At 39.7% G+C, this 72,089-nt stretch overlaps 1 protein-coding gene across 2 annotated transcripts; it reads left to right on the top strand.

Moving 5' to 3' along the window:
• Positions 1-31,764: 31,764 nt before the first annotated feature.
• Positions 31,765-57,701, top strand: MRPS5 (mitochondrial ribosomal protein S5). Of its 2 annotated transcripts, XM_063078293.1 has the most exons (12): positions 31,765-32,028; positions 35,694-35,774; positions 39,423-39,560; positions 43,352-43,477; positions 44,956-45,189; positions 47,271-47,305; positions 48,676-48,766; positions 49,914-49,960; positions 50,428-50,485; positions 50,783-50,845; positions 54,846-54,982; positions 57,328-57,701. In XM_063078293.1, the coding sequence occupies exons 1-12, from the start codon at positions 31,971-31,973 to the stop codon at positions 57,550-57,552; spliced, it is 1,293 nt and encodes a 430-aa protein (XP_062934363.1). In that variant the 5' UTR covers positions 31,765-31,970; the 3' UTR covers positions 57,553-57,701. The 2 variants fall into 2 exon arrangements, with proteins under 2 accessions (XP_062934363.1, XP_062934364.1); XM_063078294.1 differs by lacking the exon at positions 35,694-35,774.
• The last annotated feature ends 14,388 nt before the right edge of the window (positions 57,702-72,089 follow it).

Raw genomic sequence — 72,089 nt, 5'->3', positions numbered from 1 at the left:
CTTTATGGAAACAAAAACCAGAACTTACCCAGCCCTCAGAATGTGCTGATTGGAGGTAAAGTTTCAGAAGAAATAGATTGATAAGAGCCAGATGAGTGAGCAGAAACCAAAAGTTGCTTCTTTGTTTCTGGAGATCCTGCTTCTGTCCTTGGAGACTCAACCTATCAGAACCATCTGCCGGCTACCGGAGAAGCCCCTTTCAACCCCTAACACTTTCCTTTAATCCCTCCCTGTAAACTTTCTGAAAGATCAGGATTTTTATGAGCTTTAGCCACCTGATCTCCATTACTTGGCCTTGTAATTAAAGCTTAATTTCCCTTTCCGCAACTTGGTGTGTTTTGGCTTTAGCTGCACATCTGGTGGCTGGATCCAAGATTGGTTCATTTACAATTGGAATACATCACTTCTGCTTATACAGATAGGCAAGGACTTAGTCACAGGGCTACGGCTAATGGCAAGAGAGGCTGGAAATTGCAGTCTTTGTCCTGGGCAGCAAGGGGCTCAGCTAAAATTTGGAGATTCTATTACAAAGGAAGAAGTGGAGGATGGATATTGGTGGATGACCAGGAATCTGTGCCACAAGACCCAAATACTCCAAAGCCATTTGGGAGCAAAGTCATATCCATGACCCTCTCTAGATCTCATTTTTCTCCTCTATAAGATGAAAGGCTTTGCATTTGTGGAAATAAATGAAGATCACCCAAATAGGAATAATCAGAGGCTATTTATTCAGAGATTTCTATAACAAAGTTGTCAGCCACCATAACCTGCATTTAGTAGAGACCCAAATGCATGAAGGGAATGATAAAGCTTTATAATGGGGGGGAAAAAAAAAGGAAGCTTCAAATATGCCATGATTTGAAGTTACTGACATGGGAAAGCTGGAGTTGGGTTAACTAGAAGCAGAACATCTTATGGGACTGGCTTGGGAAGCATATTTGGCCTTCTGTGATTGGTCCTGGGTTAGAAGTGGGGGCAAAAGATAGGAGAACTAGCCATCATTGACAAAGTTCAGGCTGTTCTGAACTGGCTACTGCAGAGGTTGTGGTTTGGCTCCCAATGGTTGCTGTAGAGTCAGAGTTCTATTGTCATATACAGTGCATCCATTGTCCATTTGTATATTTAATCCCTAAGGTCCCTCTTTTGGTCATTCTCTTGCTAGAGAGAGATTAACCAGTTCAGGGAAGGCTAGAGATCCAGATATTCCCCACTTGGGAATTGTTCAGTTGTCCCCAGAGTAAACTGTATCACAAGATCTTGATGTTTTTGTTATTGTATCATCATGGCAATCATCACTTAAGAGATCAAGTGACCAGAAGCATTGAGCAAAGAAGCACTTTTCTTAAGGTGATGTGTAGCCTGTTCTACCATGCCTGTTTTATTGATCCAAGTACAGAAAGAAATAATAGCAATGGCACAGGTGCCACCATGATTAGCCAACAAGAAATTTAGAACAATGCAATTGCCCAAAACTGCTTGTGCAAGTGAGTTGACACAGATCTTTATTCCATCTAGGGAAGAAGTGGTGTCATTAGCATCTTTTGCCAGAATTAGTGATAGGTCTTTATTAGTGATAGCTCTTTATTTCCCATCATTGGAATATCACTCTGATTGCTCACGTAAACAATGAAAGCACAAACAATAACAAGAAGATAGAAATTTAGCAACTCCCCAAAATAGAGTGCCTGAATAATCAAGGGTGACCTAATTTTGTAGCTCATGCCTGAGATGGAATTTCCAGCATTGGTGACTTGCAGAGTTAGGATTACTGTATACAGGCAAGTCTTGGAATACTATTCCTAAATTGCATGAGGTTTTAGTCTGAGGAAAACAAGACCAGGTGTTCTGGCCACAAAGGAAGTGAACCCAGTAGGGGCACACAGAGATTCAGGAAAAAAGGAGTTGTTCATAACTGAAGATTGGAACCAAAGGCTTACAATAGCTGTGTTACATATTTGGATCCCTATTAGTCTCTTCCAGGTGACAATTATCTAACCTTCACCCCATGAAGGCTGTTGAATTAAAATTTAGAATTACCTGGAGTCTGATCAACAGATTATAATAATTTTTTTTTCTGTGAGAGAGCTCTACTAGTAAAGTCACAGGTTGATTTAAGGTTATTTGTCTCTGTAGTTTCAAGTGGAAAAGCTATTGGCTATTATTATCTATAATCTCATATGATGAGACCAGAATTACTCAGATGCATTCATCATGATGGTCTGGTGATATCCAACAGTTGGTAAGATTGAGGGTTGTGGCTACTGCTTGGGAAAATCTAAGAATAGCATTAGAATGAGTATGTTCTGACATACTGTTTTGCCGAAAGTTTTTACTTTCATTTAGGTTCAAAAGCAGCCACTTGTCACACTAATAAGCTAGTTTATGATATTTATTAAGATACAGCAATAGGTGAGTAAGCAAAAAAGCAAGATTATGCAGGCATATTTTTAAAAGGAGGAAAAGAATTAGATACTGTTTACATCACCAAATTGGGGAGACACCTACATCCAGATCCAAACAGTGCTGGGAAGTCTTGTGAACAGTGACCTGGAGTCCCAGTTGGGATTGTCCCAGGCAGTGCATCCACTCCATGGGTCAGACTTCAGAGAGTGGTTTTGGGAAATCCTGCTTATATTACCCAGCCTCAGACTGATAACATTAATCTGTGTGCAAACATGCAGCTGTGATTATTTCATTAATGCTTGGATCTTTTCTTACAAATCTTTGGGATGTTCTTCAGCCCAGGGAACTGGCCAGGTTCCCAAGGTCTAAGGAGATCCAGGACTTAATTTCCTTCTCATCTAATGGTTACTAGGCACCCATCCTGTAGGCTTGCATTCAGTTTCTGAGAGTCTGGCAAATAGCCCATGTAAGGTCATTCTTTGGTCAGAGGCCTAGCAATGCCTCTGAAGCCTGAACAAGACCAACACATACGTAAGAATTATAATAAAGATGAAAGAAAAGAGAGAAAGGGACATTGTGGGTGGAAGACAACCAAGGGTCTATAGAAATGAGAAAATGGGAAGAAGAATGATTAGAAGCAAGCAGAGGAAAAACAAAACAAGACTTTGACAGAGGTCTTGGTCTGACATCTTGGGCAGAGGCTATTCACTATTCAGTCATTTGTTACGAGTCTTGGGTCAACTGTATACTTCTGAAGATCAGTTGTGCATAGGATGTCCTGGAGAATCCCCAGTTTGAGGTCCTCCATTGCAGTAACCTTCCAGTTATGTCAATTGTAAATACTGCTTTAGTTATGAAACATGAACCCAAGGATCAACTCCCCACAGTTTCACTGCTGCATTTGTTGTTGATGGTACTTGATAAGGTCCCTTACAATGAGGATCAAGACCACTTTTTCTCTGATGTCTCTTCCAATAGACAAAATTTCATGGTTTAACATAAAGAGGCTGTTTAGGAAGATGGTGTGGGAAGGTGGCTTTGACCTATTAATGATAAGACTGGGTATGAGCCCTTTACAATATTTTGCCATGCCTTCATACAGCAGAATAGAGCCTAGTATTGGAGGTAAAATTACTAAATAAGTGGGCCTTTTAGTTACCAGTAGCTACCAGTGTTTAGGGGAGGAAACTGACATGTCCCCAAGGGAGTGAATCATATGGCCATGAGATTCTGGGAGTACCTTTGGCTAGGAAACTCAAGGGTTTCTGGAAGTTTTACTAATTTAAATTTAAGGATGCCATTGGTTCTTTCCAGAACCAAACTTTCCAGGTGATTGTGGATGGTAAGTGTAGTGTATTTTTTGAGTAAGGGATAATGCCTAATGGAGTTCTGTTATAATGATTCCTATAAACTTTGTGCCTTGACATAAAAATTGGGATATCTCAGGTTGGAAATACAAAGTCAAGCAGCTCTTAGTGACTGTGAAGACTAAATTTTCAGCACTGTAGTGCTTCAACACATCTTGAAAAAAGACATACACTAACTAAAACATATTCAAATCTCATAAAGGGTATATACTGGATAAAATCCATCTGAGGTTGTCCAAAGTGCCCATGAGGCCTTAGTTCCTGGCTCTTTCCTACTTTTACAGTGTTTTAGGATTATGTGGACAGGTGACACATAACCTGAAAAAAAACTGTTAAAAAGCTATCTTTTAAAAGTTTCTTTACTGATGTTAATTTAAGACAGTAATCAATTTGTACCATAGTGGGTCATTTCATAGAGAAATTGAGCTAATATCCATTTGAAATAATCTGACTCAACCAAGTGGCCATTTTGGAAGCACTAGAGATTATCTGAGTGAAGGTTCCAATTTTCAACATTTTTCTTTTTCAGAATTAAGGGCTTAACATTGATATTTTGTAATGGTCTTTTTGAATTCCTCCAGAGATGTATCCTTTGAGGGTTCATTTAGGAACATAGCTTTGGTTAAGGCTGCTTATTTGGTATAATGATTTTCTAGAGCATTTTCCTTCACTTCCATATTATCTCTTCCATATTATCACTTCTCACACTATCTTTGCATGGTCCTCAGTCCATAGGCACATCTCTAAGAAGTAGTAGTGCATCTATAAGTTCCTTAACTTGTCCATTCTGATGAGGGTTAAGTTAGGAAATCTTCTTTTTTTCAAAGCATCTTAAAGTTATGTACTGCCCCGAGCATATCTGCTATCTGTGTATGTTTACTGTGGTGTTTGACAAGCTCTATATAGTAAATGCAATGAGTTCTGCCATCTGGGATAATTTTACCTCAGGAAGAGGACTAAATTAGTGACAGCTTATTCTGCTAGATAAACTCCAGTTTCAGTTTTGAGGTATGATCCATCAACAAAAGATATTAGTTCAGAGTTCTCAATTGGAATATCCAATAAATCTGAGTGAGGTACAGAAAGTTCCTTAACTGAGGTAAGACAATTGTGAGGTTCCATTTCTTCTGTTAGGACGAGGAGAGTGGCAGGATTCTAAGTGCTGGAGTGGTGAACAGAAATATGAGAGGGAGAGAGTAACAATATCATACTAGGTTAATTAGCTGGCTGAAAGTGTAAAACCTATCTCTATTCACAGGTGACATGATCTTGTATATAGAAAATCTTAAGGAAGCCACTAAAAGTCTATTTATAACAAATGAGCTTAGCAATGTTGCTGGGTACAAGATTAATATAAAAAATAAGTACTATTTCTATATATGTGCAATGAACAATCCAAAATGAAATTTTAAAAAAATCTATGAACAATGGCATCAGAAAGAATAAAATACTTAGGAATACATTTAACAAAAGTACTGCAAAACTTATACTCTGAAGTTTACAAACACTGTTGAAAGAAATTAAGGAAGATATAAATACAGGGGAAAACATCCCATGTTCATGAATTGGAAGACTTACTATTGTTAAGATAACAATACTACCCAAATTGGTCTACAGATTCAAGGCAATCCCTATCAGAATCCCAGTTGTACTCTTTATAGAAATTGAAAAGTTGATTCCAATATTTATATGGAATTGCAATCGATCTAGAATAGCCAAACCAATTTCAAAAAAGAAGAATAAACTAGAAGGACTCACACTTCCCACCTTCAAAACTTACTACAAAGCAACATAGTTAAGATAGTGCGGTACTGGCAAAAGTATAGACATGTAGATCTATGTACTAGAATTGTGAGCTCAGAAATAAACATGTGGTCAACTAATTCTCAACAAGGGTGCTAAGACCATTCAATGTAGAAAGAATAGTCCTTTCAAAAAATGGCCTGGGACACTCTGATAGCCCTGTGTAAAAGGATGAAGTTGGACTTACTATACAAAATAAAAAATGAACAGAAAGTGGATCAAAGACCCAAATGTTAGAGCTAAAATGATAAAACCCTCAGAAGAAAACACAAGGATATATCTTCATTACCTCAGATTTGGCAATGGATTCTCAGATATGACAACACAAGCATGAGCAACAGCAACTACAAAATAAATAATTAAACATCAATAAATCTTTTGTGCTTCAAAGAACACTATTAAGGAAGTGAATCAGCAACACATAGAATGGAAGAAAATAATTGCAAATCATATATCTGATAAGAGATCTGTATCTAGAATATTCTTTTTTTGGTGGCTGGCTGGTATGGGGAATCAAATCCTTGACCTTGGTGTTATAACATCTCACTTTAAGAAACTGAGCTTATTGGCCAGCCCACATATCTAGAATATTCAAAGAATACATAAAACCAGATCATAAATGACAAATAACCAAATTTATCAATAGAAGCACATGAAAAGATGCTCAGTAGGCTTAGCTATCAGGAACATGCAAATCAAACACGTAGGTAACCAATTCAAACCTGCTAGGATGGCTAGAACTAAAAAGTCATAAAATAACAAGTGTTGTTAAGAACTCAGAACCCTTATATGCCTGATGGAATTGTAAAATTTCACAGCAACTTTGGAAAACAGTTCCTGTGAGGAAAATAGAGTAGTTTAGTCAGGCCCCCTTGCCACAGGTCTGGTTGGGGGTCGTGCAGCACATTCTTTGTAAACAAGTTGTGTGGGGGTGGAGTTAGTGCACATGCATGCCTGTGTATTTTTAGCTTGTTGCTATTCTTGTGTTCTTCAGTGTGTCAAGCAGAGGCTCTGAACGGCTGGTCAGCAGAGCTCATGTCTAGAAATAAAGACTATTCTTTCTTCAACCATGGCTCCAAGGACCGTTTTCCTGTTACATAGCTTGTGGACCTACGTGTGAAGGGTTTGTGAACAGGCTTGAGGGGTCTGTGAGTCCTAGGCCTAGCTCTACAATTGGTGTGGTCTGCAGGATTCTGAGCAGGTATGGGAGCCAAAAGCCCTTGGGAGGAGGAAATGTGGCTGCTTTTGAATGTGTTTGTGCCCTGTGGCCACTTTCCTGTTGACTGGGGTCTGGTTGCTGCTCACTGTACTGCAAGGCAGCATAGACCAGGCACTACAGTGGAAAACCCCTTGGGAGGGGGAGGAAATGTGGCTGTCCTTGAGCATGTGGTGACTGGTGGCACTTTTTTGCTCACTGGAGCCTGGCTGCTGCTCACTATGCTGCAAACTGATTGAGATTTGAAGAAGAAAGCAGAGTTGTTGGAAGCACAGATAACTCCTAGAGGATGACATGCAGTGACTGGCCACTCCTGCCTCTCACACCAGGGAAACCGGTGGTGAGTTGGGGGAGACTGTGCATCTCCAGGCACAAACGATTGTGCATCAGAAAGTGAAATGTGAGCAGCCTATGGGACCGGGCAGACAACTGGTGGGCAATCCACAGGTGACCCAATTCACTACCTATGTCCTGTATATCCAGGTTGAATCGGTTGACTTGGGGAGACAGTTTTGGCAGAAACAGAGGGAGCCCCTGGCTGCTTGGCTGTTGTGGTTATGGGACCTAGGGGTGGATAGTGTCATATGTTCTGATGAGGAGCTGGAAAAATTAGCCTCCATTACCACGCACCCATCCCTGAGGCGGCAGCTACAGAATAGCCATAGATATACAGAAGGACCAGGTAATAACTCCTTAGTGGAATGTGTGAGTGCAGCTGCCTGAACCATGTGGGCAAATGCTGGAGAACTGCCCAAGATTGTGAGTGAATGGCAAACATATCATGAGTTAGTATGGATAATTTGGGAGCTGGGGATGTGGCAGTCCATGTTTAATGTGAACACTCGTGGCCTGGATGATGAAAATTTTACAGGCAGCATGAGAGACATAGTGCTGCAAAATGCCCCATCAATGTCTTTGGGTCACTGATGGCCATACTGGCCCCATATGTTGGTCATCCTATACATGAAGTAATGACCATGATATCCAGCTTGGGTGAAGTAGAGGAAAAGAGAGAAGCAAAAGGGGTCTGAAAGGTGGCTAAAATCAAACCCCTAAGAAATGCTCAGGATTTTATCCTGAGGAAACTGAGCAAGACTTGCCATAAGCAGATGTGGCTTGACTTGCTTGCAGCAGTGGCTTGACTTGCTTGTAGCAAGAAAATTGGTCAGCAGCCAAATGCAGTCCTGTTTGCCTTGTGGCAGCAATTGCATGCTGAACAGCATTTCACTGAATGTCCAGAAACAAGTAGCAAGGTATGCTCAGTGGATTTAAAGGAATTTTTTGGTTGCTCCCAAGGAGGCAGATGAGATGTTCCATTTTGATAAGGGAGCAGGCCAAGGTACTCATCTTTTGGGGGTAGGTGAGAACCGGAGGCCTCATGTTAAATTGGCAATACATTGGTCGAGGACAAATATGCAGTGTGTTTTGGCGTTGGTGGATACAGGTGCAGAATGTAGCCTGATATATGGCAATCCAGACAGGTTTCCAGGGGCCACAGTTCATGTAGATGGCTATGGAGGACATATGATTGAAGTTGAAGCTGTATCATTGCCATTGGGCATAGGATGATTACCCCCTCATGTATATACTGTATACATATCCCCAGTAGCTGAATACATCTTGGGTATGGATGTACTTTATGGTTTGCACCTGCAAACAACAGTTGGAGAGTTTCGGCTGTGGATACGGACAGTAAAGCCCATGTTATGGGGATATGCTAAATATGACCCACAGGTATTACCCAAGCCAAGATGTGTAGTTAATGTAAAGCAGTATTGCCTACTGGGAAGACATGCAGAGATAGGTGCTACTATATTGAAGTTAGAGAAAGTTGGCATTATTCATCCAGCTCATAGCCCATTGAATGCCCTGGTATGGCCATTGAAAAAACCTGATAGTACCTGGACAATGCAGACTGTCAAGAACTAAACAAAGTAGTGACTCCTTTGCATTCAGCCATGCCTTCAGTTCATGACTTGATGGATCAGTTGACGACTCAGCTGGGAACTTATCATTATGTATTGGACCTTGCAAATGCTTTTTTCTCTATTCCAATCTCAGCTGATAGCCAAGATCAGTTTGCCTTCACCTGGGAAGGGAGGCAATTGGACTTTGAAGTATTGCCCCAAGGTTATCTACATAGCCCAACCATCTGTCATGGTTTAGTGGCTGGGGAACTAGCCAAGTGGACTAGGCAGCATGGTTACAATGATTCACTACATTGATGACATGTTATTAACGTGATTCTCTTGCAGATTTAACCCAGGCAGCTCCAATGCTGCTAAGTCATTTGGAACAATGTGGGTGGGCGATGAACACAGCCAAAGTGCAAGGACCTGGACTCTCAGTCAAATTCCTGGGAGTGGTCTGGTAGGGTAAGATGAGAGTCATCCCAGAAGCTATTATAGACAAGATAAAGGCATACCCTTGATCCATAACTGTACCTCAGCTACAGACATATTTGGGACTTCTGGGGTATTGGAGAGCTTTTGTACCCCTATGGCCCAAATGGCATGACCACTGTATGCTTTAACAAAGAAAGGAGCCCTCTCAGATTGGACTGAGGAAGTAGAACAGGCTTACCAAGTTACAAAAAGGGCAATACAGCAAGTGCAGGTTTTACAAGTGGCTGATCCAACTAAGCCTTTTGAATTAGACATGCATATAACCCAAGAGGGGTTAGGATGGGGTTTGTGGCAGAGACAAGGCCAATTCCAAACACCTGTAGGATTCTGGTTGCAGCTCTGGAAGGGTGCTGAAGTGTATGATTCTCTAATAGGAAAACAGTTAGCAGCTGTGTATTCTGCCTTGATGGCCACTGAAGCTATCACAGGAACTGCCAAAGTCCTAGTAAGCATGACATGCCACATAACAGGTTGGCTGCACACATGGGCAGCCAACCCTAAAAACGGTGTAGCTCAGATTCCCACTGTCTAAATGGGGAGCATATATACATCAAAGAAGCACTGTGTCAGTGAGTCCTCTGTCCAAAGAGTTGCAAACTGTGCTAGGCCCAGTAGAGGTTGTGGAGGAAACTTTGCCACAACCCTTACCCATGGTAGTGGAGGCTACACCTTTCCATGAGAGACAGGGACCTATCACAGAGCAAGCTTGGTATACAGATGGCTCTAGCATGGGACCCTCAGCATTGTGGAAAGCTGTTGCTGTCCAGCCTTTAACAGATACCATGTGGTATGAAAATGGCATAGGGCAAAGCAGTCAATGGGCTGAATTGAGAGCGGTATGGATGGTGATAAAAAAACGAGCCTGGGCCATTAACCGTCTGTACTGACAGCTGGGCTGTGTACAAAGGTTTAATCCTTTCGATCTCTACTCGGAAATATCAATGGTGGATGGTAGGCCACCGAACCCTGTGGGGACAAGCCATGTAGCAAGAGTTATGGGAATTGGGACATGAGAAAGAAGTAACTCTTTTTCATGTCATAGGACACTTTGCCTTAGCCAGTCCAGGAGATGATGAAGCCAATGCCTTAGCTAAAATAAGATGGCTGGAGAGAGCCCCAACTACTGATGTAGCCCAGTGGTTATAATGACAAATGCAGCATGCTGGCAGCAAAACCATGTGGATGGTGGTTCAAAGATGGGACTTTCCTATAAAATGGGAAGATGCAGTGAATGTCTGTTTTGCTTGCCCAGTATGTGCTCAAGAGCGTTCACACCCCCAGCAGATGCCCCATACGGATGGGCAAATAACTCGAGGAAGGGTGACCCTGAATCGATGGCAAGTGGGCTTTGTCAGACCACTGCCAAGGTCAGAGAATTTCAGATACATCTTCACAGCTGTCGATATGGCTACCAGTCTTCTGTTTGTATGGCCTTGTAAGGCCCCAGACCAGGTAAACACTGTGAAAGCACTGAATAGCCTTACGACCATGTATGGCCAGCCTGTAGTTACAGAGAGTGATAATGGAACCCACTTTACTGAAGTGGGCTTCCCAGTTGTCTACTCAGTGGAAGTTGCATATGCCATATCATCCCCAGGCAGTGGGACTCATTGAATGACACAATGGTCTTTTAAAGAAGGGACTAAAGCTATCTCCCAACCCCCATCCCTGAAGGGGTGGACATAGTGGTTACGGCCAACAGGATTCTAAATGAGAGACCCCACAAGGGCTGGCCCTGTCCAGTGGAAGTCCTGTTGCATAGAGCTGCAGCACCTATACAACTGCAAGTCACTACTAAAGATAAGCTTTTGAAGCCAGGATATGGAAAGAATGGAAATATTCTCTTCCTGGCCCCAACCTGTTTACAACAGGGACAGACAGTACAACGGGAATGGCCTTGGAGAATAGAAGCCCCCCATATACACTCGGTAGGCTTAACAGGGCCTTGGGGAAAAGGATTAGAAGAAAACTTGCAAGTTTCACCTTGGGTGACAAGTATCTGGCCTCCTTGAGTAAAGGGAACATGGCCTGGAAGAGATAAGTGCTCTATTCCAAAGGGCACATTTGTATTATCGTGATGGCCAATTATGAGTTCCCCTATATTGTTACATGTAGAACCTACAGATCCAACAGTGTTAGTGGATAAAGTATGGTATCATAAACCAGGTAAGATACCTATTCTTGCAACCACCCTTTCTCAGAATGGCAAACTAGCATGTATCTTACCAAGGGGGTGAAAACTCCCCCTATTGGTACCAATAACCCTTCTGTCTTTTCACCCATAGTGTTCTGGCTACAGGCACCAGAGTCAACTGGGTACATACATATGTTCATGCGATCAATGTATTGGCTTACTGAATATGCACTGAACATCCCATTGGTATGACTACAGGATTCTCATAGAAAATCACACCAATGATGACTACTAACCAGACGTGTGGCTAAAGGACAGAACTACAGGACAAATTGTACATGAATGCTCATAGAGCATTATTCATGTATTGGTCCATTTCTGTTGCTTATAACAAAATTCCTGAAACTAGGCAATTTATAAAGAAATAAAATTGATTTCTTACAGTTTTGGAGGTGGGAAGTCCAAAGTCCAGGGAACACATCTGGTGAGGGCCTTGATGGTGGCTGCTCTACAATGAAGCAGGGTATCACATGGAGAATGGGCTGAGCATGAGAGAGCTAATGGCTCCTCATAAAGCCATCGAAACCATGCCCATTACTACCGATTAAACCATTAACTTATTACTCCATGAATGAATCAATCCATTCACTAAGGAATGGTCCTTAAAATCTAATTACCTCTTAAAGGCTCCACCTTTCAATTACCAAAATAGAATTCCCCACCATCAAGACTGATACAGTGGGGATTAATAGATGAACCTTTGGAGGACACAATTCAACCCATAGCAATTCCTAGTAGTCAAAAGATGGAAGTAACCCAAATGTCCATCAACTGATGAATGGATAAATAAAATGCAGTGTATCCATGCAATGGAATATTATTCAGCCACATGGGTGAACCTTGACAACATTATTCTAAGTAAAAGAAGCTAGTCACAATGGACCACATATCATATGACTCCATTCACATGAAATGTCCAGAATAGGCAAATCTATAGAAAAAAAAGTAGATTAGTGGTTGCTTAAGGCTGGAGTGGCAGATCTGAGTATAGGGGAGTAACAGCTAAAGGATATGGGGTTTCTTTTTGAGGTGATGGTAAATGTTCTAAAACTGACTGTGGCAATTGGTGGACAGCTCTGTGACTATACAAAAAGCCCACTAAGTTGTACACTTTAAATGAGTGAATTATATGGTATGTGAAGTGATGAGGATTGAATTGGGTCCTCCAAATTTTATGTATTACAAGCCTATTCCCACTATGATTGTTGGGAGGATGGGAAATCCTATTATGGTAATTGAAAGGTGGACCCTTGAAAAAGTGATTGGATTGTAAGGACTATGCCTAGTGAATGGATTGATCCATTTACTGAGTAATAAGTTGACAGATTAATGGTGGTCATGGGTGTGGTTCTGATGGCTATAAAAGGAGCCAACTGAGATGGTTAGCTTTCTCTCCGCTCTGCCATTTTCTGCCATGTGAGACCCCTGCATTGCTGTAAAGCCACTACCAGAGAAGACCCTCACCAAATGTGTTCCCTGGACTTTGGACTTCCCAGCCCTTGAAACTATAAGTAATAAATTTCACTTTCTTACATATTTCCCACTTCCAGGTACTTTGTTATAAGCAACAGAAACAGACTAATGCATGAACTATGTTTCAATCTGGCTGATATAAAAGAAAAGATCAAATCCAGGGAACTGGGTGCCCTAAACCATGGGCTAACCCACTTGAATCTGGTTCTCCTGGGTATTGATATCTAGTCCTTCCAGGCAACCCCTAGGAGACAGGCCTTAATAAGTGGCTTGAATAACCTGGGCTCAAAAGTAGGGCTGATGACTAAGACTGGGGCCGAATCTGCTGAATTAGTTTGAGCTAAAAGAGTAAGGATGGTGGTGAGATGTGCCTTAGACATTCCACCAGAAGGAATCTTGGTAAAAACCACAAAGTTTATGGTTTTTGAAAAGCTCCAAACTCCCAATATAAAAATTTGGCTCAGATTCTTGGTAGAGGAAAAGATTCCTTTAGTCCTTAGTATAAAATAACCATTCTCAAGCTCATATGAATTTTTTCAAGTTCATATACTCATTAAATTAAAACTTTTATTTGGACATAAGTGTAGATTCTTATGCAGTTGTGAGAAATAATACAGGGAAATTCCATGTACCCTTCACCCAGTTTCCCCAATGGTAACATCTTAAAAAAAACAATAACAATATAACAACCAGCATATTGATACAGTCATGATACAGGACATTTCCATCCCCACAAGGATCTCTCATGTTGTCCTTTTATAGCCATGCCCCCTTCCTTCCCACCCCACCCCCTTCCAAATCCCTGGCATCCACTTATCTGGTCTCCATTTCTACAACTTTGTTATTTCAAGAATATTATATAGACAGAATATTATATAAACAGTATGCGACCTTTTGAGATTGGCTTTTTTCATTTGGCATAATTCTCTGGAGAGTCATCCAAGTTGTGTGTACCAATGACTTGCTCCTTCATGATAAAGACTGTCTGAAAATTAGGTATAGAAGGAAAGGATCTTGACACAATAAAAGCCATATATAACAAACCTACCACCAAGATCATCCTGAATGGGGAAAAGCTGAAAGGAGCAAGTCATTAGCCACTGGGGAGATGCAAATCAAAACCACAATGAGATATCAGTAAAAACCTATCAAAATGACTAAAATAAAAGTAGTGACATCACAAGATGATGAGAATATGAAAAATAGGATCATTCATACATTGCTGGTGTGAATGTAAGATGGTACTGACATTCTGCAAAACAGTTTGACAGTTTCTTTAAAAAGCTAGACATGCAACTCCCCTACTACCTAGCAATTGCATTCCTGGAAACTTATCCCAGAAAAAATGAGAACTTTTCTTAACACAAAACCTGTTCACGAATGTTCATATCAACTTTATTTGCAATAGCCCCCAAACTGGAAATGTCCCTGATGTCCTTCAATGGGTGAATGGTTAAACACACTCTGATAAATCCATATCATAGAATACTATGCAGCAAGAAAAAGGAGAAAGTCATTAGTATGCACAACTTGGGTGACTCTCCAGAGAATTATGCTGAATGAAAAAAGGCATTTTATCAAATGCTTTTAATATATCTATTGAAATGATCATATGGTTTTTGTCCTGGATTGTGTTGATGTGGTTTTTCACATTTACTGATTTGCATATGTTGAACCATCCTTGCATCCTTGACGTGAATCCCACAAGATCATGGTGTATAATCTTTTTGATGTGTTGTGGTATTGTTTGTTAAGTTTTTTGTATGTTTGTTTCTTGAGGATTTTTGCATCTATGTTCATCAAGGATATTGGCCTGCAGGTTTCTTTTTTTCATTGTATCTTTGTCTGATTTGGGTATCAGAGTGATGCTGGACTCAGAATGAGTTTGGGAGAATGGACTCTGTTTCAATTTCTTGGACTAGTTTAAAGAGAATTGTTATTAATTCCTTTTTAAAGGTTTGGTAGAATTTAGCAGTGAAGGCATCCAGTCCTGGGCTTTCTTTTGTTGGGAAACTGACGATTACTGCTTCAGTCTCTTTGCTCATGATTGGTCTGTTTAGATTTTCTATTTCTTCTTGGTTCAGTCTTGGCAGCTTGCATGTGTACAGAAATTTATCTATTTCCTCCACATTTCCAAATTTGTTGGTCTATAGTTGTTCAGAATAATCTCTAGTGATTCTCTGTATTTCTGTGATATTGGTTGTAATCTCTCCTTTTTCATTTTTGATTTTTGTTATTTGGGTCTTCTCTCTTTTTTTTTGCAGTTAGTCTAGCTAATGGTTTGTCTCTTTTGTTTACCTTCTCAAAAAAACAACTTTCTGTTTCATTGATTTTTTGTTCTACTTTTGGTCTTTACTTCACTTAGTTCTGTTGTGACCTTAATTACTTCTTTTCATCTAATAATTTTGGGATTGGATTGTTCTTGTTTTTTCTAGTTCTATGAGATGTAATGTTAGGTTGTTTATTTGAAGTCTTTCTGCTCTTTTGACATAAGCACTTATTGCAATAAACTTTTCTCTCAGTACTGATTTTCCAATATTTCGTAGATTTTGGCATGTTGTGCTTGTATTTTCACTTGTTTCAAGGAATTTTTTGATTTCCTGCTTTATTTCTTCTTTGACCCATTGGTCATTCAGGAGCATACTGCTTAATTTCCATGTATTTGTATAGTGTCCAAAGATTTGTTTGTTGTTAATTTCTAATTTTATTCCATTGCGGTCTGAAAATATACTTGACATAATTTCAGTCTTTTACATTTGTTGAGATGTAATTTGTGGCCTAACATGTGTTCTATCCTGAGAACAATCCATGTACTGATGAAAAGAATGTATATTCTGCAGTTGTTGGATGAAATGTTTTGTATATGTCTGTCAAGTCCATTTGGTCTAAAGTGCCATTTAAATCCAATATTTCTCTACTTATTCTTTGTCTAGATGATCTGCCCAATGCTGAGAGTGGTGTGCTGAAGTCCACAAGTATTACTGTGTTTCAATCTAGCTCTCCTCTTAGATCCAATAACAGTTACTTGATATATCGAGGTGCTCTGATGTTGGGTGCATATATACTTATGATGTTTATATCTTCTTGTTGCATTGATCATTATATAATATCCTTCTTTGTCTCTTTTTATAGTTCTTGGTTTGAAGTGTATTTTATCTGATATAAGTATGACAACACCTGCTTGTTTTTGGTTTCCATTTGCATGGAATGTCTTTTTCCTTCTCTTCACTATTAGTCTATGTGTGTCTTTATTGTTGAACTAAATTTCATGCAGGCAGCATATGGTTGGGTCTAGATTTTTAATCCATTCATCCAGTCTGTATCTTTTAGGTAGGGAATTTAATCCATTTAAATTCAGGGTTATTACTGAAAGGTACTGCCTCATTCCTTACATTTTATCAATTTTCTATGGTTGTTTTAAATTTCTTTTGTTCCTTTCTTTCCCTTTTACTGTTAGTCTCTGCTGTTTCATGTTTTTATTTATTTTTTTTGTAGTGATGATTTTTTTTTCTCATTTACTTATCTGCTCTACCAGCAGTTTTTATTCTTTCTCATGTATTTATGTTGACATATATCACTGTTTGGATTCTAGATGAAGGACTCCCATTCCTGCAGTTTTGTTTAGGAAAGATATTATTTCTCCTTTATTTCTGAAGGAAAGCTTTGCTTTAGTATTTTGGTTGGCAATTTTTTTTTTTTAGCTCTTTGAATATGTCATCCCACTCTCTCCTGGCCTATAGGATTTCTGCTGAGAAGTTAGCTGTTAGTCTGATGGGGATTCACTTATAGGTGATTTGACTCTTTTCTCTTGCTGTTTTTAGAATTTTTTTTTTTTTTTTGTCTTTGTCTTTTGACAATTTGACTATAATGTGTCTCAGAGAGGTCCTGAATCTGAATGGGTATCTTTGACCTTCTTTGATCTCTCCCAATACTTGGGAAGTTTTTAGGTATTATTTCATTAAATAGGTTTTCAATGCATTTTCCTTTCTCTCCCCCCCTTCCGGTACATCCATAATAGGGATGTTTATTTTTATTTTTACTTTTTTATTTATTTATTTATTTATTTATTTATTTTTTAAATTTTATTTTGTCGATATATATTGTAGCTGATTAATGCTCCCCATCACCAAAACCTCCCTCCCTTCTTCCTCCCCCCTCCCCCCCAACCATGTCCTTTCTGTTTGTTTGTTGTATCAACTTCAAATAATTGTGGTTGTTATATCTTCTTCCCCCCCCCCCGGTTTGTGTGTGTATGTGTGTATGTGTGTGTGAATTTATATATTAATTTTTAGCTCCCTCCAATAAGTGAGAACATGTGGTATTTCTCTTTCTGTGCCTGACTTGTTTCACTTAATATAATTCTCTCGAGGTCCATCCATGTTGTTGCAAATGGCAGTATTTCATTCGTTTTTATAGCTGAGTAGTATTCCATTGTGTAGATGTACCACATTTTCCGTATCCACTCATCTGATGATGGGCATTTGGGCTGGTTCCAACTCTTGGCTATTGTAAAGAGTGCTCCAATGAACATTGGGGAACAGGTATACCTTCGACTTGATGATTTCCATTCCTCTGGGTATATTCCCAACACTGGGATGGCTGGGTCGTATGGTAGATCTATTTGCAATTGTTTAAGGAACCTCCATACCATTTTCCATAGAGGCTGCACCATTTTGCAGTCCCACCAACAATGTATGAGAGTTCCTTTTTCTCCGCAGCCTCGCCAGCATTTATCGTTCATAGTCTTTTGGATTTTAGCCATCCTAACTGGGGTTAGATGGTATCTCAATGTGGTTTTGATTTGCATTTCCCGGATGCTGAGTGATGTTGAGCATTTTCTCATATGTCTGTTGGCCATTTGGATATCTTCCTTAGAGAAATGCCTACTTAGCTCTTTTGCCCATTTTTTAATTGGGTTGCTTGTTTTCTTCTTGTAAAGTTGTTTGAGTTCCTTATATATTCTGGATATTAATCCTTTGTGAGATGTATATTTTGCAAATATTTTCTCCCACTCTGTTGGTTGTCTTTCAACTCTTTTAATTGTTTCTTTTGCTGTGCAGAAGCTTTTTAGTTTGATATAATCCCATTTGTTTATTTTTCCTTTGGTTGCCCGTGCTTTTGGGGTCGTATTCATGAAGTCTGTGCCCAGTCCTATTTCCTGAAGTGTTTCCCCTATGTTTTCTTTAAGAAGTTTTATTGTCTCAGGGTGTATATTTAAATCCTTAATCCATTTTGAGTTGATTTTAGTATACGGTGAGAGGTATGGATCTAGTTTCATTCTCCTGCATATCGATATCCAGTTATCCCAGCACCACTTGCTGAAGAGGCAGTCCCTTCCCCAGTGAATAGGCTTGGTGCCTTTGTCAAAGATCAGATGGCAGTAAGTGTGTGGGTTGATTTCTGGATTCTCTATTCTATTCCATTGGTCAGTGTGTCTGTTTTTATGCCAGTACCATACTGTTTTGGTTATTATAGCTTTGTAGTATAGCTTAAAGTCAGGTAGTGTTATGCCTCCAGCTTTATTTTTTTTGCTGAGCATTGCTTTGGCTATCCGTGGTCTTTTATTGTTCCATATAAATGTCTGAATAGTTTTTTCCATTTCTGAGAAAAATGTCTTTGGAATTTTGATGGGGATTGCATTGAATTTGTATATCACTTTGGGTAGTATGGACATTTTCACTATGTTGATTCTTCCAATCCAAGAGCATGGAATATCTTTCCATCTTCTTGTATCCTCTCTAATTTCTCTCAGCAGTGGTTTGTAGTTCTCATTATAGAGATTTTTCACCTCCTTGGTTAACTCAATTCCTAAGTATTTTATTTTTTTGGTGGCTATTGTAAATGGGCAGGCTTTCTTGATTTCTCCTTCTGCATGTTCACTATTGGAGAAAAGAAATGCTACTGATTTTTGTGTGTTGATTTTGTATCCTGCTACTGTGCTGAAATCATTTATCAATTCCAACAGTTTTTTTGTAGAGGTTTTAGGCTGTTCGATATATAGGATCATGTCATCTGCAAACAGGGACAGTTTGACTTCATCTTTTCCAATCTGGATGCCCTTTATTTCCTTCTCTTCTCTGATTGCTCTGGCTAGTACTTCCAACACTATGTTGAATAGGAGTGGTGAGAGTGGGCATCCTTGTCTAGTGCCTGTTCTTAAAGGAAAAGCTTTCAGCTTTTCCCCATTCAGGATGATATTGGCAGTGGGTTTGTCATATATGGCTTTAATTATGTTGAGATACTTTCCCTCTATACCTAACTTATAGAGGGTCTTTGTCATGAACGAGTGCTGAACTTTATCAAATGCTTTTTCAGCATCTATAGAGATGATCATATGGTCCTTGTGTTTGAGTTTATTAATATGGTGTATCACATTTATTGATTTGCGTATGTTGAACCAACCTTGCATCCCTGGGATGAATCCCACTTGATCGTGATGAATAATTTTTCGTATGTGTTGCTGTATTCTGTTTGCTAGTATTTTAGTGAGGATTTTTGCATCTATATTCATCAAGGATATCGGCCTGTAGTTTTCTTTTTTGGTTATATCTTTACCTGGTTTTGGTATCAGGATGATGTTTGCTTCATAGAATGAGTTTGGGAGATTTGCGTCCGTTTCAATCTTTTGGAATAGTTTGTAAAGATTCGGTGTCAATTCCTCTTTGAATGTTTGGTAAAATTCTGCTGTGAATCCATCTGGTCCTGGGCTTTTCTTTGTTGGGAGCCTTCTGATAACAGCTTCAATCTCCTTTATTGTTATTGGTCTGTTCAAATTTTCTACGTCTTCACGGTTCAGTTTTGGGAGCTTGTGTGTGTCCAGAAATTTATCCATTTCCTCCAGATTTTCAAATTTGTTGGCGTATAGTTGTTTATAGTAGTCTCGAATGATTCCTTGTATTTCAGATGAATCAGTTGTAATATCGCCTTTTTCATTTCTAATTTTTGTTATTTGAGTCTTCTCTCTTCTTTTTTTTGTTAGCCATGCTAATGGTTTGTCAATTTTATTTATCTTTTCAAAAAACCAACTTTTTGATTCGTTGATCTTTTGAATTGTTTTTTGGTTTTCAATTTCATTCAGTTCTGCTCTGATCTTAATGATTTCTTTCCGTCTGCTAACTTTAGGATTGGATTGTTCTTGTTTTTCTAGTTCTTTAAGGTGAAGTGTTAGGTTGTTCACTTGTCATCTTTCCATTCTTCTGAAGTGAGCATTTAATGCAATAAATTTTCCCCTCAATACTGCTTTTGCAGTATCCCACAGGTTTTGGTATGATGTATCATTGTTTTCATTAGTTTCAATAAACTTTTTGATTTCCTGCTTGATTTCTTCTTGGACCCATATGTCATTAAGTAGAATGCTGTTTAATTTCCATGTGTTTGTATAGTTTCCAGAGTTTTGTTTGTTATTAATTTCTAGTTTTAATCCATTATGGTCTGAGAAGATACATGGGATAATTCCAATTTTTTTGAATTTATTGAGACTTGATTTGTGACCTAATATGTGATCTATCCTGGAGAATGATCCATGTGCTGATGAGAAGAATGAATATTCTGAGGTTGTTGGGTGGAATGTGCTGTAGATATCTGCCAATTCCAATTGGTCTAGAGTCTTGTTTAGATCTTGTGTTTCTCTACTGATTCTTTGCCTAGATGATCTGTCTAATATTGACAGTGGAGTGTTCAGGTCCCCTGCTATTATGGTATTAGTGTCTATTTCCTTCTTTAGGTCTAATAGAGTTTGTTTTATAAATCTGGCTGCTCCAACATTGGGTGTGTACATATTTATGACTGTTATGTCTTCTTGATGGATCAGTCCTTTTATCATTAAGTAGTGTCCCTCATTGTCTCTTTTTATGGTTTTTAGTTTAAAGTCTATTTTGTCAGATATAAGAATAGCCACTCCAGCTCGTTTTTCTTTTCTGTTTGCATGGTAAATCTTTTTCCATCCTTTCACTCTTAGTCTGTGTGAATCTTTATGGGTGAGGTGGGTCTCTTGTAGGCAGCATATAGTTGGGTCCTGCTTTTTGATCCAGTCAGCCAGTCTGTGTCTTTTAATTGGGGGATTTAAGCCTTTAACATTAAGAGTTGTTATTGAAAGGTGTTGATTTATTCCTAGCATTTTATTGGTTGTTTGGTTGTCTTAGGTGTCTTTTGTTCCTTGCTTTCTGATTTACTGTTTGGTTTCTTTGTTTGTTGGTTCCTTAGGTTGTAGATAGTGTTTTTGTTAGCTTGTTTTCTCTTCATGAATGCCATTTTTATTGTACTAGCGGGTTTAGATTTTTTTTAGGTTTTTATGGCAGTGGTAGTTATTTTTCAGGAACCAAACCCAGTACTCCCTTGAGGATTTCTTGTAAGGGTGGTCTTGTGGTAGTGAACTCCCGCAGTTTTTGTTTGTCTGAGAAATATACTATTTGCCCCTCATTTCGGAAGGATAGCCTTGCAGGGTAGAGTATTCTTGGCTGGCAATCTTTGTCTTTTAGTATTTTGAAAATATCATCCCATTCCTTTCTAGCTTTTAGGGTTTGTGATGAAAAGTCTGATGTTAACCTGATTGGGGCTCCCTTATAGGTGATTTAACGCTTCTCTCTTGCAGCTTTTAAGATTCTCTCTTTGTCTCTGAGTTTTGCCAATTTGACTATGACATGTCTTGGAGAAGGCCTTTTTGGGTTGAATACGTTTGGAGATCGTTGAGCTTCCTGGATCTGAAGATCTGTGATTTTTCCTATACCTGGGAAGTTTTCTGCCACTATTTTGTTGAATATGTTTTCAATGGAATCTCCATTTTCCTCCCCTTCTGGAATACCCATGACTCGGATATTTGAGCGCTTGAGGTTGTCTGATATCTCTCTCAGATTTTCTTCCATGTCCTTGATTCTTTTTTCTTTCTTTTTGTCTGCTTGTGTTATTTCAAACAGCCCATCTTCAAGTTCAGAGGTTCTCTCTTCAACTTCGACAAGCCTGCTGGTTAAACTCTCCGTTGTGTTTTTTATTTCGCTGAATAACTTCTTCAGTTCAGCAAGTTCTGCTACATTTTTTTTCAGGGCATTGATTTCCTTGTATATTTCCTCTTTCAGATCCTGTATACTTTTCCTCATTTCATCATGATGTCTAGCTGAGTTTTCTTGTATCTCATTCAGTTTCCTTAGAATTATCACTCGAAATTCCTTGTCAGTTATTTCAAGGGCTTCTTGTTCTATAGGATCTAGAGTATGAGATTTATTAACTTTTGGTGGTGTACTTTCTTGATTTTTTGTATTTCTGGTGTCTTTTTTTTGGTGTTTATTCATTGTTGCAGGGGGTTTCACAGTCCACCGGTTTAAGACTAATGACTAACTAGGATGTTGCTGTGGTTGCCAATTTGGTATGGCTCCCGCCGTGACTGCTCAGTTGGCCTCTAGTGTCTTGTGTGTGTGGTTGCCTCGGGTCTTGGGCTTCTCCGGGGATCCACCTTTCTAGTCAGCTTGTACTCTGCTGGGCTGGTGGATCACGTACCACAGGGTGTGTGATCTCTGTTGAGCTTTCACTTTCTGTACAGGACTTCTCCCCGTTCCGTGTGCTCTGGCCCAGGCTGTTAGATCGTGCAGTGGCGACCCCACCGGGTGTGTGGTTTCTGTCGAGTCTCCGCCTCCCTGGCCGCACGTCTCCCCGCTCTGTGCACACTGTGCTGGGCTGGGGCATGTCTTCTGCACCCCTCGTCTATCAGCTGGGCCTTCAAGACCTTGCTCAGCACCGCCTCGCCCAGGAAGTCTACCAGGTTTCTGCTAGGCACAGACGACCGGTCTCTCTGGGTGCCTTTGTAGCACTGTGTAGATCTTTCTCAGGTCTTGTTCACCTTTGTATCCCCCCGGTATAAACCGCGTCTAGTGCCCGCCTGCAGCCTGCTCTCCGGCAGGTTCAAGTGGACCCGGGAACTCTCCTACCACACTATTCCCAACCAGAAATTCGCTAGGCTTTGTTCCAAACTGGTGGTCGCAGAGACGGCACCTGCCTCCCAGTAACAGGAAGTCCACTGGGGCCGGAGTCCAGGGTGTGGTGGAGCGACAGTCGGCCCGCCCGCACCTCCTAGCCCTCCCAAAACTGGTCGGGACGCCCCACACCCCCAGCCCCGCCAGAGAACCGCGGAGGGAGTGGGAGAGGAGGTCGGCCCGCAGGGTCCGGAAAGCCCCGCGCCAGGCCAAGCAAATGGGCTCAGTGATGGCAGAGCAGGGCGGAGCTGCCCGCACCTGGGAAAATGGAGGCAGCACCGTGGCAGTGAGTGGCCTGGTGGTGCAGGCGGGAGCCGCGTGGGCATCCACCCCCCGAACAGAGCTGTGCCAGGGATCACTCACAGTGCTGTGCCAGGTCGGGCGCTCGCTCTGTCTCTGGTTTGTTGCCTTCCGTGTTCTCGGCGCTGCCGCCTCGGGCTGTTCAGTCGCGGCGCCGCTCGGGCACTCCGAGGAATCTTCTTTAATGCCGGCCTGAAACCTCGAATCCTGAATAGGGCAGCTGGCCGCCTTCAGTGCGGCCCCGGCCTCTGGGATCCTGGCTGCATCCACAGCAGCCCTGGCGCCGTGTTCCCTGTTTCAAGACTCGCTTTTGCAGCTAAGAATCAGTTCTTTTCCTGCTCCACACTTCAAAGCTGTTGCCTGTAAATGAGGCAGCCTCTCCTGCCGGGGGCAAAGTGGCGTTGAGCCCCCACGACCGGCCAGCAGCAGCAGTCCTCCCTTAAGAGATGGCCAGAGGAAGGTCCACAAGTTTCCCGGCTGCCTGAGGCCCAATGGCCACCTTTTCCACCTCAGCTACTCCGCGCCAGCCGCCGCAGCCGCCGCCATCTTGAAAACCGAAAAGTTATTTTTTCTAAGTGTGAGCATAGTAACCTACTACTTAAACTTCATGCTTTCCCCTTTTTAACTCCAAGACTTCTTTCCTCGGGTGAGTTTCTTTTTGACTTCCTTGTTAACCTCCGGATTTTCCTACTCTCCATAATAGGGATGTTTATATGCTTAAGGTTATCAGAAAGATCTTCTAGCCTTTCTTCATAAAAATTTTATTCTTTTCCAATTGTTTTAATTTTAAAAGCCTGTCTTCTAGTTCAGAAATTCTTCCGCTTGTTCTAGCCTGATGCTTATGCTCTCAGTTGTAATTTTTATTGAATAAATTCTTCAGTTCCAGGATTTCTGCTTGGTTCTTTTTTATTGTTTATATTTCTTTGTTGAACTTCTCATATATGTCCTGGATTGTTTTTGACTTCGTTGTGATATCAATCTATCTATCTATCTATTTATTTATTTATTTTGTTCATCATGTTGAATTTCCTTATTATTGCCATTTGGGAGTCCTCTTCAGGTGATTCACCAGTTTCCTGTTGTTTGAGGTCTGGTATCAGAGAATTGTAGTCTTCTTTGGGAGGGATCATCTTTCCCTTTTTTTCATGCTTATCATATCTCTGTTTTGATGTCTAGGCATGTGGTGGTGTACTTGCTTCTTTTAGTCTTTGGAGTGTTTTTTGAGGGGAGCGACTCATACCTGTAGAAGTGTTTTATATTGATAGTCAGGTTGGGCTTCATAAGTTTGGTTCTGGGTGAGCACGGTAGTAAGTGCTGGCTCATTCCCTCCACCTTCTCTGCTGGTGCAGTGGGGGCACTGTGTCAGAAAGGGCACTGAACTCCTGGGGAAGGTGGCATGGATCTAGGCAGCTTACACACCCCCAGCATGCTCTCTGCTGGTGCTGGCAGGCTTGTTGCATCATGCAGAACTCTGAGCTCCCAGCATAGGAGAGCATGGATCCAAGCATACAGCCTCTCTCCCTTTTCTGTTTTGACTGTTACTCTGTTGGATGTATCCTGGAAGTCACTTGTGTCAAAAAGTTGGGATTCCTTAAGGCCAAGCTTTTTACAACCTCTCAAGAACAATATTTTCCCTTGTTCCAGGAGACTATACCAGGTGCAGTGGGAGAGACCCACTGGGTTTAGGTGAGCCTTTTAGGGATAGCTTTGGAGCTCTCTATTCCTGTGGACTTTCTCCCCCCCTCAGCAAAATTTCTGAGCCATTACTCTCACATGCCAGGTGAGAGTGGTAGCCTCTGGTCTTCTTGGCTTGCCTCTCCTAGTGTGAAACTCCTGTCCTATGATTGAGCTGAGTTGAGTACAGTTGGAGCCCCCATATTCTCACCCTGCTGCACCAGGCAACCAATCCTATAAGTGGGAGCTGTATAGAGGAAGGAAGCCTTGACCTCCCATCTGTACACAGCAGGAATATAGCCTCTTCAACTAGGAGTTAGAGGAGATGAGAAATGGTGGCATCCTGCCCTTCCTGGTGAGATACAATATCCCTTGATTGGGAGCTGAGGGGAGAGGGAGCCTTGTTTTTTTTGGCAAACCTGCCTAGAATGAAGATTTTATCAAGGTGAGCTGGGCAGGAGGGGGTTGAAAGAGGGAGTGAATTGTGGCTCAAGTGCCACCAACTCTCCTGTTCTTATTGAATTTTCATGGATCTGGTTGAATGAATGTTTATTTTCTGTATATGCCCTTAGGACAGTTTCCAGGGATTTATTTATATATTTATTTTCAAAGTTTGAACTAATTATTTTGCTAATTATGCTTATTTTAGTGGGGAGTGGGTCTGCATAGCTCCTAATCATGCAATCTCAGAGGTGAAACGCCTTCCTTACCAAAAATTTTGGGTTCATGCAAGAGGCTAGTATAGGGTGACCTATACTAGAAGAAACTGAAATACCAGAACTTCCTTGGTATACTATACAGAAAGAGATCCAAAGCCTTAGGGATACTGAAATGTTAGAGTGGATTATCATTTAAGACCTGCTCACCCACTTTGGGGGTTCAGAAGGTCCACCTTTCACCACAGTTGGAAGAAATAAATTGTGAGATGAGCTCCAGCATCCTTGAAGAGCTCTGTGATGGCTCTTTTCTTTAGGTCAAAAATTACAGAGGAAACAGCTACCATCGAATTGAAATCACTAAACATAATGGTGATAATAGGGTGACAGATACTATGTGGTGGAACTTCGTCACCAAAGAAAAAGTTGGGTGTGGTTACTATAAGAACAGCAGGGCCAAAGCATTCTGTATAGCCAGGCTCATAGAGGCCTTTGGTGCTCAGCTAGTCATGGTGTTCCTAGAAACAAAAAAGGTAGGCAACCTACTCGATTTGTTTAAGCGGAAAAGATCTATGCCTAGAGAACAGATGTCTGGCTAAATCACTGAAAGAGAGTCATTTCTCCTCAATCAATTCCCGTACTTGAGCCAGTTCACAGACCAAAGTCCCTTGAATGAAGGGGAGGCCTGGTTCCCTTTGGGAAGGACTTTGATATACTACTGAAATTGTATATTATTAATCTTCTTCCCCAAAGGTACCCACAGCCATTTACCAGTGTGAGTGTACTGGGAAAAGGAAAATACTCAGACTTTTTGAAGATTATTGGACACTGGTTCTGAGCTAACACCAATTCCTGGAGACCCCAAATGTTACAGTGACCCACCAGTCAAAGTAGAGGCATATAGAGGGCATGTGGTCAATGGGTTTTAGCTCAAGTCTGTCTCACAGTAGGGTCCAGTAGGTCCCAGAACCATCCTGTGTTTAGTTTATTTCTCCATTTGTGGATTACATAACTGAGATAACCATACTCAGCAACTGGCAGAATCTCCACATGGCTTCTGTGACCTAATAATGAGGGCTTTTCTGGTAGGAAGGGCCAAGAGGATGCCACTGGGACTGCCTCTACTGACAAAAATTGTAAACCAAAAGCAATACCATACTCTTGGAGGGACTGCAAAGATTGGCGCCACCATCAGAGACTTGAAAGATGCTAAGAGGCAATTCCCAGTACATCTGCATTAAAATTGCCCATTTGGCCTCTTCAGAAGACAGACAGATCTTGGTGAATGTCAGTGGATTATCTGAGCTTAATCAGGTGGTGACTCCAGTTGCAGTTGTTGTTTCAGAAGTGGTTTTATAGCTAGAACAAATCAACATATCTCCTAGTGCCTGTACGCAGACATTGATCTGGTGAATGCTTTTTTCTCTAATCCTGTTAATTAAGAGTATTAGAAGTAGGTTTCTTTCATATGGCAAAGTCAGCAATACACCTTCAGTTTCCTACCTCAGGGATATATCAACTCTAGCTCAATGTCATAATCTAATCTGATGGGAGCTTGAGTGCATTTCCCTTCCATAGGACATCAGGCTGGTCTAGTACACTGATGATATTATGTTGATTGGATCTGGTGGGCAGGAAGTAGCAAATATTCTAAATATACTGGCAATATATTTGTATGCCAGAGAATGGGAAACTAATCCCACAAAAATTCACAGGGCTTCCATGTTGGTGAAATTTCTAGGGGACAGGTGGTGGGACATGTCAAGACATCTTTCCAAGGTAAAGGAAAAGTTGTTGCATCTGGCACCTTAAGGGAGACAGAATACCTAGCAGACCTTTTGGGGTTTAGGAAGCAACATATACTTTATTTGGGTGCACTATTCTGACCTATTTACTAAGTGACCATAAAAGCTGCTAGTTTTGAGTGGGGCTCAGAACAGGAAAAGACTCTAGTATATCCAGGCTGTTGTACAAGCTTTTATGCCACTTGGGCCATATGACCCAGCAGATATGATTGTGCTTGAAGTGTCAGTGGCAGATAGGGATGTTGTGTGGAGCCTTTGACTGGCCCCTATAAGTGAATCACAGTGTAGACCCTTAGGATTTTGGAAAACCATGCCATCTTCTGCAGCTAGTGACTCTTCTTTTGAAAAACATCTTTGGAACAGAATAGAAAACCCACGAGTATGTCTAACTGATTTTCGAAAAGAAATATATCCATGCAAGTATGTGCAACTAATTTTCGACAAGGATGCAAAAACAATTCAATGGAGTAGCAATAGTCTCTTCAATAAATGGTCCTGGAGCAACTGGATCTACATAGGCAAAAAAAAAAAAACAAAAAAAAAAAACCAAAAACCCTTGACCTAAATCTCATACAAAAGCTAACTCAAAATGAATCACAGACTTAAATGTAAAACCTAAAACTACAAAACCTTTAGAAGAAAACATAGGAGAAAATCTTTGGGACCAAGGACTAGAGAAAGAGTTCTTAGACATGACACCAAAAGCATGATCCATAAAAGAAAATAAATTGATAAACTGGACTTTATCAAAGTTAAAAAAAAACCTTTTCTTGGTGAAGAATCTTGTTAAAATAATAAAAAGACAGGCTACAAACTGGAAGTCCACATTTGCAAACCACCTATTTAAAAATGTACTCACATCTAGAATAAATAAAAACTCTCAAAACCCAAAAGCAGTCAGGCAATCCAACTAGAAAATGAGCAAAAGATCTGAACAGACATTTCATCAAAGGGGATATACAGATATCAAAGAAGCACATGAAAAGAAGTTCAGCATCATTAGTTGTTAGGGAAATGCAAATTAAAATCATGATGAGATGTCACTACACACCTATTAAAGCAGCTTTAGGTGACAACACAAGATGCTAGTAAGAATGCAGAGAAACTAGATTTCTCACACATTGCTGGCAGGAATAGAAAATGGTATGGCCACTTTGGAAATAGTGTGGCAGTTTCTTAAAAAACTAAAAACACTTTTCATGCAATCTAGCAACCTCATTGCTTGGCATTTATCCTGCAGAAATGAAAACTTATGTCCACACAAAAATATGCACACAATGGGTATATTCCTCAAAAATTTGAAAGCAGGGACTCAAACAGATATTTGTACACTCATGTTCTTAGCAGCATTATTCACAATAGCCAAAAGAAAGAAGTAACCCAATTGTCCACTGACAGATGAATGGTAAACAAAATGTGGTATATACATACAATAGTATATTATTAAGCCTTAAAAAGGAAGGAAATTCTGACAAATACTACACATGGATGAACTCTAAGAACATTATACTAAGTGAAATAAGCCAGTCACAAAAGGACTGTGTATGACTGGACTTATATGAGGTATCCATAGTAGTCATAGAGACAGAAAGTAAAATGATGGTTGCCAGGGGCTGGGGAAGAGGGGAATAGGAACCTATTATTTAATGGGTACAATTTCAGTTTTGTAAAAGGAAAAGAATTCTGTAGATGGACGGTGGTGCTGGTAGCACAACAGTATGAATGTAGTTAATGCCACTGCACTGTACACTTGAAAATGATTAGGATGATAACTTTTCATGTGTATTTACCACAGTTAAACATTTTTTAAATGTCAAAAAGACATTTAACATGAATGTTCATGGCAGCTTTGTTTGAAACAGCCAAATTGGAGACAAACTAAATATCCTACAGTGGGTGAATGGTTAAACAAACAGCAGTACCATGAAATAAATGAAATAAAAAGGAAGAAACTATTGGTACATAACAATTGGATAGACATCAAGGGTATTAAGCTGATTGAAAAAGTCACATACCATAAGATTCTATTTATATAAAATTCTCAAAGTGACAAAAATATACAGATGGGGAGGAAACGAGTGGTTGCGAAGGGTTAGAAATGGTGGGGAGGGGAGAGAAGAGGGATGGGTGTGACTCGAAAGAGGAAACACAAGGGATCTTTGTGGAGATAGAACAGTACTGTATCTTAATTGTGCATACTGGTTACAGAAATCTACACGTGTGATGTAATTGCATAGAACTACACACACACACACACACAAATGCATGTAAAACTGATAAAATCTGAATAAGCTCTGTGGATTGTACCAATGTCAGTTTCCTGGGTTTGATACTGTACTACAGTTATGCAAGATGTTACCATTGAGGGAAACTGGTTAAAGGGTGCATGGGACCTCTCTGCACTACTATTTTTGCAACTTCCCATGAATCTCTAATTATTTCAAAATTAAAAGTTAGAAACAGACAACAAACTAACCAAAACCAAACCTTCTATGGATTTTAATAGAGTCAGCAACTTACCATATGACCTGAGCTGCCCATCATGAACTGGCTGTTGTCTGATTCACCAAGCCATAAACTTGAGCGTGCACAGCAACACTCCATCATCAAATGCAAGTGGACTCAAGCAAGTCCTGAAGGCTCAAGTAATTGTAATTGTGTAGCTTATTCATGCCCATGGCCACTACTTCTGCTACATTATCTTCTCTCCACCCCTACCCGCAGTTTCATGAGGAATTGCTTATGACCAGTGACCTGAAGAAGAAAACTCTTGGGCTTGGTCGACACATTTCTGCAATGTTATGCATCTGAAAGTGGACAGCTGTACTGTACTATAACCCCACTCTGGGATGGCTCTGAAGGACAGTGCTGAAGGGAAATCCTCCCAGTGGGAAGAACTTACAGCAGTGCACCTGGTTGTTCATTTTGCCTGGTCAGAAGTACAGATCACAGGGCTGGCTGGTTAGCTCAGTTGGTTAGAGCGTGGTGCTGATAACACCAGGGTTCAATCCTTGCACTGGCCAGCCACCAAAAAAAAAAAAAAAAAATACAGATCTATACTTGTTCATGGGTTGTGGCCAATGGCTTGGCTGGATGGTCAGGTACTTGAAAGGAACATAATTAGGAAACTGGTGACAAGGAAGTCTGGGGAAGTGGTGTGTGGATAGACTTCAATGATCGGTCACAGAATGTGAAGATAATTGGGTCCTGTATGAATGCTTACCAAAGGGTGACCTTCACAAAGTTGGCTTTTAATGAGAAGGACAGAATAAACCATCCTGTGGATAACAACCTCCTTACCCAGCCAAACGGATTGATGAATAAAGCGTCAGGGATGGAGATTATGTGGCTCAACATGGACTTTCACTCGCCAGGGCCAACCTGGCTACAGCTACTGCTGAGTGCCCCACATTCTAGGAGCAGAGACCAACCATGAGCCTCTGATATGGTACCTCTCCCGGGGGCCCACCAGGTTGATTACACTAGACCAGTTCTATCACCCAAGGCGCAGCACTTTGTTCTTATGGCTGGAATAGACATTTTGAATATGGATTTGCCTTTCCTGCCCACAATGCTTCTGTCAGAACAACTCTCCATGGACTTACAGAATGTTTTACTCACTTTTATGGTATTCCACACCGCTTTTCTTCTGACTTGGGAACTCACTCCACAGCAAATGAAGTGTGGCAGTAGGCCTCTGCTCACGGAATTAACTGGTCTTACCATGTTCCCAATCATCCTGAAGCAGCTGGCTTGACAAGTGAGTGTAATTATCTCTTTTCTTTCAATTTGACCGAACCGAAATGTAAAAGAATCTATTGGAAACAGAATATATCATAAAATGGGTAGGAGGGAAACAGGCTGTCTACTTCAGCAAAGAAAGGGGAAAAGAGAAGTAGATGAAGCAGCTGTGTCGGTCTTAGTGATCTTTGACTCTAGCTTCCACTATGTTTACTTTTTTTGTATGTTTGAAAACAGTTACACTAAACTTGAAAATGGGAGGCCTGAGCAGGATTTCTAGCCCCTTACAAGACATCCCAGCCTCCCTTCTAGGCTGCAGGTGTGCGGGTCGTTTGGGCAGGCGCAGATGGTATGAGGCCAAGTCCGAGGTGAGGAAAAAACCAAGCTAGGGCTGGGGTGTGAATGGGTGACTGAACGTTAGAAGCAGAATGAATACACAGATGCGTGTGAAATGCAAAGTAATAAGTGCTTAATCTAAACCATGGCTTACGGGGGTTGGGTAGGAACAACTTCTTTGCAGTCCTTGTCTGTCTCAGTCACTCCTTGTATCTTCACTGCAGTTAGACCTTTTCCGTGCCCGTCTGTACCTCGCAAAGGGCCGCAGCGCCAGCTCCGGTCACCCGGAGGTCGCCCAGGCAGCAGTTCTCCCAAGGGCGGCGCCGCCGCCGTGGGATCCGGCCGGCCCCGCCCTCTCCCGGGCAGGAGCGGCGAGTCCTGGCCACGCCCACACCCGGCACCCCGCCCCCAGGCCTGACGCGAGGACCCCGCGGGGCTGTCCGCGGCCGCGCCGGTCTCAGCCTATCTCGCGACCCGTCCCGACAGTCCCCCACCTCGGTCTGCGCTGCAGGGTGGCCCTCCGGCCTCGAGAATTCAGCCGCGGGTCGAGGCCCGCCATTTGACGAGGGACAGTCGCGGTAGGCGGTGGGGAAGGTGGCCCTCGACGGAGGCGGAGGCCCTGGTCGGGCTGCGACATGGCGGCGGCGGTGCGAGCTGCGGGCCGCCTACCTGCGCTGTGGGGCTTGCGGTCGGGTGAGAGCCGGCGCGCCGGGAGAAGGGGTTCTGAGCGGGGTGGCAGCGGGGGGCTCGCCCGGGGCCTGCAGAAGCCCGGGCGGAGGGAAGCGAGAGGCCGCGGCTCCTGCCTCCTCACGCCGGGCTCGCATCCTTCTGGACCCGCGGTGTGACCTTGCGCGCGTTCTCGCCCTCTCTGGTTCGCGGGGCCTTGTCTGTAAAGCGACAGTGACCTGGACGCCGTTCACCGCGGTTCTTCCAGCTCACGAAACCGCTCGGGAGTGCTCTGCCAAGAGGAGCGGGAACTGGCGAGCAGCGCCGGCGAAGCTCGGAGGGAAAGAAGTCTTCCAGCTCGAGTGGGACAGGAGTAGCCTCAGCCATTTTAGATTCTGGGCTGACTGGTGGCCTTATGAGAAAGACTGTTCGAAAGTCAGTACTTTTGCTGTAAGGCCCTCCCGCACCCCTTGCTGGAGTGTGCAGCTCGAAGAAGGACGTTGACCTCTAGGAGCAGCCTCGCGATTGATGTCGCCTTCTCTGTTTGCTCTATTTCACTGTAAATCCACAATCCACCCCTTAAAAACCGAAAAGTTCTTTGTAACTCATTTTGCTGCAAAGTTTGACCTGAAATCATTTGGCGAGAACTCTAACCTGAACATGTTTTTTCTTTTGTCCATTTTGTGATCATCTTTTCCTTTTTCAAAGCCCCATCCAGACAGCACCTAGCTGTTGGAGCTTCCTTTGTGAGCGCTTACTGTGTGCCAGGGACTGTCTTAAGCTCTTTATGTTTTTTTCACTTCATCTTCACAATGCCTTTATTGAGGTAGTTGATATTAATATTCCCATCGTACAGATGAGGGAATGAAGACACAGAGATTGAGAAACTTGCTCATGCCCAAGGTCACTCTTGGAGGCCCAGGTTTTTGCACCCACACCGTCTGGCTCCAAAGCCTGTTTTCGTTTTTGGGTTTTTTTCTTGGTGTCTATAACCTTACCCGCCCCCGCCCCCCATCAGCTTTATTGAGATATTCACATACCGTTTAATTAATGCACCCCTTTACAGTGTACAATCCAGTGGATTTTAGTATATTCACAGCTATGCAACCATCCTCACAATGAATTTTAGAACATTTTCATCACTCCAGAAAGAAAACCTGTACCTTTAAGCTATTATCCCTCAGCTCCCCATTGGCTCTCAGCCCAAGGCAACCACGAATCTGCTTTCTATCTCCATAAAGCTTGCCTGTTTTGGACGTTTCATATGAACAGAATCATACATGTGGTCTCTTGTGACTGGCTTCTTCCATTTAGTATAATGTCAAGTTTCGCCCGTGTTGTAGAATGTATCAGTACTTCATTACATTTTATGACTAAATAATATGCTTCATTTTATTTATCCATTTCTCAGTTGATGGACATCTGGGTTTCCACCTTTTGGCTGTTATGCTTAATGTTGCTATACACATTCGTGTGCAGTGTTTGTGTGTATATACACATTTTCTTTTCTCCTGTGTATATACCTGGGAATGGAATTTCTGGATCAAATAGTAACTTCATGTTTAACTTCTTGAGAAACTGCCAGACTGTTTGCACCATTTTACATGTTCATCAACAGTGTATGAGGGTTCAGATTTGTGCAGGTCCTTGCCAAAACTGTTTATCTTTCCTTTTGATTATAGCCATTCTAGTGCATATGAAGTGGATTTGATTTGCATTTCCCTGATTGATAATGGTCATATTTACCATTAATTAATGTTTACCGTGGTCATGATAAAGACAGTTTATGTTCTTTGGAGAAATATCTGTTCACACTTTTGCCATTTTTATAAGTTATCTTTTTATTATTGAATTGTAAGAGTTCTTTATATTTTCTAGATAAAAGTCCTATATTAGATATATGATCTGCAAAAATTTCGTCCCATTCTGTGTGTTGTCTTTACACTTTCCTGATAGTGTTCTTTGAAGTACAGAAGTTTTAACTTCTTCTTTTTTTTTTTTTGTGACCGGTAAGGGGATCATAACCCTTGGCTTGGTGTTGTCCTCACTGTGCTCAGCCAGTGAGTGCACTGGCTATCCATATATAGGATCTGAACCCATGGCCGCAGCGCTCCCAGCGCCGCACTCTCCCGAGTGTGCCACGGGGTCGGCCCCAGAAGTTTTAAATTTTGATGAAGTCTGATTTATCTATTTTTCTTTTTGTTGCTTGTGCTTTTGGTGTCGTATTTAAGAAATCATTGCCAAATCCGAGGTCATAATGATTTTCTCCTAAGATTTTTATAGTTGTAGCTATTACCTTTAGGTCTTTGGTTCGTTTTGAGTTAATTTTTATATGTGGTGTGAGGTAGGGCTACAACTTCATTCTTTTGTGTGTTGATATCCAGTTATCCCAGTGCCATTTGTTGAGAACATTATTCTTTCCCCATTGAATGGTCTTGGCACCCTTTTCAAAAGTCACTTGCCCATAAATGCTGTCAGAGCCTGTACTGGAGCACTGCACTGTATGAAGCAGTACACAGTATGGTCAGAGCCTGGTGCTGCAGGGGCTCCAGAGGGAAGAGGGAGTGCTACGGGATCAGGGAAACTTCACTAAGAGGTGACGTTTCAGACAAATGAGCAGAACCAAGAAGAGACACAAAATTGTGCAAGAGCAGAGTGGGCTCAAGACTGCCTACACGTCTGGTGTGGCCAGAGGGAAGGTGGAGGAGAGAGAGGTAGAACACGAGGTTGGTGTGGAAGTTTGGAGTCATTTGGTAGTCCTGTAGGCTGTGCTGAGGAATTTTGACTTTGTTCTGCAGACAATAGAGAGCCAAAGTCTGATATATCAGGGTTATGAGGTGACCAGACCTGTTATTTTTTATATGAATTTTTAAAAATTGAAACAATTGTTTATGCATGTTTATGGGATACACAGTTGACCATCAGTATTTGTGCACAACATGTGATGATCAAATCAATATTATTAACATGTTCATCATTACAAATTGTAATTATTCTTGTGTCCATTCTTGTAATTATTCTTGTATCTAACCCTCCTCCCCCTTTCCCACCTCTAGTAATTATAGTTTTGTTCTCTCTATCTGAAAGTTCAAGGTATTATTGTGGCCAGCCTTCCTTCCTTCCTTCCTTTGCTTCCGTTTATGAGTGAGGACATGTGGTATTTCTCTTTCTGTGCCTGGCTTATTTCACTTAACATAATTTTCTCCGTGCTCACCCACGTTGCTGTGAATGGCAGAATTTCATTCTTTTTTATGACTGAGTGGTATTCCATTGTGTCTATATACCACATTTTCCTTATCTAGTTGCCCATCAATGGGCATTTAGGTTGTTTTAGAAAGGCAGTGAATTAGAGTGGGAGAGATTAGAAGCAGGAGATCTATTAGGAGACTCTTGTTACCCTGTGACTGGGTGACGAGGAGGCTGTAGGAGAGAGAGAGCAGCTGACAGGTGAATCAGTTTTTTAAGAGACTGCAGGGCTTGATATTTGGTTGGATGTGAAGGTCAAGGGAGAAGATGAGGTGTGGTATTAGCTACTTGGCAAGTGGTTATGGAGCCCAGAAATTATTCACTTGTCTTGGTTCTTTTATTCTATAGATATTAATATTCTGTGGGTGTTACTGTTTACATTTCTTCCTGGTCCTGTAGAAATGTGTCCTTTTTTTTTTTTTTTTTTTTTTTTTTTAAATTTACAGGTCATTTATGGTGCAAACAGCTTTCCCTAAACACCTTTCCAACTGCTTCTATTTTGGCGTTGAAGACTGCTCTCAGCAGTGGTGAGATTCACTTATCTAGCTACCTTTTCTCATAAGATTTAATGTTGGAGTAGTTTCTGTAGTTTCAAAAAATGTAAATGAATGAAGCACATTCTTTATAATGGAAACGCATACGATCTTGAGTATTTTTCAGGTTTTAATAATTGCAATTGTTACAGTTCAAGCTTTAAAAATAATAGCTGCTATTTATTAATTATCGTGTGTTAAGCTTAAAACATATTATCTTGGTTAATCCTTACACCAGTTTTTATGAAAGAGTTATTATTCCCACTTTGTAGATGATGAAGCCAGTCTCTGAGAGCTAAGTGACTTGTTCAAGATCACACACAGCCAGTAAATGGCAGGAATGGGACCCAGGCTGTCTGGATACTATGATGCCACCTCATATGTAACTCAGGCCTTTGACATAGTGCAGGGCCCTTTCTTTGGTCACTCTTTAGGAAGGAAGGAAGCCAAACCTTGCTGAGTCCATGTCATGCTTATGGTCAGTTAAATCTTGCCTTTTCCACATGGCCTATGGTTAGGGCAGAATTGAAATCTCATTGTGTCCTTGAGTTTGTAGAACTCTTGAGTGCTGGGCTTTACTTTTAGTCTTTCTCCCTGTGTCTGTGAGATGCCTTTACACCTTGGTTGAGAGGTCCTGCAGAGAAGTCTGGAAGACCTGGGCTCTTCCCTTTATTAGTTTGTTCATTTGTTGGTTGGTTGATTCATTCATTCATAAAGGACTTACTCTGCACTTTACTATGAGCCAGGCTCAGTGTTCCTGACCTGAGCTGATAAGGAGTCTGGAGAAGGCCTCTATCAAGAAGGCCAAAGAGGAGTACTCTTGGCTGAGGAAATAGCCCCAGAAAGGGCCCCTGCTGGAGAAGAGCACTGACTGTCAGAATGACTGCAGGGTTCTCTGCTCCACCACTTCCTACCTTTGCAATCAGGTGCATATGTCACCCCTTGGAGCCTCAGTTTCCTCATCCATAAAATAGGGATAGTAGCTTGTACTTTGAATTGTTGCATTATTTCTTAAAATATTGAACTTCCAAAGAGTACTAAAAGGTGTATATCTTAAAACTTTTCTTATTCCTTTTCCATTATCCAGTGACACTTTCAATTCTTCCAGCTTTCTTTTACTTATATTTGTAAATATGTTGTGTATATTGTTCTTTTATTAATATTGTTATGTTAATTGAATATTTAACTCTCACCATTGTCCCTACTTTCTCCCAATATAGTTATAAATGCAAATTTGATTGAATCTCTGGGCAGTATTTTTATTATCAAGGTTATGTATATATTCATGCTGAGCTAGGTAGTATTCTATCATTACGTTTCCTTTCTCCTACAAGATTTTCTCTTTCCTAGAATTCAAAATTACATTGATTTTAAAAAGTTGCTTAGTTTCTGTGGTATCTATCAATGTGTTTTTCTAAATGCTGGAACAGATTGGTCAGAAACATAGCAATAATTTTTCTAAAATCTCAGAATGCATCACTGATCAACTGGTTTAATTTAATAGAAGAGACTTAAATTAGAAAGAAGAAGCTCTTCATGGTGAAAACTGTTAAACACTGAAATGAAAGCTTCAAGGGCAGAGTGTATGTCTTTGAGGAGGCCCACGCAAAGGGACTTCTTGGACTTGGCCCACTTTGGACTCTGGGGTGACTGTTCCAGAGATGGGGACTTCATGGTCTGAAATTAATAATAATTCAAAGGATCAGAGCAAAATTGCTAACTGGTTGTTGATGGGTGATAATCTGTAACTGAGCTTCAGAATGTGACAGCACAAGCTGCTGCCATCTCCTGCGTTCAACATCACTGCACAATATATGCAAAGTCAGTTGTAGTAATAGTTTATTAAAAGTGACTCTAAACTCTAAAGTAAATTTCTTTCTTCTTTTGACACTTTGACCTTTTAAGGCTTAGAACATTATTAGCTATGAAAAGTATTTCAGTCTTTTAAAAAAGATGAAAGAATTCTAAATATGATAATAGTGGCTTTTACACTTCTTGAGGTATATCAAGAGTGCAATACTAAACAGTGCAAAATTAAATCTTCTTAATATTAAATGAGATGTTTGTTGAAGACTAAGGATGTTACAAGAAAAGCTAAAATATGTCCAGTTATAATGGGATTTGGAATGACATTTGAAATCCTGAATTTATTTAAAATGAAAAGCCAGCATTTTCTACTTTTTATTGAGTAAGTCATTAAGTGAACTAATAGATGCAGAGAGACCTTAGTATGTCACTATGGTCTGCCTCCATGCAGTTGGGTAATTCATCTGGAATTGGAATTGTTGTTTAAATCCCATCTACTAATTAGTCTTGTGATTTTTGGCAAGTCCCTCATCTCATAGGCCTAAGTTTCTTATTTTGTAAAATGAAAGGGTTGGATTAAATGATTTTTAGTGATTAAAAGGAGATTAATCTTTTTTTTCAGTATCTATATGCAGTGGAGATATTTTGGTAGTTTACTACAACCATTTAATATTACTTTTTCCCCTTATCCTTAATCAAATTCTCTTTTAGTGCTATTTAAGATCATTTCTGGTGTGTGGCCCTCTGTGGCGATGAAGCAGCTGTTACCACCTTCATAACTTCACAGAGACTTGAAAGAAGCTGCTGTCACTCTTGAGTTTTCTATTTTTCAGTACCCTTAAATAATTTATTTTTCTCTCAAGGGCTGTTTTAATCATCTTCATCACTTCCCTTGTAGTCAGTAGCTTCTCTATTGATGTGTGAAGCACAAGAGTCTTTTAGCAACTGCAGTAAACTGCTGTACCTTTGTTATCAATATTATTTCCTCATATCCACTGACCAGTTTCTCTCCCCGCTGCCCTCTTCCTCACAGGACACCGCCATCCATGGGATTGGCCAAATGGCTGCCTCTAGGACATGGCTGTTTAAAAACATTTTTTTAAGTGATACATGCATATTTTTAAAAAATTTCAAAAAATACAAAAAAGCAAGTCCCTTATATCTAACCTTAAATGTATCAGTTTTCTTCCCCAGGGGCAACCATTGTTACCAATTTCTTTTATATACTTCTGGAGTTAGTCTATAAAATATATTCATGCCCCCCTCCTTGTCTTTTAAAGATAAAGGGTAGGATACTCTCTCTACACACTGTTTTTTGCACCTTGCTCTTTTTTTTTTTTTTTAATTCTATTTTGTCGATATACATTGTGGCTGATTATTGTTGCCCCTCACCAAAACCTCCCTCCCTCCTCCCTCCCCCCTCCCCCCACAATTACTTGAAGTTGATAGACAAGCAAACAGAAGGGACATTGGTGCACCTTGCTCTTCTAAACTAGGTCATTTGCAGGTCTTTGCACATCGGTACATTGCCTGGCTGCATGCAGAGGGCGCTATTTGCCCGGAGCAGACTGTTCCAAACTCTGGTGTGGACAGACCTACTTCTTTCCTTAGCTACATCCATTGTGTGGATGAACTATGACTTATGTAATAACTAGGATGGACATTTTGGTTGTTATTAGTCAAAAGTTTTTTTTTTTAAAGAAAGACTATCCTCAAAATATTCATAAAAGTTCAGGATTCTAATGACTTATTTTTAGAGACAGTTATTTGGTGCCGGCATTGTTTCTTCACAGCCAAGGAACATCTCACTCACAGTTTTGTATTATATGCCTATAGGCTCTTTGTCAGCACTGGGAACCAGAGACAACCATCATTGCATCAGCTTGAGCCATGTGCTGCAGACACAATGCTGCATTTCTTCTCCCAGTAACTTGATGGGCCAGCAATGTAGACCCTATAGTTTCTTCACTAAATGTAAGTAGAATGACCACAAACTTCCCATTTCATGAAACAGGAAAATAAAAGGTGTTTTCTGTCTTAATTTTTCTTCTTCTTTCTTAAATAAATTAATATTTTAGTGATTAGATTATAGTGTAGTATTAAAATAAAAATGTTTCTTGATGTACCTCCTGGAATAATCTCACAGGCTATCGGTTGAACTTGTACGTTGGAGCACTAGTTTACTTTAATCCCTTCATTTGGGACACCTAAGGCCTAAAGAGTATTGACTCATGGCCGAAATACCCTGTTGATTTAGAGTCATACCAAGACTGTACTCCCATTCTGTTTTCGTTTGTCCCTTTCTTGAGAAGATAGGATATCTACTCAGGAAAAGTTAATTTTAAGGAGACTTTGTTTTGCTAACGCTATTCCTATTTGTGGTAGTATTTGGAAAAGTCTAGTCTGAACCCAAATTAGCTTGTCAGGTAATAAATAGAGATTAAATTCACAACTCAGCATCAGGCAGGTTAAAATAAGTTAGGATTATAAAGGCAATTAATGATCATTTGTAGAATATTTAGTATAAACAGAAAAATCAAAATGAAGAAAATCACCTAGATTCCTACTACCCTGAAATAATGGGTTTGCTGCTTTTTTCATGTAACAATGTATTGTAACTTTTCCATGGATCCTCCAGTGCAGTGTTATGACTGTAGAGTATTTCATTGTGTGGGTACAAATCACTTTAATTTGGAAGTCTCCTACTAGCTAGGGCATTTGTGTAGCAATGCAGAAAAGAGGATTAGGTGGCAGGAGAGGTTATAAGTAACATAGGCTTAGTCGTACCTGTGGATTTAGGTGCAAAGAGAAAAAAGAGCTGGATAAAGTTGGGGCCATTATTCTCTTCCTTTGGTGCCTCTAGCCCCAATTTTTCTAAGAGCCAACTTTCAGGGGATATACCACGTGGGAATTTTTATTTTTTGATAGCCTTTTCTCTGTTCTAAAAAGTGTTTTCTCTAACTCTTCTTGTTCTAGAGGTTCTCCTCATCCTCTGAGGCCCCTGTCCTTTACTGTGTTCCCAGACCTGCCTCCGATTTTCTCCATTAGCCTACTCTCTTCCTCAATTATATGACTCAGTACACTTATGAGTTTATTGTTCCCAAGGCATATTGAGATTAGGTCGAATAGGGGAGCTCAGTGGAAACAAGCATGGGGCTAGTTTTTGCTGTTTTAGGAGGCAGTAGTCTTCGATTTTCGAAATCTCCAAGAAAAAAAAACATACTTTTTCAAAACTCATTAAGATTTCCTGAGAATATTGTACCCAGGACTTGTAAACCTATCCCCCCTGACATAGAGGGTCCACCATTTAAATCCCTTTGATCCAAATTAGCAAGCAGTGTTACTTACCATGATTGAGAGAGAAATAACTCAGAATATCAGGTTGGACACTATATACATATATGGATTTTATACATATGTATATGTGTATTTATAGCAATATTGTACATATATATATGTATATAGCTATGAGAGTTAACAAATAACAACAACAGTTAACCTACCTACACCCTTCCAGAAAATGACAAAAAGACTTGAAATAGTAGTAAATCTCTTCTATTTTTATTTTATTATTTTATTTTTAAAATTTTTTTGTGACCGATAAGGGGATCGTAACCCTTGGCTTGGTGTCACTCGCATCGCGCTCAGCCAGTGAGTGCACCAGCCATCCCTATATAAGGATCTGAACCTGCAGCCTCGGTGCTCCCAGCACTGCCGTGCTCCCAGCACTGCACTCTCCCGAGTGAGCCATGGGTTCAGCCCAGTAAATCTCTTCTAAATAGCCTTTTAGGTTAGTTAGAATCTTAGACCTGAAGTTAAAATAGTTAAATCTCTGTTAAAAGAACTTAATTCAACTTGATGTTCGTGAATATTTAAGAATGTGGGAAAAGGCTCACAATGTAATATTAAGTATAGAAACAGGATACAAAATTGTATGTATGGTATAATCTCAGTTTTGTTTAAGACAAATATATACACTTGGTGTATGCATGCATGTATAAGGAAAAAGGATATATGTACAGATCGTACATTCTGATCTAACAGTGGTAATGGGATTATGATTAATTTTTAGATTCTTACTGTCTATTTTCTGGGTTTTTAAAAATGACTTTTATAATCTGAAAAAAGATTAAAAGCATTTTTAATAGCATAATGGCATTCAAAAGTTGACATATCATTTGGTATCTTTTTCAAATATTAGAAATTTTATTTTTTTCTTACAATATGTAGAGAATAGAGCTAAACTCTTAATTCAGTCTTTTACCTTTTTGTCTCGTCAGATTCCTTTTAAAATGGAATCCCTTTTAGTCATTTTTTTTGGCAGCTGGACAGTGAGAGTATCCAAACCCTCCCCTTTTAGTCTTAAAGAGTGATTTACTAATTCTCATTCTAAGTGAAGGAAGACTGTAACTGATAGGCCTCTTAGTATGCCCCCATCACAAGTGAACTTCCAAGTTTTCAGTGGCATATATAGGTACAACCATTTTTAAGCAGTTAGGGAAAGAAATTCAGATCTCTAGTGGGAGTTTAGTTTGAGGTTGATACTTGTATCTTGACCCTGTGGTCCTTTTAAGGGAATTAGTGTCAACCTGAAGTTCGAGCTTAGTCCTTTGCTGTGATCAGGGATGCACAAAGCAGCATGTGACGTGGAGTCTCACTTTTCTGAGCTTCGTTTATGAAGATCAGCTGTAATGTATGTGTGCGTTTTGAAAATTGGGATATTATACAGATATAAAGCATTTAAAAAATTATAAATCCAAAGTATTTTTCCCTTACCATGGTATCTTCTTGGAGGATCAAGGTTAGGCTTTTCAGGAAGTAAGCAGATAAAACTTTTAAACCCTAAGTGTACAGAGGAGAGTGAAGGTATTCATTTGTTTTCTAGAATATGTCCAGTATTTCAATCATGTAGGTAAATGTGTCTTAGATTTTTGACTCGTACAATATTTGTGTGGCTCTGATTTGTTATTAAATAAATTGGTAACAGAACATGTCTGTGGTTGTCAAATCAATTGGCAATACTGTGAAAGGCTAGAAGTCCTTGGGAAGACAGATTTTAAATCTAATAAATAATGTAGCTAACCGGTAAATTTCAGTAATGGTCAAAAGAAAGGAATTTAAATATTCTGTAAGCTCAAAGGGGAAAATATTAATTGAAATGTATGACAGCAAAGGATTTTGTGAATCTAGAAATTCACAAATGAAAATAAGCCAGCGGTGTCAGGGTCTATACATCAAGTAAAAGACAAGCATGATTTAAGAAATACACACACATACACCATGCACACATGAGTATTAACTATCAAACTCCTAAATACTCATTTGTTTGTATGTATTGGTTAGACTTTAACTGGAGTTGAAGGTGAATTTGAGGATCTCATTTTGAAGGAAACATAGATATTTAGGGCCTATACAGAAGAATAGAGCAAACAATCTTAATTCTTAAGATTTAATGGAGGCAAGAGGACAGGGAAGAGACCTGTATCATAGCTGATAGAATGTAAGAGAAACAAACCGGTTGGTAAGTAACTGGGATTTAAATCTTGGCTGTCTTTTGTGGGGCAAGTAATAGAATTACCTCTTCTTGGGCTTTTCAAGTGTAACCATGTGATATATGCAAAGAATGATTTAATATTGCTTCCTTTGCCTCAGTGATGTGGGTGAAGCTGGCCTCTTCTGGCCTTTTTTATTCAGTAGGATACCATAGATCATTGCTTGAAAACTACAGAATTAAGAAAACAAAACAAAACTCTGTTTTATTACAGTGACAGCAGATGAGCTATGGAAAGGTGCTTTAGCAGAGACTGGTACTGCAGCAAGAAAAGGAAGAGGCAAAAGAACTAAGAAAAAGAGAAGAAAGGATTTGAACAGGGGTCAGATCATTGGTGAAGGTAAACTTATTTATAAAAACAGCAAAGTGCTTTTTAAGTTGTTTTCCCCCAGATTTTATAGATACTTTACAAACTAGAAGTATCAAAACATTGCTCATGAGGGTCCCTGGGATCTGTGGTTTTGAAATCCAACCAAATGGCTTACTCATCGTTGGGGGAGGAAGATCCCAAAGAAAGGGATTCATTCATTCAGCTATTCATTCAACAAGCATTAATTATCCCTGTGTGGTATCTCCTGCAACAGTCCCTGCCCTCAAAGAGCTTACAATTCAGTGATAGAAGTAAATGGAGAGTTGGGAAATTTTATCTGCAAAGAGAAGATAGTGAATATTTTTGGCTTTGTGAGTCACATGGTCTGTTGCAGCCACTCAACTCTGTTACTCCGCTGTTGTAGCACATAAAGAGCCATAGATAGTATGTAATTGAATGGGCATAGCTGTGTCTCAATAAAACTTTATTTACAAAAACAAGTGGTAGGCTGGATTTGGCCTGTGGGCCTTAGTTTGCTGACCCCTAGAACACATGATTGTTTATACTTGTGCTTTTTGAAGAATGAAAATAGTATAGTGTATTTGAATTGGCCCATTCTGTACTGTGGTTGCTGACAAATCATCTTTGATAATAACAGCCTTTCAGGAATGAAGAAAACACCTTGCACTGCACTTCTAGCATTGCAAATCTACTTAGGTGTCTTCTTTAAGCCTTGCCTTGTATCTTATTTTATTTTTAACACTTACTTTTTAGATTATAATTTTCATGTATGTATACCTTCTCAATAAAATTGCAAAAATTATAGAGAAACCTAAAGTCCCCCTTGATGCCCTTTCTATCCCCCCGATCCCTATTGCTTCTCCCGAGGAAACCACCAGCTTCCTTTTGGTGTGTTTCCTTCAGTGTTTTTGATGCTTCTGTATTCATAAATATTCTAAAAGAAATACATGGTTTTTTCTTTTTAATAATAACTCAATTATATCATACGGTACATGCTGTTTTGCACTTCGCTTTTTTTCATTCAGTAATAGATCTTAGAAATTATTCCATGTGAGAACCTAGAGAGCTACCTTGGTCTTTTGATTTTGTGTGGAATATTGTATATGTGGAATATAACTTAGTTCATGTAACCATTCTGCTACTGCTGCACATTTAGATTGCTTACATTTTTTGCCTTTACAAATAACATTTCTGTGGAAATCCTTTTCCAAGCACACATGTGTGTTGTACTTGTACATGAGTGTTTCTCTAGGTAATACCTTGAAATGAAATTACTAGCTTGTAGGGTAGGAACATTTAAAATTTTGCTAGTGCCAAGCGTAGGTACATTTAAAATTTTGATAGTGCCAAGTGACATGCCAAGTGATTGTGGTAGCTTAAGCTCCCACCCACAGTGTGTCATTATCTATACTTGCATTACCTGGCATTTTAACACTTGAAAAATGAATGCTTCTTAACAATTCTTATTTATATTTTTAATCCTTTAGGGCATTCGGGTTTTCTGTGGCCTGGTCTGAACGTCCCTCTTATGAGAAATGGAATACTGCAGACCATTGCCCAAAGAAGCAAGGAAGAGCAGGAGAAGGTGGAGGCAAACATGGTCGAGAAGAGAGAAGAGTGGGACCGGAGGAGGAAGATGAAGGTTAAACGGGAGCGAGGATGGAGTGGAAATTCATGGGGAGGCCTCAGTCTTGGTCCCCCTGACCCCGGTCCCAATGGAGGTAGCAGAGTCCTAATTTTGCTTGCTTTTGTGACAGAGTACCTATAGTTCTAGAATTTCCCTGAAATGATTTTATTTACTTGTGTGTTTAGACTGCACTTTTCCCAAAAAAGAATTTGAACATCTTTGATATAACGTCACATTATTATCCAAACTGTATTTTATGAAACGATAGAGTCCAAGAAGTATTCACCAACAGGACGGAAAGCACTGGGTTCCTGGTGTCTTTATCATGTGGCTTCTCAGAGCCTTAAACATAGTGACGTGCATTTTGGATCTACAGGAGCTGCCTATAGGATGCAGTGTTTCTCAAACACAATTGGCCGTGGAGGTCTCTGTGGAGCATCATGGCTTGGGGATGCTGTTTCAATTATAAGTCAACAAACCAGACAGTTGTCATTAAGCTTCATAAAAGCACACATGAAACAAAAATTGATGATACTTAGGCCAAAGTAGAAAACAAAGTTTTTTCCCCCTCCTAAGTATGTAAAGAAGTAAAAATCATCTGAAAAAACTCACTTTTTGTCAGTGATTGGAAGAAGGGGAACTAGATAAGGGTTTGGCTGCTTTCTTAAGAAGTTTGACTTAAAGAGTGGGGTAGAGGTGGAAATGGAGAGATGCAGATGAACACGCTTAGAAGTGAGCGAAATGCTTCAGTCAGGAGGATGAAGGTATGGGAGGAAGAGAGCAAAAACCATGAACTAAGCCCCTAATGAGGGCTCAGATCCCATGAGTAACGGAAGGGCCGGAGTGCAGATTCAGGTGAGCCTATATTGTTGGTAGTGGAAAGGTGGGGGTGTCATGTGGTATCTGGTGACTTCAGTTAGTCTGCAAGGGAGGGGTGAAGTAATCTACTGAAAGTGGGGTGGCGGCTCTGATGAGCATGGCCACCAGAATAGCTCTGGATGCAGAAGTAGGGTGTCCGACACAGGCTTCAGAATTATCCAGTGGAGGGGGAACGGGGCAGAGTTTAGGGGAAAGAAGATTGGCCGTGAGTTGATCATTGTTGAGGCTGACTAATGAGTGCATAAGCTTTCATTCTGCTGCTCCGTTTTTGTATGATTGAAATTTTCTATGATAAAAAGTTTTAAAAGATAAAAGAGCATAGGGTTTGAAATAGCTGCTGTGGTAAGTGGAGACCTAACTAAAAGAACGGAAAAGGCCAACAGGCTGCAGGGAGGACTTGATTGAGTTAGAGACCACAGCTTTTTTTTTTCTCTGTTTTTAAAAAATATTTATTTTAATTGACACATTGTAATTGTACATGCTTATGGGGTACACTTTGCTGTTTTGATGCATATGCATGTTGTAATGATTGGGTCAGGGTAGTTAATGTAAAACCATCACCTCATGCATTTATCATTTCTTTCTGGTGAAAACATTCAAAAGCCTCTCCTCTAGCTATTACGTAATATACAAATCTGAACTGTTAATCATTGTCACCCTGCTGTGCAGTAGAACACCAGAACTTATTCCTCCTATCTCATTGTAATTTTGTACCCATTGGCCCTGTTTTCCCTCCCCCCCCCCCCCCCCCACTCTCTGGTAACTACTGTTCTACTCTCTGGGAGACCATGAATTTTTAGTGGCCCAAGTGTGTACTATGCTTTGATTTCTCTCCAGTAGCACCCAGCAGGCCACGTGTGGCCTGGATCGGGTGGTGGAGAGAGAAAAGGGTGAGGGAATTGAAGACATTCTCAAGATCTGGTGGAAGTGATGGATTTTAGTGTCTTGGCCGAGTGAGAGAGGCCGAGTAAAGACTGGAAGGGACCAGAAGGGAAAATAGTGATTGAGGGTCCGGAGGTGCCAGGGAGCTCCAAGAACCATTGCCTTGGGAGCCTGTGAATGATAGAGCTGGAGGGTCAGGGAGAGACAGGGAGATAAGTGACAGAGTTTATGAATTTAGTAGCAGAGCAATCTAATGATGATGGGGGACCAGGGCGTGGCCTTGAGAGTAGCACCAAAAAATGTGAGATTCTTTCTCACTTAAAAGTCTGTGATGGTGCCTATGTTGAAAAATGCTTTCATATATTAATTGTATAGGCACATTTATCTGTATGGTTGTTTCTTTCCTCCCTGCAGAAACGTATGAGGATTTTGATTCCAGGATACTTGAGGTAGGCATGCTGAATTAAATACCTGGTCAAGCCTTTGGAGAGGTTGGGGTGGGGATAGGACAAGAGGAGCTGTGAGGAAAGGCCTTTGATGAATGACTGTTTCTGAGACACAGTGCATATTTGGTTAAGGAAATAATGAAATGTTAATTTCAGTTACTTGATATTGGCTGTCCTTGCCCTTTTGGGGGGGCTACAAAATTGAGATATCATGACAAGTCAACTTCAGTGGCATAGTGAATAGCAGAGTTCGGAGATTATGTGTCAGTTTCCTCCTTCCTAAAGCTAAAGTAGCATTAGCCATCTGTCCTTTAATTATAACCCATTTGGATCTAGCACTCAGTTCAGGGAGCTGAGATTGGGAGGAGCCACGGGGTGGGGGTGGAAGGCTTGGAGTTGGGGGGAACATCTAGTTCGTGATGCGATGTGGTCTCTGGGCTGGTTATAGGCCCTTAAAAACTGGAGCCTGTATCAAGTAAACTTCATCACTCTTTCCAGGGCAGTCGTTAAATGGTCAACTATCTTTTGGGCTGGCTCTGCGTACTTAATCAGTGCTAAATACTGTATGGAATAATCATTTATTGTGTTTGGGATTGAGTCTCTTTGAATATGCATATTGTTTCTTCGATGTCAAGTGCATTATGGAATTTAAAATATGTTCACAAGTATTTTATGTCTTTGATATGCCAGTGTATAGCTTTTGGAAGTTAATGCCTTTGAAGAATTCTTATACATGTGGACAGTTTCCTGTAAGTGGACTTGTGCTCCCTTTTCCTTTAACCCCATTTTATAGGAAAGGGGCCACCACGAACAGAGGGACAGCTACCACGTAAACAGTCTAGTTAACAGTTTCATAGTTCCTGGCCTTTAAAATAGGCCGGAAAGAATGCAGATTTTCCTATAGTTAATAATAAGCAGGTGTTTCCAAATTTTCTATGCTCATTATTTCTGTATACTGCATTTCATCATTTCTACGATGCCTATTTTTTCATATTTTAACATCTCTGATATTGGAATACATGTTACAATCAGTGATAAACCATGTCAAAGTTTAATCAGCAGCATTTTCCTTTCTTGTGATATATTCACTAAGATAGGTATATTGAATGTAGTCTCAAATTCCTTTAAAGATTATCAGTTGTACCTTCTCATGACCCTGTGAAATAGGAACAGAAAGTCTTCTTTCCATTTTATTCCTGAAGGAACAGACCAGAGGGAGGTTGCATTTGAAGAAAGTTTGCTATTCGTGCTCTTGGAATTGGAGGATGATGTGCTTGTGTGTTCGTGTACATGTGCGTGTGCGTGTGTCCCTCCAGGTCCCTACTTCGAGATTTTCTTAAGGTGTAATATTTATGAGACATTTTGTCTTTTAGGTAAGAAATGTTTTCAATATGACGGCAAAAGAGGGAAGAAAGAAATCAGTCCGGGTCCTGGTCGCCGTGGGGAATGGAAATGGAGCTGCAGGTGAATGGGGCGTGATAGTACACGCAGTGGTGGTGATGGTGTGGCAGAGGACAGGCATGGCTGGCCGTGCTGTGCCAAGTCCATGGGCTTGTGCCACTGGCCAGACTTTTTCTACTGAATAAACCTTTTAGTGGTTTGGGCTCACAAACCTTGTCCTAAGCCCTTCTGGTGTCAGTTCATAAATGCTTTGCCCATTTTTGGGGGGGGGTGATTGTTCCTTTCCTTATTCATTGGTATAAGCTCTTTATAAGTTATGGATATTAGCCCTTTGTCTCTCAGATAGTTTGATTTAGTTTTTAATTTTTTTCCGCACAGGAGTTTTAAATCCACAGAAGTTTTAAACTTTTATATAGCAAATTTATCAGTCTTTTATCATGTCTAGTTTTATGTCTTGCTTAGAAAGCCTTCATTAGAAAATTATAAATAAGATTTCCTCTATTTTTCTCTAGGGCTTCCATGGTTTCATTTGATTTGTTTAAGCTAGGAATTGTACTCCACATCCCCTTTTGTCCCAGGTCTCCAATGTCTTGTATGTCTCCTGCAGCGGTATTGTCTTATGTTACTTTCCTGTGTATGATTTAACAACAACATACATTCTTCAAAATAAGTAATTAATGATGGTAGCAAATAATGGGAGCATTTCCATAACTTGTGATAAACCTCAATTTCATGGGGTTAAGTATTCACAAACTGAAGAATCATTGATTTTATTTCGTGGATAATTAAAGTCTGAATTCCATTTGAAATTTCCATTGAAGTCATGGTTTTACTCTGTAGCTGGTATATGTTTTTTCCCACCCCTTTTGGATAATCTATTTTCAAAAATGTCTAAAACCATTTGCCTTATTAATTTAGAGTATATTTGGTTTTTAAAATTGAGTATATTTAGTTTTATTTAGAGATTTGTAAAAGATAATTTTATGCATCTAACCTTGAATTTCATAAATACACCCAAATGTAATATTTCCAGAAAACCTCAAAACAGATAAGCCTCATGCTTTCCCGTTGGCTTTTGATAGGTTTTCTGTGGGTGGTAGGAAGATAAAGTGCTATGAAATACTTTAGGAGCTGAAACTTAGAATGTGGTAAAAGGCACATTATGTGCCAAATTAACAACCTTTTTCATAATTTTGCTTTTTGTTTATAGGTTTTGCTATTGGGAAAGCCTCTGAACGAAAGGATGCTTTTAGAAAAGTATGTACACATTTTCTTTGTTGACACACTATAAAAGACCAAGAAGGTATGTGCTAGACACTGTGGGAACCACACAAAAAAATAATTTGTCCCAGAATCTTCCCACTTGGCTTGCTGTTGAAAGTTACATATCTCATAAAAAGCAGTTTCAGAATACTTATATTCCTTTGCATCATTTTTATCACACTTGTGATTTCTTACCAAAGTTATGAGACAGCTGTAGAAGTTTGAACACTAACAGAATGTTTGAAGATACTAAGGAATTATTGTTAATTTCTTTAGGTGTGATAATGATATTGTGATTTTTTAAAAAAATATATACTTCTAAAAAGTAAGGACTTATATTAACATTTTTACATAGGTGAAATTTTTTTATAATAAAATATTTTATAAAAAGTATTTTGGAAATCCCTGAGAAAATAAATTTCAACAAGAGACTCAGAAAACATTTTCCTTCTTTCTTTCAGGCAAAGAACAAAGCAATTCGCTATTTGCATTACATAGAACGATATGAAGACCATACAAGTGAGTGTTAGTCTTTTAAAATTTGCAGGATTGTGCTTGTTGAAGTGTGTGTGGCCGTGTATCTTTATAGGTATCATTGTGTTTCTCCGTTACTATGTTCTTACAAATATATACAATTTGGAAACGAACTGAATCTCCTGAGAAGGTTAGTAAAATGAGTGAAATCAGAATTTGTCATTCATCCTTGGCTCTGGTGTGTGCTGGCTGTTTAGGGTAGTACCTGTTGCTTTGTAATGTCTGCAAGGGTGTCAAAGCCACATACATAATCTTTCTTGTGTTTATGTTTCTACCTTCCAGTATTCCATGATATTTCTTTAAGATTTAAAAGGACACATATCAAGATGAAGAAACAACCGAGAGGTAACTAAAAAACTTACCATTTCTTGAAGATAAAGTAGAGAAATTATAACAATTCCATCTGCTTCTCTGTTTTTGTTCCCCTTTACTTGAACTCATGTTGAAAACACCAAAATGGAAGGGCTAAGCCAGGCTTACGGAGGATGAGGCTTTTGGGAAATAAAAAATAGTCAAGGTACACAGGCTCCCGTGAGTACACACACATTCCAGGAGTAATTCTAGGTGGGAAGAGCACCTTGTGAAGAGGAAATAGTAACCGAGAGAGTAATTGGGTGTGGGTGAGTGGGTACATTCGTTCTTCCTGGATTATTCACTGATGCTATTAGATGTTTCTACTCTTATAGCTTATTCAGTTACAGCCATTTACTACTCATCATCAAGTATTGATTGAACATCTGTGAGCCGGGGGCTATGCTAGCACTGGGGATGAAAGGATGGCCCTTCAGCCAGACAGTTCAGGGTCACGGGGGTGTGACAGTCATGCCCAGTGGACTCTGGGTGTAGGATTCTTAAACATTCTGATTTTCATTTCACCTATAGATCTAGAGTGAAAAATGGTTGTTTTGTTTGTTTTGGTGCTGGCCGGTATGGAGATCTGAACCCTTGACGTTGGTGTTAAAAAATGATTTTATATAACTGTAGGTATATAACTCTCAAAAAGTTGGTGTCAGAAGAGATAAAATATTATATTTAAATTTTCATGTTAAAGCTCTAATATGAAATTAGAGCTATGGCTATGAAAATATGGTAGAGCTATGGCATGAAAATAAGTCAAGAAATTAAAAATCAAATAGAATACCAATTGTGTTAATATACCAACACTTTCCTTTTGCTTTAAAGCTATAATTAATCATCCAGATGCCTGATAAAAATCATTTATTTTGTCATTAGAAAAAGTGTTGAGTTGAATACTTAGACATCAGGGTTTAGACCTGCGTTGTGCCACATGGTAACTGTGGCTGTTGAGCACTTAAAATGCAGCTTTGGAGATCTACTATGTCAAATATGCACCAGATTTCGAAGACTTAGTAGGAAGAAAAGAATGTAAAACATCTCAAAAATATTGTATTGATTACATTTCAAAATGATAATGTTTGGACATACTGAGTTAATAAAGTATATTACTAACTGGACACTAAATTAAACTCTTTGAGCCTCAAAAAAATAAAATAAAATATATTACTAAAACTAATTTTACTTTCTTAAAACTTTTATTAATGCATTAATGAGAAAATTTAAAATTACATGTATGTGTTCTGTTTGTGACTTGCATTATATTTCTGTTGGGTAATGTTGGTCTAAACAGTGTGTCTAAAACATTTATATCTGAATGATTTTTGAAAAACTAGTCTAATTTTAATTTAATTACAGGAGTTACCTTTTTAAATCTTTCCTATCTTCTAATCAAAGCTGAATTTTTCAGGTTTCTATATAGTTTAAACAATTAGGGTTTTATATTAGGGTGTATTAGGGTTAAATAGTTGGATTTTGAAGCTAAAACTGTGTCACACTTTATACACATTTCCTAAAATACATATACAAATAGGCGTTTACTAAACTGTGTTCCTATGCATTACTATTTCTTTGAGGAGAGAGTTATAGGTGTTAATCCAAAAAAGGTGCTGATAGAGTTTGGATGTGTTGTCCCCACCAAAACTCACGTGGAAATCTGATCCCCAATGTGGCAATGCTGGAAGCTGTTTGAGCCATGGGAGCAGATCCTTCATGAATGGATTAATGCTCTCCCTAGGTGGGGGATTAATGAGTGAGTTCTTGCTCTATTAGTTCCTGCGAGAGCTGATTGTTTAAAAGACCCTGGCACCTCCCTTCTCTGTCTCTCTCTTGCTTCCTCTCGCCATGTGATCTGCTTGTACCTGCTGGCTGCCTGCCGCTTTCCATGAATAGAGGCAGCCTAAGGCCCATGCCAGATGCAGCAGTCCCAGAATCGTAAGCCAAATAAACCCCTGTTCTTTATAAATGACCCAGTCTCAGGTATTTCTGTTGTAGCAACACAAACAGACTAATACAGGTGCCAAGTGGGAAAACTAGATCAAGAAAAGACAAAAAGATGTTCATGCATCTTTGTGAACATTGCAGTCTTTAATGTGCTGCTGTGCGATATGAATCTCCCAAGGAAAATAGAGAATGTGGCATGCCCATACTTACTTAATCATGGACCACATCTACATTGGCTGCAGGACAGTATTTAGTTCCTTACACAGCACCGCAAAGGGTTTTTCATATAAATACATATACACATTATTTTACTTTTATTAAACAGGTGTTTTTTGACATAGGCCCTGCCTGAAAGTGTTCACAATCAAAGTATAGTCAAATAATTACTGTAGGACTGTGACTGCTATGATATGGATATTTGTGTAGATTCAAACCAGTGGCTACTGTTCATGGAGTGCCCACTGTGATCCAGGGGCTGTGTGTTATGCATACCTTCCCTTGGTGCTCACTCGTAGCTCTGCTGAGTAGGTATTGCAGGGAGGAGGATCTTGCCCAGGGTCATCCAGCAGTAACAGGGTAGAGTCTGCCTCCCAGGTCCTTCCAAAGTCTGCCTTACACCTTTCATGTTCACCTCTGTCTAGGTGTGTGTTCATCTGTACGTGGATGCATTATGTTCACACGTGAACACAAGTCCCGTGTGGGGATAACTCCACACAGATGAGCCCCGTTGTTACCTGTCTTTAGCTACTCTAGCATAGCTACGGAGTGTCCACAGTTAATTGGTTATTTCAAGTAGAAGGGAGAGTTTTAGGTGAGAATGTTATGTATTTGTATCCAAATACAGTTTTACACACAGATATTGAGTTACCATGAAAAATTGAAAGCCAGTGATGTTCAACTTTTAGAGTAGATCTTTTACCTTAAATCAGGGAAGTGAGTGCCAAATTTCGTGTCTGGCAAATCAAAGTGTTAAAGAGTCTAAATGGGACCTTTTGTTCTTCCTCACTCCCACCTGCACTACCAGATCCTGATCTAGGCCCTGGGGATACAGTTGTAAATGTGGAGCCCATGTTCTCCTGAGGGGAAGCGCTGGATAAGCAGGTTTCGTTGAGTGCCTGAGTGCCTGAGTGCTGTAATCAGTACGCTGCATTGGGGGGCAGGGAAGGAAGGATGCCACCAATGGTGTGGTCAAAGAAGCCCTCTCTGAGGAAGAGTGATTTGAGTGAGACCTTGAAGGTGAGAAGGAGCCAAAGGAGCAGAGCTGGGAGAACATTCCAGGCTGAGGAAGACCCCAAGTGCAACGTCCTGGAGGTGGGAAAGCCAGTGTGAGGAGGGCGTCTCTAGATGATGTCAGTGAGGTGCAGGGTTCAGGCCTGGAGGGCTTTGTAGTTGTGAAGTTCTTTATTGTTTATCTTATTTTAATTCAGAGAACAGTGGAAAGAGGAGGGCTTTAAATGGGGAGTGGTGTGTTTGGTTTGTATTTTTAAAGCTCTTCTGGAAGAGGGATTATAGGTGGACAAGAGTAGGGCAAGCAGATGGAGAGGAGACCACCCAAGACTTAGAGGCCAGCCAGGAGGTGAGAAGACAGGCCAGTAGCTAGGAAAAAATCCAGGAGAGGATTTGTTACTGAAGCCAAAAGGGGAGTTTTTCCGTGAGGAGGAAGTGTATATCTCTGCTCAGTGCCACTGAGCCGTCCAGGAGGGTGAGAACAGATGTGTCCCTTGATCCTTAGTTAACATGAGTGTGGGGTGCCAAGAATTTTCAGGCATCCTTGTTCATCTTCAGAACAGCCCTTGTTTTTGCCTTCTGTGTTCAGGAGATTCATATATATTATCTCCCTAATCCTTATAGCTTCCCACTTAAGTGAGTGTCATCTTGGAAGTTAAGTAAGTTGTCAAGGGTCACCCTGCTGGGAAGTGGTGAAGTCAGAATGTGAACCAGTTTTCCTAAACCCAGAGCCCAGAGCCACGGGAAGAGCCCGCAGGGTGACTGACACCTGCTGCAGGCGAGTGGGCGGGTGTCTCACTTGTTTTTTCCCCTTTTCTAGGTTATGGCCTCCACTGCCACAGGGCCATCATCACCATCTGCCGGCTCATTGGCATCAAAGACATGTATGCCAAGGTCTCTGGGTCCATGAACATGATCAGCCTCACCCGGGGCCTCTTCCGTGGGCTCTCCCACCAGGTAACCCTTCCCGGGGTCTGAAACAGAAGCTCTAGTTTGTATTTAAGTTGCGTGCATTGAGACACATGTTATGGGGCCTCCTGGAGATGCTGTTCCAGGGCCACCTGAGGACTTGGGCATTCTTTGCTGTCTATGGCTGCATCAGGTTGGTCAAATCTACTGAAGAGTTAGTTAACGAAAATTAGCCTGTAAAAAAACATTTTGTAGGGCCAAGCCCGTGGCGCATTCGGTAGAGTGCGGCACTAGGTGCGTGGCAACGCTCCCGCCGCGGGTTCGGATCCTCTATAGGTCTGGCCGGTACACTCACTGGCTGAGTGCCCGTCACGAAAAAAGACAAAAAAAAAAAAAAAAAAAAAAAACTTTGTAGGTTTCTGAAGTTACAAAATTTAGTATTTTTAAAAGACAGTGATTACAGTCTACATTTTAATATGAAAAGAATACATGCTTGTCCTAAAGCTCCAAGAGTATGGAAATGTAAAATAAAAAGAGAGAGTCCATTTTGTAATTTAGTCCCTTCAGTTGGGACTAGAGTAAAGCTCCCAGGGCACCTTTCTACTCAAGAGAAGCACAGTCAGATTTCACATTACCTGAGTAGGTGGCTCAGACTGAAACTTCAAGTAGTAGAGAACTATGAACATTAACATGGAAAGCGATTTTACCTCATACTTGGGAGCCCTGGGGTACTGCCCAGATAGCCCCCCCGCCCCCCCCCCCCCCAGCCTGGGCCTGACTCACAATCACTCCACTCCTCGGCAGAGGGCAAGGGCTGTGACTGCGTGGGCCTCCCTCTTGGGCAGCCCTCCTACCTGCCCAGCAGGGATGCCCTGTGCTTTAGAAAGCTGGGTAGATCTTGGCAGAGGTGTATGAGCAGAGAAGACAACCAGGTTCAGTAGGCTCCATTTGCTTGACTCTGTTCACTGAGGACTTCAACAGCTTCCTGACACATTGAGAGTGGGATGGTGGTTTTTGAATGAAATGATCCATGGAATAATTTTACATGTCTCTGTTTAAAATGGGGAAGTTAATTAAAAGAAAAAGAAGTCTTCAGATAAAAGTTCTTTTTTCAATGGCATCCATGTCTATTGGTGCTATCTAAAACATCTTTTAAACTACTAACTTCGTACTTACTCTTAAAGGTTTGTTTGATGTAATTAAGATGTTGGTTTTAGATAGTATATTTATGATCAGTAGACTTGTTCTTTTATGTGATATTTTTGTTTTCCATTAGTGCTTTAATTACCATGTATCGTCTCTTCTAAAATGCCATCAGTTATAAAAAGTTGCATTATTTAATGTGCCACTCAAGAAGAAGAAAATGCCACCGATTTAAGTGGCATGCGTTTGATTGTAAGATACACCAGTTTAAATTATTTGTTTATGAAACCGCTCATCTCTTTTTAAATTTCAAACATGTATAAAATTAGAATAGTACAAGGTGGCCATAAAGTCTGGAAATGGGATTGAACATATTAGGTATTTTAATGTACTATGAATAAACTATCTACTGAATTTATTGCTGGTTTCCAGACTCCTTTGGTCACCCTCTATAACGAATCCCCATGGCCCCTTCAGCCAGCTCATGACCAATCTTAATAACACCCCTACTCAGGCCATTACTTTGAACCAAATCTCAGACATCATTTTATTTTATCCATAAATACTTCAGTATGTATCTTTAAAAGATAAGGATAAAAAATAACCCACGATGCTATTATACCCAAAAAATTAACAATAACTCAGCATCATCAAATATCCAGTCAGTGTCCATACAAATGTATTCATTTGTCAGATTAAAAGAAATTTTTTTCACAGTTTGAGTCAGAATGCAGAAAAGTCCATATATTATATGGTTTTGCTATGTGTTCTAAGTCTCTCTTAATCTGTAGATTCCCTTCTTTTGTTTTTTTTCTTGTAATTTTTTTGTTGAAAAAATCAGGTTGTGTCCTGTAGGTTGGTGCTGACTAAATACCTGTGGGGTCCTTATTGTCTTCTCTGCCCTGTATTTCCTGTAAATTAGTAGTTAGATCTAGGGGCTTGGTGAGACTCAAGTTCAATTTTTGGCATAGCATGGCACATAATTAGGAGGGTTTGGTAGGCAGGAAACCAGAAGCCAAGGCCTTTCCTCCATTCCAGCTGGGGGTAGGGAGATGGGGCTGAGGTGATCCACCCATAACAGGTCTCCACAAAACACATTACCCAAAATCAGGTGAAATGGTATTAAAATTCCTCCAGACTGTGTGTGTTTTTACTGCTCATTTCCTTCTGGCTGATGGAAGTTCCTGGTCTTTAAGTTGCAGATATACTGTGTAGACCTGACCTTGTGTTCTCAATTTGGTCTTGCCCAGGAAACCCATCAGCAGTTGGCTGATAAGAAGAGTCTCCATGTTGTGGAATTCCGGGAGGAGTGTGGCCCTCTGCCCATTGTGGTTGCTTCCCCGCAGGGGCCCTTGAGAAAGGATCCAGAGCCAGAAGAGGAGGTTCCAGACATCAAACTGGACTGGGATGATGTGAAGGCTGCACAGGGAATGAAGCGCTGTGTGTGGGCAGGTTTAAAGAGAGCCGCCACCTAACCTTCCCTCTGGCCTTGTACAGCCAGTTCCTCATGCTCTCTGGCACCTGGGAGAGACTCAACCCTTGTACCTTAGGATGTCTTTTTTTAGTTTTTTTGAGGAAAGTCCAACCGTAACTCCTTATTTACAAATAAATAATTAATAGCTTACATTTGTTGAGCACATGGTATTGCCAGTCTACGTGATAGGAACTTAATATACATACCACAGTCCAAGACTACATTAAATATTCATTTAAACAAAAAGTAAATGAATTAGGGGGGAGTGTGACCCAATCAATAATAATATGCACAATAACAATGCTATAATAAATATGGCTAATGTATAGGAGGGTACTTCAAAAAGTTCATGGAAAGATTTGTATTTTAATTCTATTTTTCCATGAACTTTTTGAAGTACCCTTGTATTAACTCCAATTTGTTCAAAGTGAATGTTACTAATTTTATTTTACAGAGCAGTTAAATAACCTGACTATACTGAGGAGCTGCCATACTGTTTTTCACAGTGGCTGCACCATTTTACATTCCCATTAGCTGTGTATGAGGGTTTCCCTCCAGCCTCGCCAGTACTTGTTCTGTCTTTTGACAACAGGCATCCCAGTGGCGTGAAGTGGTGCCTCACTTGATTTGAACTTGCATTCCCCTGATTATGTTTAACATCTTTATGGGACATTTGTATGTGTTTTTTTGAGAAATGTTTATTCAGATCCTCTATCCATTTTAGAAATTGGGTTGTGTTATTATTGACTTGTAATAGTTCTTTATATATTCTAGATACAAGCTCCCTATCAGATATATGATTTACAAGTTTTTTCCCATTCTGTGGAATATATTATTATTGTCTTATATCTTTGAGTATTTTTTCAGCCCCACCCAAGTCCTCCTGGGATACTGATGACACAAATGTTAGATCTTTTATTATAGTCCCACAAGCCTCTGAGGCTCTGTTTTGTTTTGTTTTTTCTCCCTCCAGTCTGTTTTCTCTCTGTTCAGATTGGGTAATTTCTATTGTTTTATCTTCAAGGTTCACTCATTATTTTCTCTTTCCATTCTGCTCTTAAGCCATCCATTTAGTATTTTTATTTTCCCTATTGTATATTTAATTTCTAATATTTGCATTTGATTTTTCTTTATATCTTCTGTTTCTTTGCTGAGACTTTCTATTTTTTTTATTGTTTCGAGGGTGTTAGTAATTGCTCACTGGAGAATTTTTTTGATGGCTGCTTTATAATCCTTGTCATGCAAGTAGTTCAACATCTGGGTCATGTTAATGTTGGTGTTCTTTGATTGTATTTTCTCATTCAGGTTTTAAATGTCCTAGTTCTTGGTGTGATGAGTGCTTTTGGCTGTATTCTGGACATTTTCATTGTTATATTATGAAAGTCTGGAAGTTATTTAAATCTTTTAGCAGGCCTCCTCTGACTGCACTGGTGGTGGAATGAGGGTGCTGCCTTATTACTACCAAGTGCAGGTGGAAGTCCAGGTTCCCTAATATGGCTCCCATCTAGATCTTTGCTGATACCATTCTGCCTGGAAGTGGGAGGAGCACCCCATTGACACTGTGGGATAGGGAGAAGGCCATGTTATGCTAGATGGTGGTAAAATTTCTCAGCCTGTGACATCTTCAGATGAAGGTGGGGCTGTACTTTTTTTTCTGTGATATTTGGCTGGAGTAAAGTAGTTATTATGTAAGAATATTCTGTCTTACTAAGTTACCCTCCCTCCTTAAATGCTTAAATATAAAGACAGTGAACTTCAGCCAACAAAGGACAATGATCCTTTAGAAAAGGGAAATAAAATTATCCCTACTTCTCTGGAGAAAGTCCATGGTTCCAGAAAGTGTCATCCCATCAGGACCTCTTGGCCTCCCTGAGTTGAGGTTGGGAGTCCAGGGCTGTCAGGGTGGCTAGAATTCACAAGGGAAAATGCCTTAGAGGAGAGTGTTGCACAGCAGGGGAACTGAGATCTGCAGAGGGTTCCCATCAAATACTCAGTTTTGTACCAAATAGTGCATGCCTGTCAAGAAACTACCTGAGGCCAAAGAAAGACCCACCCAAAAGGATTAGAGGGAACAGTGTTGGAGCTGAAAATAGTGCCTGTTTTCAGCATCCACAGTCTAAAGCCTCATATGCCAGATGGCACTGGAAAAAAATACTAAAAAGCATCTTGTCCCAGTAGTGGAAAAATCAACCATATACTAAACATAGCTCTGGTGCAACTCACAAAGTTTAAAAACAAGATCAAACTGGAAAACAGCTGTCTCCAACTGTGTTCCAGAACAAAGCTCAAGAATATAGGAATATTAAAAAATCTGATACCCAATAACATAAAATTTACAATACCTGGCATCTAATCTCCAGTCATACAAGGGAGCATGAAAACAAAACCAATAATGGGCCAGCCCATGGCTCACTTGGGAGAGTATGGTGCTGGTAACACCAAGGCCATGGGTTCGGATCCCATATAGGGATGGCCAGTTGCTCAATGGGTGAGCATGGTGCTGACAACACCAAGTCAAAGGTTAAGATCCCCTTACCAGTCATCTTTTAAAAAAGAAAAAGAAAAGAAAAGAAAACCAATAGTGATGGGAAAAATCAATGAATCAAAACTGATCCAGAAATGCACAGTGATGTAATCAGTAGACAAGGAATTTAAAACAACTGTATTCCATTCAAAAAGCTAGAAAGAAAAATTGAACATGTTGGGCAGAGGCATAAAAGATAAAAAACAAAACAAAAGAACCCCAAATTAAGCTCGATATGAAAGCTACAATATCTGAAATGGAAAATACACTGGATGGGGTTAACAGCAAATTGGACATCACAGAGGAGATAAATGAACTTGAACATGAAGAAAAACGCTGAAGAAGAAAAGGGGTGGGGAAGGAATTGAGGCATTAGAGAATTGTGGGACAACTTCAAGAGCCCAACATGTTAAATGGAGTCCTGAGAAAGGGAGGCAAGGCAAAATATTTGAAGAAATAGTGGCTGAATTTTTTCCAAATTGATGAAAACTATAAAGCCATAGACTCAGGAAGTACAATGAACCATATTAAACTTCTTTAAGCCAGTGATGAAGAAAATCTTAAAAACAAGGGAGAAAAAAACAAATTAGGTGCAGAGGAACAAAGATAGAGATTGTAGCAGATTTCTAGTTGGAAACAATGCAAGCTAGAAGGCAGTGGACCAACATCTTTAATACTGAAAGAAAAAAATTCCCCAGCTAGAATTCTTTGCATAGTGACAATATCTTTCAAAAATGAAGGCAAAATGGAGGGTCTTTTAGACATAATAAAATCAGAAAGAATCAGCAGACCTGTGCTAACAATTATTAAAGGAAGCTCTTCAAGCAGAAGAAAGGTGATAACAGAAACCTGTATCTACACAAAGGAATGAAGACCACTGGAAATGGTATCTAGATAGGTTACTACTGTATGCATAAAGAATTGCATATATCCTTTTCCCTTATTTAAATATCTTAAAGACATAATTGAATGTTTGAATCAAAAATAATAACGTATTGTGTGGTTGTTAACATAAGTAGAAGTAGTATGTATGATAAAAATACCACAAAGCCCAGGAGGAGAGAGATGGAAGTATGCTGTTATACAGTTCTTACATATGTAAAGTAATAATATAGTATCATTTGAAGGTAGATTGATTAAAGATGTGCACTAAAACCCCACTCTACAGGAATCAGTAAAGTAACACAGAGTTATAGCTATTAAGCCAACAAAGGGGATAAAATGCAGTCTTAAAAAGAACTCAGTTCAAAAAAGGCTAAAAAAAAGGGGGGGGGGACAAGGAGCAGATGAGCAAATAGAAAATAAGACACAAGATGGTAGATTTAAACCCAACTATATCCATTAATCACATCAAGTGTAATTGGTCTAAATGTGTGCATTATATCCAGTAAGTTGATGGTGCTATTGAGTTCAACTCTATCCTTAACTGATTTTCTGGCTTCTTGATCTGTACATTTCTAATAGAGGGGTGTTGAAGTCTCCAGCTACAGTTGGCCCTTGAACAACATGGGTTTAAATTGTGCAGATCCACTTATACATTTTTTTTTTTAAACCAACTGTGGGCTGAAAGGACAGTATTCCTGGGATGTGGGACCTGCATATTTGGAGGGCTAGCTTTTTATATATTCAGGTTCTGCCATGCCAGCTGTGGAACTTGAGTATCTGTGGATTTTGGTATATGTGTGGTGTCCTGGAACAAATTCCTCATGGATACCAGGGGATGACTGTATAATAGTGGACTCATCTATTTTGTGTCACATATTTTAATGCTTTGTTGTTCAACATGTACACATTAAGGATTATGTCTTCTTAGAGAACTGACCCTTTTACCTTTATGCAATGCCCCCTCTTTATCCTTGATAATTTTCCTTGTTCTGAAGTCTGTTCTGTCTGAAATTAATGTAGCTACTTCCACTTGCTTTTCATTAAAGTTAGCATGGTCTATCTTTCTTCATCCCTTTATTTTCATTCTGTATGTGTCTTTATATTTAAAGTGGGTTTCCTGTAGACAATTTCTGTCTTTTAATTGGTATATTTAGACCATTGATATTTAAAGTGATTACAGGTAGAGAGTCTCAAATCTAAATATCCAAAATCCAAAATGCTCCAAAATCTGAAAATTTTTGAGTTCCAATGTGACACTCAAAGAAAATGCTCATTGGAGCATTTCAGATATTCAGATTTGGGATGCTCAACCAGTAAGCATAATGCAAATGTTCCAAAATCCTAAAAAAAATTCAAAAATCCAAAATTCTTCAGATCCCAAGCATTTCAGATAAGGGATACTCAACCTGTATTGATGTAATTGAATTAATATCTATTGTACTTGTTACTGTTTTTTATTCATTGCTCTTGTTCTTGGTTTCTATTTTTGTCTTCCACTACTTTCTACCTTTTGATTCAATTTTCTTTCCTTTCTTATGTCAATTATATTTCTGTTTTACTTTTTTTAGTGGTTTCCCTAGAGTAAATGTGCAATACACATTTACGACTAATCCAGTGCACTTTTATAACACCATACTGTTTCATGGGTAGTACAAGTACCTTGTAATATTAAAATATTTCTAATTACTCCCTCTTGTCTCTTGTTGCTGTCATTCATTTCACTTATACATAAGCTATACTTATTGAGGATATTGTTGCTATTATTATTTTGAACAAACTAAGAAAAATTAAGTTTTTATTTTTTCTTCACATATTCCTTCTTTCATGCTCTTCCCTTCTTTATGTAGATCCAAGTTTCTGACCCATATAATTTCCTTCTCTCTAAAGAATTTTTAATATTTCTTGCAAGGTAGGTCTACTGGCAATAGATTCTTTCAATTGTTTGTCTAAGAAAGTCAGTTTGAATTGATATGTAGTTTTTTTTGTTGTTGTTTGTTTGTTTGCATTTATTCTGCTTGGTGTTCTCTGAGCTCCTGGATCTGTGGTTTGGTGTCTGGCATTAATTTGGGGAAGTTTTCAGTCATTATTTCTTCAAATATTTGTTCAGTTTTTTTCTCTTTTCTCTTTCTGGTATTCCATTAGGTGTGTCTTATACCTTTTGTTATCCCACTATTCTTAACTATTCTGTTTTTGTTTTTTAGTCTTTTTTCTCTTTGCTTTTCTGCTTTGTTTTGGAAGTTTCTATTGACATATTCTCAAGCTCAGAGAATCTCTCCTTAGTCATGTCCAGTCTACTAGTGAGCCCATCAAAGGCATTCTTCATTTCTGTTACACTGTTTTTGATTTCTAGCATTTCCTCTTGATTGTTTCTTAGTTTTCTTTTCTCTGCTTACATTACCCATCCATTTTTGCATTTTGTTTACTTTTTCCATTAGAGCCCTTAGCATAATAATCATAGTTATTTAAAATTCCTGTAGAAAGAGTGTTTTTGAACTAAAATTTAGGGCATTTTGAAGCCATTGTTATACATCTAATGGCAAAACATCATATTGGGATTGCTGTGCTGTGAAGGGTTATCACTTAGTGATAACCAAATTTTAGAGACATAACACAGCAGTGCTTTATTTCCTGCTCACAGAGAGTCTGTTGTGGATTGGAGGACTCTCCGGGGCAACTGTCCTCTAAGCGATGGTTTAGCATCGCACCTCCTAATCAACTTATGCTTCCATTCACAAGAGCCATGGAAAGACAGGTGGGGCATCAAGAACCAGCAATTAAATGCTTCCACCTGGAAGTCACACACATCACTACTTCATATTCTACTGGGCAAAGAAGTTTAGTGACCATGTCTACCTTCAAGGTGGCAGGGAAGTATAAGCTTCCTGTCTGAGAGATGGCTGGGAGGAATAGGAAAGCAGATACAGTCGAGAAGTTGTAGGCTAGAGATTTCTATTCTTTCATAAGCATTTCTAATTTTTTCTAAGAAAAAGAGACATACTAACCCATACAAGCTTCCACCTTTTCACTAAAGGTTTGGAGCAAGTATCTAGAATAAAAATTATTAAATTTCAAAGAAAATGTACAAAGCTTGCCTCTGACTCATTAAGTAAATAACAATAATAATTTTTTAAAAAGTCTGCCTGTCATTGCCTAAATTCTTAAGCCATAAGTTCCTTATGCCTTTGAAAGTCTTCCTGGAAGTTATAAGGTAATCTAACTGAGAGTCAATAACTGACAGGGAAACCTTCCTGAGACTACACTGCCTGAATGTAGAATTTACTGCAAGGGGTAAATGTGACTTTTACATTGCCCTTTGCCCATGCATTGCTGTCAGGATACTTTCATGAAGAAGAAAAAAAAAAAAAAAAGGAATGACTTGAAAATATACAATATTTGAATATGCCATTATAATATGGAAGATCCTTCAATGAAATATTAGGTGAAACAGGTTGCTTTTTTATTATGATTAATGTCAAAAGTATGCAGTTTGGTATATTTGACTGATAACAAAAATCTGTCATGGAAAATGAAAAGAAGGTATTAACTGAAAAAAGGATATAACAAAATTCAGAAATATAAAATGGAAACAACTTTATTATATTTCTAAAAATACATCAGCTTTTGAAATGTTTGAGCATGGCTAAAACTAATAATCACCAAATGTATTTCAACTTAACTTCTCAGTTTCTTCATCTTGAAAATAATCATGACATTGCAACCTCACAAAGGTTTTATGAGGGATTTAATGTGTCTAGCACAATCCCTGTTGTATAGTATATGCCAGTATACACCTTGTGTCTAAATGTTGGATGAGTCAAAATACAAATCCTAGAAATTCCAGTTTAGAAATTAATTATCTAAGTTTGCATTTCCAAAAGCTTAATAGGTGATTCAATATACATGTTGGGTTCAAAAGTGGGTTAGACACTGAAAAGTTTTGAAATCAAGTACCTATATGATAAATTCCCAGAAATCAGCATACGTGTGTGTGTGTGCACACATACATAATTTCAGAGGCTTCACAAAGCCCATCCATAGGTCCCTGGTTCCTTGATCAAGGAACACTATATTATTTTGTAAAGCAATTTTACTTCCTTTTCCCTAATATTTGTTGAAATAAACCATACAATTGACTTAAAATTTCCCTTCCATAATAGTCATAAGAAAAACCAACAGAAAGTTGATATGGAATAAATCAGCATTCTATTTAGTGGAGTGAATATGTGAATATTTCAACAAGCAACATTTTTATTTTAGCACACCAAGATACATTAAATATACTACAGGCTCTGTGAAGAATATTACAAGAAGGAACAGAATTATTAAACTAGTCATGGAAGATCTAAATAAATTAGTTCTTCATCAGGTTTGAAAAGAGAAAAAGAAGGCAATGTCAAGAAAGTAAAATTGCTTTCCTTTGGGCAAAGACATAATAAAACATACAATAAGTCAAGGTTTTAACTTTAATTTTGTTGATAAGATCATCACAAAGTTTAAATAATAATACTTACATGCTATGGGTCAAATGTGTCTCCCAAAAGTTCATGTATTGGAAACTTTTTTTTTCTTTAGTGGCTGGCTGGTATGGGGATCTGAACCTATGACCTTAGTGTTGTAAGGCTGTGCTCTAACCAGCTGACCTAATCAGCCAGCCCCATGTATTAGAAACTTGACCCCCATTGTAACAGTGCTAAGTGGGTGGGAAATCTGATTGTGGTATTTGACAGGTGGAGCTTTTAAGAGGTGATTAGATTGTGAGGACTATGCCCTTGTGGATAGATTGATCTGTTCATGGAATAATGGGTGTAGTTCTGATGGAATTAAAAAGAGAGCAAATGAGGTTAGCTCTCTCTTGCTCAGCCCATTCTCATCATGTGATACCCTGGTTGCCACAAGACACTGGAGAAAGTCACTACCCACAAGAAGGCTCTCACCAGATGTGTTCCCTGGACTTTAGACTTCCCAGCATTTGAAACTGAGAAATAAATTTTGTTTCTTTATAAATTACCAAATCCAGGGCTTCAAGTCAAGATGGCAGAATAGATGGTCCCCAGCATCACTCTCTCCCACAAATCAACCAATTTACAAGTATAAAAAAGCAACAACAGTCGAGCTGGGGCCGCTAGAGCTCAGGGGAAGAGGAAAGACCTATGGAGTTCATGATGGCAGGAGAAGCCACGATGAAAGAAAGAAAGGATTGCTTCTACCATTTCAAGCCCCAGCCACCTCAGGGCTGGAGCTGATAAGCACATGGAGCAAGAGCTGGCAAAAACCACAGCTGTGCCCTTCATACGAAGTTTTACTTGGAGGCAGCAGAGGAGAAGAGGGCCTTGGTGGCCCCCAGGCCAGCAAGACTACTAACAGAGTTCCCGTGGACCCACATAGGAGTGAGGGGCCACAACAACTGAAAAAAAGAGCCATCCAGGGGCTGGTGAGTTATTGCAGGAGACCAGTGTGTGGCCCGTCCCATGGGAAGTGTTTGGAATGTGGGCAGTGGGGGAGATGGACCCACTAGGGGAGCATTGGGGCACAGCATGGACAGCTGATTTGCCCTCCAATCAGTACAGGATCACTCAGTGGAGACTGGTCAGGAATATAGAACAGCAGGGGGTGCTGTTTGCTGAAAAGACTCAGGCCCAGACCAGAGTTTCTGTGCAGCCCAGGTGTACCAGACCTCACAGGACCTGGAAGTGCTTACAACATCAAAAATTTAATCCTGAGCTGCACAAAAACCTTCTGCAGAGAATCTGCAACAAAGCAGCAATTTAGCTCAACCACATGGCTCAAATGATGGTCCCTTCAGGAAGTTCCCCCATCTTAGAAGTAAGCAAAGGACAACGAATTAGTTCCAGTGCAGAGTTTAAGTGATGGGAACAGTGAATAATCCAACACATAACTGAAAGAAAAAACAAAATACCCATAGATCAGAGACAAAGTTTGATATTAACCAGTAAAGGTCTAACACCACCAAAGAACACCTATAAAATGTAGAAGGACTAGAAGCCTCCTTCCAGTCTGGCTCCCAAGCTGGGGAGGGAGGAAGGATGTGGGCCTCAGCCACGCCCCTCTGACATCCACAACCAGCCCAGTGATGCCCACCAAACTGCTGCAGGAAGTGTCCAGGGCTCCCCAGCTGGGGTGGTGGGGGCCAAGGGCCTCAGCCATGCTCCCCAACATCTGCAACCAGCCCAGCACAGACCACCGAGCTGCCACCAGAAACACCCTGGCCTCTCTAGCTGGGGCAGTGGGGGGCTGAGGGCTTCAGCTGCCCCCTACCCCAGACATCTGCATCCAGCCCAGCAATGACTGAACTACCGCTGGAAGCCCCCTTGTTTCCCCTGCCAGAATGAGGGGATGCCATGAACCTCAACCACAGCCCCCCTCCTTCCTCCTCTAACCCTATTTCCCTCTCCCTTCTCTTCTCCCCCTCCCCACCAACTGCTCTGCAACATCATCTTAGAATGTAAAAAAATAATTAATAATTTTAAAAAATTACCCAGTTCAGGTATTTTGTTCCAGTAATGGACTAATACATTACATTTCCCCCAAATCTGGGTTTTTAATATAATTGTTCATTGTTAGATAAAAGAACATATTTGCCAGAGTTAGCATGAAATCTGCAGCCAGGTGACCCGTGGTTGGAAGACAATGGAGAAACACACTTCACAGCTTCTCGAACTAATTCTATCCCCAGACTGTGTGGAGTTGTAGGGCTTGGGGGAGGTTCCCTTTCCACAGCCTCATGTATGGAGGTTCTCCTTTTCCACTTCTTTCTCTACAAAGAGATGGAAAAAAGCCACCCCAATATCTTTTCCCATTTAAGAGATCAAGGATTGAAAACTTAGGGAAAAAATTAGGAACTGGAACTGGCAAAACAGGAGTTTCTCTCCCATAGTTTCCACAAAAGTAAACTTGTTTCTGCTTTTAAAAGGAAAAGTTGAACAAATTTGAAGTAGGAAAAAAAAAATTCTGGTCTGATAATTCCAACATCACTGCCAGGTCTGAGTCTGGTTCTGATGCTTGCTCTGTCTCTTCAAACTGTGGGGGGGTTTTGTATTTTTGCCTTTTAGTGTGTCTTGTAATTTGTTGTTGAAAGCTATACATGATGTATTAAGTCAAAAGAGCTCCCTTTAAATAGGCCTTTAGTAAGGTGGGGAGCTAAGGTGTTGGGGGAGGAGAAGCGTTCTCTAGTCCTATGAGTAGGTCTCAGTTACTGAGCCTGGGATGTGAACTTCACAAGTGCTTTTGGTTTTTATCCCCCTTAGGTGGAAACAGGATGACTAGAGGGGGCTGGAGTTGGGTATTTCCAATCTCCCAGGTCAGATAGGTTCTTTTTAAAATTATTATTGGTTTTTTAATTGAAACATAATTGATTATACGTATTTATGGGGTACAGAGTTGACTATCAGTATTTGTGTACAATATGTGATGATCAAGTCAGTATTGTTTGCATGTTCATCATTACAAATTGTAATTATTTTTTGTGTCCTTTACCCAATTTCTCCCTAACCTTTCTCCCCCTCCCCTTTCCCACCTCTAGTAACCATAGATGTGTTCTCTTCTGAAAGTTCAATGTACTATGTGGTCTTTCTTATTCTTTTGTTCTTTCTTCCCTTTTTTCCTTCACTCCCTCCCTCCCTCCCTTCCTTTCTTCCCTTCTTTCTTCCTTTCCCTCTTTCTCTCTCTCTTTCTTTTTTTCTTTCAGCTCATTCATGTTGCTGCAAATGGCAGAATTTCGTTCTTTTTTTTTTACAGCTGAGTAGCATTCCATTGTGTATATGTACCATATTTTTCTTATCCAGTCATCCATCGATGGACATTTAAGTTGGCTCCATATCTTGGCTACTGTAAACAGAGCTGCAGTGAACATGGGAGTGCAGGTATCCCTTCAACATGATTTACATTCCTTTGGGTATATACCCAGAAGTGGGATTGCTGGATTGTGTGTTAGTTCTATCTGTACTTGTTTGAGAAACCTGCATACCGTTTTCCATAATGGTTGTACTAATTTACAGTCCCACAACAATATATAAGGGGTCCCCTTTCTCTGCATCTTAACCAGCATTTGCTATTCTCTGTCTTTTTGATAATAGCCAGTCTAACTGGGGTAAGATGATATCTCAGGGTGGTTTTGATTTGCGTTTCCCTGATGATTAGTGATGTTGAGCATTTTTTCACGTACCTGTTAGACGTTTGTTTTTCTTCCTTTTAGAAAAATCTATTCAGCTCCTTTGCCCATTTTAAAATTGGGTTATTATTATTATTATTATTATTTTTTTACTGTTAAGTTGTTTGAGTTACTTGTATATTCTGTGTATTAATCCCTTGTTGGATGTACAGTTTGCAAATATTTTCTCCCATTCTGTAGGTTGTCTTTTAACTCTGTTTCCTTTGCTGTTCAGAAGCTTTTTAGTTTGACATGATCCCATTATTTGTTTTTCTTGTTGCTTGTGCTTTTGAGGTCTTATTCATAAAGTCTTTGACCAGTTCTACATCCTGAAATGTTTTCCCTATGTTTTCTTCTAAGAGTTTTATAGTTTTGGATCTTATACCTAAGTCTTTAACCCATTTTGAGTTGATTTTGGTATATGGTGAGATGTATGGGTCTAGTTTCATTCTTCTACACATGGATGTCCAGTTTTCCCAGCACCATTTACAGAAGAGGCAGTCCTTTCCCTAATGTATGTTCTTGGTAGCTTTGTCAAATATCAGTTGGCTGTAAGTACATGGGTTAATTTCTGGGTTCTCTATTCTGTTCCATTGGTCCAAGTGCCTGTTTTCTGCCAATACCTTGCGGTTTTGGTTACTATAGTTTTGTAGTATAGTTTGAAGTCAGGCAGTATAATGCCTCCAGTTTTATTTATTTATTTATTTATTTATTTATTTATTTATTTATTTATATTTTGCTCAGGATTGCTTTGACTATATGGGGTCTTTCGTTGTTCCATATGAATTTTAGAATTGGTTTTTCTATTTCTGTGAAGAGCATCATTGGTATTTTGATGGGGATTGCATTGGATCTGTAGATCGCTTTGGGTAGTATGGACATTTTTACAATGTTAATTTTTCCAATCCATGAACATGGAATATCTTTCCGTCTTTTTGTGTCCTCTTTGATTTCTTTCAGCGGTGTTTTGTAGTTCTCATTGTAGAGATCTTTCACCTCCTTGGTTAAATTCTTGGGTATTTTGTTCATTTGGTAGTTAGTGTAAATGGGCTTGCTTTCTTGATTTCTTCTTCTGCTAGGTCACTTTTGGTGTATAAAAATATTCCTGATTTTTGCATTTTGATTTTGTATCCTGCAACTTGACTGAATTCATTTATGACCTCTATGAGTATTTTGGTAGAGGTCATAGGTTTTTCTATGTACAGGATCATGTCATCTGTGAACAGTAACAATTTGACTTGGTCTTTTCCAATTTGGATGCCCTTTCTTTCTCTTGCCTGATTGCTCTGGCTAATATTTCTAATACTATGTAGGAGTGGTGAGAGTGGACACCCTTGTCTTGTTCCTGTTTTTAAATGAAAAGCTCTCTGTTTTTCCCCATTCAGGATGATGTTGGTGGTGGGTTTGACATAGATGGCTTTTTGTGTGTTGGGATACTTTCCTTCTATACCTAATTTGTTGAGGGTTTTTATAATGAAGCAATGTTGAATTTTGTCAAATGCTTTTTCTGCTTCTATTGAGATAATCATATGGTTTTTATCATTACTTTTGTTGATGTGTTTATCACATTTACTGATTTGCATATGCTGAACCATCCCTACATCCTTCTTGATCATGGTGTATAATCTTTTTGATGTTCTATTGCATTCTGTTTGCTAGTATCTTGTTGAGAATTTTTGTGTCTGTTCATTAAGGATATTGGCCTGTAGTTTTCTTTTTTTGTTACATCTTTGTCTAGTTTTGGTATCAGGGTAATGCTGGCTTCACAGAATGAGTATGGGAGAATGGCCTCTGTTTCAATTTTTTGGAATAGTTTGAAAAGGATTGGTGTTAATTTTTCTTTAAAGGTTTGGTAGAATTCAACAGTGAAACTATCTGGTCTTGGGCTTTTCTTTGTTGGGAGAATATTGATTACTGCTTCAATCTCATTGCTCATTATTGGTCTGTTAAGATTTTGTATTTCTTCTTGGTTCAGTCTTGGTAGTTTGTATGTGTCTAGAAATTTACCCAATTCCTCCAGGTTTTCAAATTTGTTGGCTTATAGTTGTTCATAATAGACTCTAATGATTGTTTTTCTGTGGTATTGGTTGTAATGTCTCTTTTTTCATTTCTGATTTTTGTTATTTAGGTCTTCTCTCTTCTTTTTTTAGTTAGTTTGTCCAATGGCTTGTCTATTTTTTTTTTTTTAATCATCTCAAAAAACCAACTTTCTGTTTCATTGATTTTTTTTGTATTGTTCTTTTGGTCTATTTCATTTAGTTCTGCTCTGATCTTAATTATTTCTTTCTTAATTATTTCTTATTTATAGTCTTGGGATTAGATTGCTCTTGTTTTTCTAATTCTTTGAGTTTAATGTTAGGTTGCTTATTTGAAATCTTTCTATTCTTTTGATGTAAGCACTTATTGCAGTAAACTTCCCTCTGAGTACTGCTTTTGCAGTATCCCATAGGTTTTGGTAATTTGTGCTTGTATTGTCATTTGTTTCTAGGAATTTTTTGATTTCCTGCTTTATTTTTTCTTTGAGCCATTGGTCATTCAGGAGCATGTTGTTTAATTTCCATGTATTTGTATAGTTTCCAAAGTTTTGTTGTTAATTTCTAATTTTATTCCCTTGTGGTCTGAAAACATACTTGATATGATTTCAATATTTTAAAATTTGTTGACACTTAATTTGTGGCCTAACATGTGGTCTGTCCTGGAGAATGGTCCATGTGCTGATGAGAAGAATGTATATTCTTTTTTTTTTTTTTTTTAGATGAAATGCTCTGTACATATCTGTCAAGTCCATTCAGTCTAAAGTGCTGTTTAGGTCCAATATTTCTCCACTAATTCTTTTTCTAGATGATCTTTCCAATGCTGACAGCAGTGTATTAAAGTTATCAACTATTACTGTGTTGTTGTCTATCTCTCCCCTTAGATCCAATAACAGTTGCTTTTTATATATCTGGGTGTTCTGATGTTG

The sequence above is a fragment of the Cynocephalus volans genome, chromosome 14, assembly GCF_027409185.1.
Source record: "Cynocephalus volans isolate mCynVol1 chromosome 14, mCynVol1.pri, whole genome shotgun sequence".
Lineage (NCBI taxonomy): Eukaryota > Metazoa > Chordata > Mammalia > Dermoptera > Cynocephalidae > Cynocephalus > Cynocephalus volans.
Note: the sequence above shows the minus strand (reverse complement) of the source record. Positions and strands in the feature narration are given on the sequence as shown.

Excerpts from the sequence above, each read along its gene's own strand:
- MRPS5 (XM_063078293.1), top strand. The coding sequence starts at position 31,971 with ATGGCGGCGGCGGTGCGAGCTGCGGGCCGCCTACCTGCGCTGTGGGGC. Across the intron at positions 45,190-47,270 it reads TGACCCCGGTCCCAATGGAG|AAACGTATGAGGATTTTGAT; the intron begins GTAGCAGAGTCC and ends TCCTCCCTGCAG. Across the intron at positions 48,767-49,913 it reads GAATGGAAATGGAGCTGCAG|GTTTTGCTATTGGGAAAGCC; the intron begins GTGAATGGGGCG and ends TTTTGTTTATAG.